This window comes from Rhizophagus irregularis, chromosome 9 (genome assembly GCF_026210795.1).
Source record: "Rhizophagus irregularis chromosome 9, complete sequence".
In the NCBI taxonomy this organism is placed as follows: Eukaryota; Fungi; Glomeromycota; class Glomeromycetes; order Glomerales; family Glomeraceae; genus Rhizophagus; species Rhizophagus irregularis.
In genome coordinates this window covers 786,674-837,701 of record NC_089437.1, presented here as the reverse complement: position 1 = coordinate 837,701, position 51,028 = coordinate 786,674, and the positions used below count along the sequence as shown (strand labels likewise).

The 51,028-nt window shown below is 28.5% G+C and overlaps 9 protein-coding genes across 9 annotated transcripts in view; 6 read left to right on the top strand and 3 right to left on the bottom strand.

Annotated features, from left to right (window-relative positions):
• OCT59_029213 (uncharacterized protein) overlaps positions 1-1,490 on the bottom strand; it is a gene marked incomplete at both ends in the record, with an annotated part of 1,532 nt that extends 42 nt beyond the window's left edge. Inside the window, 2 exons of the mRNA XM_025317027.2 lie at positions 1-1,165; positions 1,237-1,490. The exon at positions 1-1,165 is cut by the window's left edge and continues 42 nt beyond it. Of these exons, the coding sequence (XP_025179164.2) occupies positions 1-1,165; positions 1,237-1,490 (1,419 nt within the window). The remainder of the gene's footprint in view (positions 1,166-1,236) is intronic.
• Positions 1,491-3,631: 2,141 nt separating this feature from the next.
• OCT59_029212 (uncharacterized protein) lies at positions 3,632-5,171 on the top strand (the record flags this gene model as incomplete). Its single annotated transcript, XM_066142281.1, has 2 exons — positions 3,632-3,894; positions 3,977-5,171. The coding sequence occupies 2 exons, from the start codon at positions 3,632-3,634 to the stop codon at positions 5,169-5,171; spliced, it is 1,458 nt and encodes a 485-aa protein (XP_065994558.1).
• Positions 5,172-18,410: 13,239 nt separating this feature from the next.
• On the bottom strand, positions 18,411-19,939 carry OCT59_029211 (uncharacterized protein; the record flags this gene model as incomplete). Its single annotated transcript, XM_066142273.1, has 2 exons — positions 18,411-19,614; positions 19,686-19,939. 2 exons carry the CDS (start codon positions 19,937-19,939, stop codon positions 18,411-18,413), a joined length of 1,458 nt encoding a protein of 485 aa, XP_065994557.1.
• Positions 19,940-20,644: 705 nt separating this feature from the next.
• On the bottom strand, positions 20,645-22,177 carry OCT59_029210 (uncharacterized protein; the record flags this gene model as incomplete). Its single annotated transcript, XM_066142263.1, has 2 exons — positions 20,645-21,842; positions 21,924-22,177. 2 exons carry the CDS (start codon positions 22,175-22,177, stop codon positions 20,645-20,647), a joined length of 1,452 nt encoding a protein of 483 aa, XP_065994556.1.
• Positions 22,178-23,738: 1,561 nt separating this feature from the next.
• Positions 23,739-25,325, top strand: OCT59_029209 (uncharacterized protein; the record flags this gene model as incomplete). Its single annotated transcript, XM_025331983.2, has 1 exon — positions 23,739-25,325. One exon carries the CDS (start codon positions 23,739-23,741, stop codon positions 25,323-25,325), a length of 1,587 nt encoding a protein of 528 aa, XP_025179161.2.
• Positions 25,326-27,492: 2,167 nt separating this feature from the next.
• Positions 27,493-29,067, top strand: OCT59_029208 (uncharacterized protein; the record flags this gene model as incomplete). The annotated part of the gene is made up of 1 exon (XM_025325846.2): positions 27,493-29,067. The coding sequence occupies one exon, from the start codon at positions 27,493-27,495 to the stop codon at positions 29,065-29,067; it is 1,575 nt and encodes a 524-aa protein (XP_025179160.2).
• Positions 29,068-35,222: 6,155 nt separating this feature from the next.
• OCT59_029207 (uncharacterized protein) lies at positions 35,223-35,972 on the top strand (the record flags this gene model as incomplete). Its single annotated transcript, XM_066142245.1, has 3 exons — positions 35,223-35,257; positions 35,483-35,757; positions 35,830-35,972. 3 exons carry the CDS (start codon positions 35,223-35,225, stop codon positions 35,970-35,972), a joined length of 453 nt encoding a protein of 150 aa, XP_065994555.1.
• A 2,508-nt stretch (positions 35,973-38,480) lies between these two features.
• On the top strand, positions 38,481-38,864 carry OCT59_029206 (uncharacterized protein; the record flags this gene model as incomplete). Its single annotated transcript, XM_025325845.1, has 1 exon — positions 38,481-38,864. The coding sequence occupies one exon, from the start codon at positions 38,481-38,483 to the stop codon at positions 38,862-38,864; it is 384 nt and encodes a 127-aa protein (XP_025179159.1).
• Positions 38,865-44,888: 6,024 nt separating this feature from the next.
• OCT59_029205 (uncharacterized protein) lies at positions 44,889-45,512 on the top strand (the record flags this gene model as incomplete). The annotated part of the gene is made up of 1 exon (XM_025310747.1): positions 44,889-45,512. The coding sequence occupies one exon, from the start codon at positions 44,889-44,891 to the stop codon at positions 45,510-45,512; it is 624 nt and encodes a 207-aa protein (XP_025179158.1).
• Between the last annotated feature and the right edge of the window lie 5,516 nt (positions 45,513-51,028).

The window sequence follows — 51,028 nt, the reverse complement described above, 5'->3', positions numbered from 1 at the left end:
TTCAATTGAAAAGACACCTTCCGTATCTATTATTTCTTTTTCATAACTTTCTTGTTGGCACAAACAATAATCATATTCTTTTGAATTATTTTCTGGTAGCACACGTATATCAATATCACTTTCACCAAATGTAGGACCAAATCTATTATGATAAAATAACGCATAGCTTGCATCATTTACACGGCTTAAAATTGATTCTTTAAAATTATCCTTATTTTTAAAAGAAAATATAAAACTATCCTTGGTTTCGCCCCATTCACCATAATCATCATGTGATGTCTTCCATTTTAAAGGATTATATCCTCCAATAATTTCTTCGGTCTCTTTTATTTTAATAAATGTTACAGTACAAAGTTTATCATCACATAATTCATGAAACTTTTTAGGAGTAAATCCATCTCGACTTCCTCTCAATAATAATTTAAATTCATATGGTAAATATAATTCTCTTACATAAGCAAATTTGCTTTTAATATCATTATCAATCCATCTCGAAATCATAGATGCAATATTTAAATTAACGATTTTTGAATCAATAATTCCATCAATATTTCTATATCTAGGAAGTAAAATATTATCATTTGGTTCACTATTAGAATTTAAGTGTGAATTCAACAATTCCTCATATAGTTGATGTTTTAAGAGTTTTTTATATGGATGAACTTTTTGTATAAATTCATCAGAGGATAAACTGAAAAACCTAATTAAAGGTAGAAAATGTTGCAAAGTATTTTCTATCATATTGAAATCATTATCTGACCATGTTGTGGGATCCGGAAGAAGTGTAGGATTTTTTTCAAGAACCCATTTTAATACATGTTCCCAAATTTCAACTTCTCTCATTTGTAAATCATCTCTTTTAATGAGCGAAACCAAAGATTTTTCAGGAAGAGATGTAAAATCAAGTGATTCAAAAATTTTTTCAGGTGATTTAGCCATAAAATTTGTACAATATTGTTGAAGTTCTAATAAAGAGTTAGATTGAAAACTTGTTCGGTGAATAAATTCAAAATGTTTTTCTAACCACCCAGATTTATTTTCGATCAAGTATTTTTGTAAATAATCAATTAGTTCTTGAAGAAGTAGTTGAACAGCAGCAATCAGAATTTTTAAAATATCTGAAGGTTCTTGATCATTTAATGAAATGACACCACCATAAATATATCTAAATGATAATAAAATTTATATAAATACAAAATATTTAAGAATATGATATAAATTTAATATATAACTTACTTCAAAATAATTTGAAAGATTTCTGGTGAGATATTTGACAATTTTATGTGAGCCAAGGCATCATTATCATTTTTTTTGTTGGAAGATAAAGTTCGTCGTAAAAATGGAGAACGGTAATACAGGATAATCATATGTGCACGAAATATTTTTACGTTCGGATCCTCACCAACTTCAATAGTAGTATCATAATATTCATCATCTTCCAAAATTTCTATATAATTTTGACTTAGACTCGGAAAAAATTGTTTAGACATTAGAAATTGTAAAAGTAAGAGAGTAAAAATTTTTTTTTTAAAAAAATGAAAAAAATCTGTGAATTTATGATTGAATGATGATCAGCTGACCAACTTATTTCCATATTTTGCAAATTAACTTACCATATAATACACTGTCCTCCCATCATAATTGGCGTAAAAAAGTAGTCACCGTTGCTTCGCACCGTGATTAATGTTTTTTAATAAATAAAATAATAAATTATGTGCATAAAAAATATTATATAAATAAGTAGAGATATAAATAAAAAATCTGTTGATTATTTTATTGATTAAATGGATAGTCATTGTGTTTTTTTAAAAAAATATTGGTTTATATAATAAAATGATAAAAATAATTTTTTATTAGAAATATTAGAAATGAACAATATTAAAATAAGTATTATACTAATCATTTAAAAAAATTATCTATGTAATTTTCAATTTAACCAATTTTATTTTTACTAAATAAAAAAATATATGATAACTAAAAAATCATGCGAAACGTTTATTCAAATAAAAAAATCATTTATTTTTATTATATTACTTGAAAGAACAAATAATTTTAGCAAAAAAATACGGTAATTAGGAAAAATAATTATTATTAATAAGAATCGGAAAAAAAGGCACTGACCGTAACGGTGTAACACCATGATCACTGATCTAGATTCAAGTAAAAAACAAAATAAACAATAATATATTTATATGACGATAATTTAAAAAAAAATATATGGAAAAAAATAATTTTTAGTTTTAGAAAAAACAAACCCGAAAAAGGAAAGAGTGAGTCGGAAAACCTGAAAATTTGTTTTTAAAAAGAAAAAAGGTTTAAAGAATTTGAAAAAAACTGAAAAAAAAATTTTGGAAGAGGGATAAAGAGAAAAATCGGGTTAAAAAAGAAAGCGAAAAGGAAAAGAAAGAAAAAATTAAAAATTAAAAAAATTAAAAAATTTGGGGGAAAGAAAACAATAAAGTTTAAAAAAAAAGAAATTTTCAAAAAAGGAATCCGAAAAAAAACAAAAAAATATCCAAAAAAAAAATTTTTTTTTAAAAAAAATTACGGTCTAAAAAAAAAAAGATCGAAAAAAAAAATAATACAAAAAAAAACGGTCAAAAGACCAAAACAATAGGATTATTTAATTTAATAAAAAAAAAATTTTTCAGTTTAGGAAAAACAAAATTTTCGGTTTGAATCAAAAAAAGTGAAAAAAAAAAATCTGACAAAAAAAATTAATAATCAAAATAATCAAGGTAAAATTTCATTAACCGAAATTGGATTAGAATAGTTTTTGACCATAAATAGATCAGGCGGAGGCATGTCACGATTGTCACGGGTTTAATTATATGGCATATTATTTATACAAACGTCAGACAAATTTTTAAACATTAATATATTAATACCGTCAAATAAGCATAAATCTAGAAATTATTTAATCGACGAAAACCGAATTATAATAATATTTCTTTGATCATTTTTTCTTTGTTTTCGGATTTATAAAACCAATTTTGCTATGCCGAAATTAGAATTAAATCGTATAATTAAATATGAATCTAGGTAGATATAACATCTCACACATTATCTATATTTCCATTTTACTTTCAATAAGAAATGTATGAACGAATCACAATATGTAATATATTTGTAATTTATGAATCTTTATTAGCATCCGCAAAATTGTTGCAGACATTATAGTAATTTTTATAATCAAAATACAATAACTGATAAGTTGCATTTTATTTGTTTGTATGACAAGAAATTTTAAATTTTAGTTCATATTAAAATTTTTGTGAAATAATAATAGCTTTGTAAAGTATTAAAATTAAAATTATTAAGATCAATTGATAAAATCGATTTCTGCGTAAAAAAATGACAATAATAAAGTGTTGAAATTAATTAATTCCCTTGCGAATTTAAAATTGAAGAGATATTGTATTTTTTTTATTTTTAAGCTCGAATATTAGCAAATACATGTAACTTTTTTTATTTTTATGTAATCATCCGTTGATCAGTATTAATATGGGTAGCATAAGTACTTAAAATGGACAGCTTTTATTTGTATAACATTCACATTCGTAACAAGCATTTTCTTTTTTTCTTTTTTTTCTCCACTTTACCTTCGTATTTCGCAAACTTATGAATAAAAATGTCCAAACAATTTTTTTCAAAATTAAGTCAAAATTACATTGAAGTTTTAGAAGATAATGAGTATTATGATATTACTATTGAAGTTGGTGAGGATCCGAACGTAAAAATATTTCGTGCACATATGATTGTCCTATGTTATCGCTCTCCATTTTTACGACGAACTTTGGCTTCTAACAAAAAGAACAAAAAGAATAACGATGGTACCTTGGTTCATATTAAGTTTCCAAATATTTCACCAGAAATTTTTCAAATTATTTTGAAGTAAGTTATAATTTACTAATAATTTGTAAAAATTAAAACATTTATATTTAATATGTACTAATCTTTTTATTATACTGTATAGATATATTTATGGTGGTATAATTACGTTAAATGAGAAAGAACCTTTAGAGATTTTAAGAGTATTAGTCGCTGCTGATCAACTTTATCTTCAAGAAATAGTTGATTATTTACAGGAATACTTAATTAACAATGATTACGAATGGATGGAACAACATTTTGGACTTGTTTATCAAACGAGTTTTCAATCTAATTCTTTATTAGAACTTCAAAATTTCTGTACAAACTGTATGGCTAAATCTCCTCAAAAAATATTCGAGTCATTTGATTTTACTTCACTTTCTGAAAAAACTTTGATTTCACTCATTAAAAGAGATGATTTACAAATGAAAGAAATTGAAATTTGGGAACAAGTATTAAAATGGAGTCTTGTAAAAAATCCTACACTTCTTCCGGATCCTACAACTTGGTCAGATGATGATTTCAAAATGATGGAAAATACTTTGCAACATTGTTTACCTTTAATAAGATTTTTTAGCCTTTCATCTGAAGATTTCTTTCACAAGGTTCGACCTTATAAAAAACTTTTAAGGAATCAACTTTATGAAGAGTTATTGAAGTCTTATTTAGATTCTAATAGTGTACCGAATGATAATATTTCACTTCCTAGATATAGAAACATTAATGGAATTATTGATTCAAAAATCGTTAATATAAATATTGCATCTTTGATTTCAAGATGGATCGATAAAATAGACATTGAAAGTAAATTTGCTTATACAAGAGAATTATATTTACCATATAAATTTAAATTATTATTAAGAGGAAGCCGAGATGGATTTACTCCTGAAAAATTTCATGAAACATGTGATAATATTCTTAGTACTGTAACATTCATTAAAATAAAGGAAACCGAAGAAATTATTGGAGGATATAACCCTTTGAAATGGGATACATCAGATGAAGATAAATGGGGCGAAACTAAAGATAGTTTTATATTTTCTTTTAAAAATGAGGATAATTTTAAAGAATCAATTTTAAGCCGTGTAATTGATGCAAGTCATGCGTTATTTTATCATAATAGATTTGGACCTACATTTGGTGACGATGATATTGATATATTTGTATGTGAGGATGATAAAGAATATGATCATTGTAGTTGTACACAACTAAGCTATGAAAAAAGGATAAGGGATACGGATGATAACTTTTCAATAGAAGATTATGAAGTATTTCAAATTATAACAAAAAATGATTAATCATCCTTATGTTAAATCAAAGTTTAAAATATCATTGCTTTGTTTAATAAAGTTATCTTAATAAAATTGTATATATCTTTTACTTCAAAATAAATATGATGAAACTGACAGTTAAGGACCCTATAATGTGTTTAGAAATAATTTTAAGTGTTTTATTTAAATTATTTTCTTATGATAAATAAAAGATGAGTAAAAGTAACAAAAAAATTGCATTCGTAATACAACAGATAATGAAAGAAACCCTGCTGATATAATATAAAATTATCTAATATTTACTTTGTATCCATCAGAAATTATGTCATAATTTTGGGTTTTTGGCAACTTTGCAAATCAGAATCTTCATTTTATTCACTTTCGTTGAAATTAAAATCAATTGATATATTATTGTTGTTTCACAATAAATTAAGCTTTTAAAACTTTATACCACATATGAATGAATTTCAATGAATTTAGGTAGATATAAAGTATTACGCCACACGCTTCGATATAACTAAATTCTTTTTAATATGAACGTCCAAAATCTGCTATATTTTTACATATTGATAATATTGTGAAGGAGGTGGAAGAATGTGTCAATAATATAAATATGAGTGAATTAATCTAATAATATGGCAAATATACAAATTTTCGTGTGTGTTCAACCATTAATCATTCATGTGTTGTGCTGAAAAATAATTGCATCGAATTAAAGATTCATAGTCCGGAGATAAATTATGAAAATTTGAAAATTTTATAGTCACGGTGTTTCCCTGTCCATTTGCGCAAATTTTGGTTATATCTTTTTTGTTCTGGACTCAGAAGTCAACTAATGTTTAAAAATAAAATTGAATAACAATTTAGTAGTAAATTCCAATTTTTACATTATGATTTAGATAATTTAAAGCTGATTAACATTGTAAATTTAAATGCCATTCTATAAAAAGAAATATCCAGAAATTGCAGTGAGAATGTCCGGGTATGTCTAAAATGCCTGGAAAAAGCATCAAAATATGAAAGATGCGAAAGAATCTGGATATTATTCAGACACTATTTGGATAATCTTCATATTACTGATAACAGATGGATACTATCTATCAGTCAAATCCAGTCGGATAATAATTTTAAACCCCTAAATAAGTCGTCCTAACTCCTAAACACCCGTTCGATCTTATTAAATAGCACTTGGCCATAGCAGAATCACCTGGGTACGGTCGGTAATATTACCGGCTAACTGAGATCGCTTTTACTATGGCGTATTACCATGCGCACAAGTAAATCATATGAATGAATACTAAATAAACCAAACCAAATAAGTGAAGAGTATAGGAAAATTAGTAAAATATATTAATGCGAAATAGTTTTTAACTTAGTAAATTTAAAATATTTAATTATTAATTAACATTCATTTTTTTTTCTTGAAATTTAATAAAAAAAAAATCTAAAATATAAATCATAAATTATGTTCATCTCTCTTTAAAATTTGAAATACTTCAGTCTTCTATCGAAAAATCCACTGGATTTCTTATCTTTTTTTCATAACAATTCGGCATACACCAACAACAGTCATATTCATTTGAATCGTCACCTTCTGCCACAAACATATCAAAATCATTATCACCAAATGTAGGTCCAAATTTATCGTGATAGTATAACGCATAACTTGCATCATTTACATGGCTTAAAATTGATTCTCTAATATTATCCTTATTCTTTAAAAAAGATATAAAACTATCCTTGGTTTCGCCTCATTCACCATCATCAATGTCATTATGTGATGTCTTCCATTTTAAAGGATTATATCCTCCAATAATTTCTTCCGTCTCTTTTATTTTAATAAATGTTACAGTACAAAGCTTATCGTCACATAATTCATGAAATTTTTTAGGAGTAAATCCATCTCGACTTCCTCTTAATAATAATTTAAATTCATATGGTAAATATAATTCTCTTACATAAGCAAATTTGCTTTTAATATCATTATCGATCCATCTAGAAATTAATGATGCAATATTTAGATTTACAATTGTTACCGAATAATGACGGTAATTAAGGGACGAATGGCGGATGACTTATATCGTATAACTACACGAATACCAACAAAATTCTTACTCAATACTACCTATCCAAGGTACTTCCGGTATTGTTCGTTAAGAATCGTCAAGGTAAACACTATAAATACGATAAATGAAAATACGCAATGGTTATAACAACAACTGTTATATGACTGTTAGAAACAACGTGTAATATTGACCAAATATAACGATTTTATTAAACAGGTGTAAATTCGGATCTTTACAACAAAGTGATAAAAAGTGACAGAAAGGGATAGGAAATATATCTTAAAGATATTTAACGACAAAATAACTACAGAAAAATAGCTATATGGTAACTACTCTATCAAAGAGTTGGCGGAAGGTGTATTTATATCTTATTTTATCTAACCGTCATCTCTTTTTCCTGTCATCAAGGCAAAATCTAATCTATAGATGTCTATTGATGGGTTATTGATTTCGTAATATATCAATACAATTACAATACGATTATAAGCCATTTTTAATAAAGTACAAATGATAATTTTAGACGGTTAATTACTATTGAGCTAATTTCCCTACAATAACTTCTAATAAAATCTTATATATAAACAATACAAATAAAGAAAATAAATAATATAAATAAATTATCTAAATAAAATAAAATAACTATAAAAACGATATATAAGTAAATCTATCAAACAAAATCAATATCTTTAATATAGTTAACCGATATACACAAATCATATATCGGCGTAAATCGTCTCATAACACCGGAAATCGACATGTACACAAATGTACCGAATTTCATCAGATCACCATATAATATCGGAAATCACATGCGCAAAAATTCGCGTAACATCATCCCCTCTTGAAACGTGAGCTCCCGCGAACGAGAACACTATCGAATATTATCCGATATCCGACATCTCCAATGATCTACTGATATAAGGACGAAGTTGGTCGGCATGCACCCACTTTTTACGAATTTTCCCATCGATTGTTCGTAATTGATAATTTCCATTGTTACGACGATCATGCACATAATAAGGTCCATTCCACTTCGTATCCAGCTTCTTCGGTCAGAAATTCTTCAACAATACTTGTTCTCCAATAGCGTATTGTTTAGGATGAATTTGAGCATCATATCGTTGCTTTTGTTTCTCTTGACTAGTATGCACATTACTTCTAGCTTACTGACGATTGTCCTCTAAGGGTCCTATCAACATCCGAATCCTTTGGTAAAACTGTTCCTGAAAATCTTCAACTTGTTGGTCTTGTTGAACATCTGATCTGATAACAGTAGGATCACTAGGCAATTTCAATTCAATCGGCAAAGTTGCTTCCCTTCCGTAAGTAAGGTAGAAGGGTTCAAATCGGGTGGTTTGTTGTCGGATGGTTCTATATGCAAACAACGCAGAAGGCAAATATAGGTCCCAATTCGATTGATCCTCCATAGAATATTTTGCTAAAGTCTCACATAATGTTCGATTGAATCGTTCGGTCAACCCGTTAGTTTGTGGTCGATATGCGGTTGATAAGTGATGTTTAACACCTAGTCGAGTACATAACGAATCTAAAAGTTCGTTTACGAAATGTGTCCCTTGGTCAGTCAAAAGAACTTTCGGACATCCATGTCTACAAATAACGTCCTCATAAAAGAAAGAAACAACAGACGCGGCCTTGGCATCTGGTAATGCTCGAGCTTCGGGCCACTTCGTTAAGTATTCGGTTAATACAACAATATACTTATTTCCACGAGTGGTAATAGGTAACGGGCCAACAATATCCATCCCAACACGGTCGAAGGGTTGTCCGATCTTTATAGGGTGAAGAGGCTCATTTCTTAATGGTCTTTTTCGTCGTTGACATATATCACACGATTGGACATAACTTCTAATATCGTTTCCCATCTGTGGCCAAAAATATCGTAAACTAATAGCACGATAGGTTTCGGAAAACCCAAAATGTCCTGCAAGTGGATCTTCGTGAAAATTATATAACACAGTGGCCAGTTCACTTTTCTTTAATACACGTAAAGGTCGAGTAGGGCTTTCCTTATTCTTTTTATACAATAGGCCATCTATCGAAACATAATAATGGGCCTTTCGTTTAAAAGCATGGCGTTGGTCAGCATCAATATTATCAGGCAATTCTAAGGTTTCCAAATAGCGTAAAATGTTAAAATATGTGGTGAAATCCATAGGTTGGGTTGAAATCAAAAAAATAATCCAAAAATCGGCGTCGGTAATAATGGAGAATGGTAAAAAGATGATTTAGGTATATATCTAGATTCTTATCCTAGATAGGCTATCAACGTTGAGGTGCTTCCTTCTGGAGCGATGTGTAGTTTCAAAATCATACATTTGGAGCTTCATGACCCAACGGGCCAATCTTCCGATAGGGGTAGCCGTATTAAATAAATGACATAACGCTGCATGGTCAGTGACCAATTTGAATCGTTGCCCATAGATATACGCGTGGAAATGTTTTACTGCCCATATTACGGCAAGACATTCCAATTCAGTTGCCGAATAATTACTCTCTGCCTTATTACATGTACGACTAGCGTACGCAATTACACGATCATTCCCATCTTCATCCAATTGAGATAATATCGCGCCCAACCCAAAGGTCGAAGCATCCGTTAATAATACGAACTGTTTTTCAAAATCAGGAAAGATGAGGATAGGTAAGGCGATCAAGGTCTGTTTCAACTGTTCAAACGCAACTTGCTGTTCTTCACCCCAACTATATGCAACTCCTTTCTTCAATAGCTTATTTAAGGGTGTTGCAATACGAGAAAATCCAGGCACAAATCGTCGATAATAAGAAGCAAGCCCAAGAAAACCTCGTAATTGGGTGACATTCAACGGTACTGGAAAATCTTTTACTTTCTGTATCTTAGCAGGGTCGGTCCTTATCCCTTTGTTGCTAACGATATGTCCCAAGAACTCCAGCTCTTCTTTTACAAACGAGCATTTATCGGGATTTAACTTTAAGCCAGCATCTTCCAATCGATCAAAAATAACTCGAAGATGTTCCAGGTGTTGTTCAAAGGTATCCGAATAGATGATAACATTGTCTAAATATACCATTACAAATTTCCAAAGGTAACCTCGTAAGACTTCATCCATCAGACGCTGAAATGTGGCCGGAGCGTTACATAAGCCGAACGGCATTACTTTGAACTGGTAAGTGCCGAATTGAGTAATAAAAGCAGTTTTGGGTCTATCTGCGGGGTTCATCTCTACTTGCCAATATCCACTGGCTAAATTCAGGAATGTAAAACATTGAGCTTTTCCAAATGAGTCGAGCATGTCATCTATCCTGGGAAGAGGATAGGCATCTTTTATCGTAACGTTATTCAATTCTCGGTAATCAACACAAAAACGCAGCTTTCCGTTTTTCTTCCGAACTAGGACTACCGGAGCGGCCCATAGACCTGTTGATCTTTCAATTAGTCCCTCTTGTAACATACGTTGAATTTCTTCCTCAATGAAATTCCGCTCATTTTTGGACGTGCGATACCAATGTTTTCGTACTGCCTTATTGTTACCGGTATCGATGGAGTGTCAGATTAAATTAGTTCGACCTAACTCAGAAGAACTCCATGCAAAATTACCACGACGTTGAACAAGAAATCGAAGTAATGGTAATTCTAAATCAGTAGGAAGAGTTCCGACTTTCATCTTAATGGTAGTAGGGGTAGTCTCAATTCCGGATCCTACTTCTACATGATAATATTCGACTTCCTTGGATAATCGCTCATACTCCAAATGCGTCTTCTGTCCACAGTGATAGCATAACTGTCGGTCATTTTCAGCGGCAACCTTCTCCAAGACTAACTGATTATAAAGTTGATTGGTTAATGCAAATTTTCATTGTTCCTCGGAAGGTACAACTCCATCATCACATCGTCCTCTACTCAATTCTTTTAGAATGGTTGATGAGAGTCGGCATACTGATTGATAGGTTATTAAATCATCTTGGCAGAAATAACAGGCGTCTTCCGGGGAGTATAATGAATTTCGACACCAACATTTAGCTTTTGGCCCTTTCCAATCATATACCCAAGTTGCTTTCTTAGGAGGCGTCGTCTTGAACTTTTGATTCAAATGTTGAAGATGTCCCCACGTATGGAAACATTTACCAAGGTAAATCCCTTCGTTGGTTAACACAAAATCTTCACATGGATATATGGCGTCTATAACAACGTTAGCAAACTTGCAGTCTAATATTACTGAAGATTCCGGAAGTGGATCTCGCTTCCGAACTTCAGCTTTCTTTTTATTATTGCGATACTGAATACGCGTCGGACGTCTAGGTTTTTCAAACTGCATAGTGAAGAACACTCGTTCTTCAGGCTCATCGTCTTCAAACTCCTCCTCTTCTTCTTTAATGGAGTCATCATCAGTTTCCTCTTCGTCGGTATCTTCTTTTTCCGATCCATCATCGTCTTCTTTCGGTGGACTGCTTGAATCAATAAGGCCTTGTAGCTTCCTTTTCTCTTGAGGCATGAGCCGATATTCAACTGGCACTCCGATGGTCCGCTTATTCCAAGTGAGGTTCATGGTAGACGATTCGTAGTTGATGTTAGCCCTGACTTTACTTAACCAATCGTTTCCAACAATTGCAGCATAAGATTCGGCTTCAGTTACTACTACGTTAATTGGAACAGTAATATCTTGAATGGTGATGGGGAAATTCAACACTTCTCCTAACGGTCGTTTTCGTTCACCATTCACATTAATCATCATGGTGGTCGATGGCCTATCGATAGGGATCTTAAGGTCTTTTAATAATTGACATGACACAATACTTCCGGCGGCACCACTATCGATAATCAACGGGATCTCAGTTCCTTTCACCGTTGCATCACAATACAATGCAGTGGCCGTATCTTCTGTTTCCTGTTCACCGAGATTCATCTTTCGAACCGTGGGTTTTCGTATTCCTCGTATCAGTTTTGAACGACACTTCGGCGCAACTTCCAATAATTGTCCGAATGTGATACGAGCTTGTTGATTCTTGATGTCGTCTACCATCGAATAAGGTGGTACATGTAGTGATATCAAGGGCTGAAGATTCATCTTCTTTTTCTTCTTAACTACCGGAGCTTTCTTTTTCTTTGCGGCTATATTAACGGTAGTTTGTTCAATAGCTTTGGATGATGTTTCCGCCATTTCGGTAACTATCATTGGTTTAACTGTTTTTGGTATATCAATTGGAGCAGTCGGAATATCAAGAGGTTGTGACGATTCCTCTTCTTCCGAAACGACTGGTCTAGAATATGGTTCGGCTCTTCTCATTTGACTCCTTCGTTGGGCAGGATAAGCTTCGAATAAGGTATTTAATGATATAGAGGATTTATCAGGTTTCGCATCTACACCTCCCGCAGATGCACCACTTAGTTTAAAGACGATTGTTGACCATTAGTGGTGGTCGTATTACTCGTGGAATTCAACTGTTTCAGTAATTCTTGTACTAAACTCTGAGTATCATTAGTGGCTGAAGTAGGTGGTGTAGTTGTTACAACAGGTGCAATTACTGGATTTGTAACGCTGGTGTTTATTGCGTTATTCGGACACCTTCGACTCACATGCCCAGCTTCTCCACACGTATAACAAACAATCGTTCGATTTGGTCCCGAAGGAACATTCGGATTTCTACTATCACTTCGTGGTGGCGGTCGATTTCCTGTAACCTTCTTTCCGATTTCTGTGATTTGCTCAGTTAGAGCTGCGACCAATTTAGTGAGTTCGGTGATTTCAGACGTAGTTTGACCGGCATAGTTCAATAACTTAGTTTTTCCTGATCGTAAGGTGAGTTCACAGCCCTTGGCTCTTCCTATTGCATCCGCTAACGTTTGATCCCCAAAGGGCTTTACCGCCATATAGAGCTCAGGTTGCAATCCAGAAACAAATTTCCGAGCTTGTAAATTATCGGGGTAGGCGAAGGCGGCATCGTTAACTCGTTGATATAGTTCCTGGATAGACGAGGCATACTCATCCACGCTTTCATTCGGTTGTTGCTGTCTCTGATCTAACTCAGTCGCCCACATCTCTACCATAGCCGCAGTTCGGAACCGAGTAAGGAAGGCATGTTCGAAGTTGTTAACGTTGGCTGCTGCTGCCCAAGCGTTAATAGGCGCCAATACCGCTGCTTGATACCAAACGGCAGCTGGTCCTTTTAAATAAGCGGGGACAACTTGTAGTTTTCGTGCGTCGTTCCATCCATTAGCCGTCGCAGTTGCATTAAACTCGTTTAACCAGGTGATTGGATCTTGGTTTCCTCCGTTAAACGTCAGTACTTGTGCAACGTTATGGTTTCGGTTTTGTAAAGCATTATTATTCGCGGCTACCGTTGCGTTTAACGTGTTCATTGCGTTTCCGAAATTATTAGGCGCTAACATTTGTCCTATCAAGGCCTGTACGGCTGCTGTCAAGGCTTGTATATCTGCTTGGTTGACTTGAGGAGCTTGGTTGAATCGGTTAGGAGGCTGTCCTTGACCTTGATTATTCTGAAGATTCGACATATTTTCATCGTCAAACAGGTATTCTAGGTATAACGGTTCGTTAATAAAAAGAAAATTTCTGGGATATCGTAATATCGGAGAGGTCGGTGGTGTTATAAAAGACAACTCGTATCCTAATGGTTCGTCTTCGTGCTGATAACAAACAAAAGGGTCAAGGTTGAAGTTCTGAAACCTTTCACGAGCAGTATATATCTTGATGGCTAAACGGTCGTAAGATAATGAGGCGTTTTGATATCTAATACTTGATATTAATTTTCGTATAAGATATTGCTGTCTTAATACCGTTCCTTGGCTATATTCGTAGAAATATTGGACTGTTTTTGCAGAATAAGATAACGTGGGAATCTCTAATGAATACCAGTTCCAAAATCGTAGGAAATATCGGTCTGGTATTGTGAGAACGGGATGACAAATACAACAAGAATCGTCTGCTAATTCAAATAGGGGAATATTAGGGTATATCCGGTGTAACTGATCGTGGCGTTTCAGGAGATTTCTATTGTTCATACAATAGGAAAGATTATCCTTTGTTGTCAACTCAATTCAGGGGTAATCACACGGTCGATTTTTGTTAGTTTCTGGCAGAAGGCACCAATTGTTACCGAATAATGACGGTAATTAAGGGACGAATGGCGGATGACTTATATCGTATAACTACACGAATACCAACAAAATTCTTACTCAATACTACCTATCCAAGGTACTTCCGGTATTGTTCGTTAAGAATCGTCAAGGTAAACACTATAAATACGATAAATGAAAATACGCAATGGTTATAACAACAACTGTTATATGACTGTTAGAAACAACGTGTAATATTGACCAAATATAACGATTTTATTAAACAGGTGTAAATTCGGATCTTTACAACAAAGTGATAAAAAGTGACAGAAAGGGATAGGAAATATATCTTAAAGATATTTAACGACAAAATAACTACAGAAAAATAGCTATATGGTAACTACTCTATCAAAGAGTTGGCGGAAGGTGTATTTATATCTTATTTTATCTAACCGTCATCTCTTTTTCCTGTCATCAAGGCAAAATCTAATCTATAAATGTCTATTGATGGGTTATTGATTTCGTAATATATCAATACAATTACAATACGATTATAAGCCATTTTTAATAAAGTACAAATGATAATTTTAGACGGTTAATTACTATTGAGCTAATTTCCCTACAATAACTTCTAATAAAATCTTATATATAAACAATACAAATAAAGAAAATAAATAATATAAATAAATTATCTAAATAAAATAAAATAACTATAAAAATGATATATAAGTAAATCTATCAAACAAAATCAATATCTTTAATATAGTTAACCGATATACACAAATCATATATCGGCGTAAATCGTCTCATAACACCGGAAATCGACATGTACACAAATGTACCGAATTTCATCGGATCACCATATAATATCGGAAATCACATGCGCAAAAATTCGCGTAATACAATTTTCGAATCAATGATTCCATCAATATTTCTATATCTTGGAAGTAAAATATTATCATTTGGTTCACTATTAGGAATTTAAGTATGAATTCAACAATTCTTCATATGGTTAATGTTTTAAAAGTTTTTTATAAGGATGAACTTTTTGTATAAATTCATCAGAAGATAAACTGAAAAACCTAATTAAAGGTAGACAATATTGCAGAGTATTTTCTATCATTTTGAAATCATTGACTGACCATGTTGTAGGATCCGGATGAATTGTAGGATTCTTTTGAAGACCCCATTTTAATACATGTTCCCAAATTTCAACTAAATCATCTTTATTGATGAGCGAAACCAAAGATTTTTCAGGAAGAGGTAAAATCAAGTGATTCAAAAATTTTTTCTGGTGATTTACCCATAAAATTTGTACAATATTGTTGAAGTTCTAATAAAGAGTTAAATTGAAAACTTGTTCGATGAATAAATTCAAATTTTTTTTTATCCACTCAGATTTATTTTCGATCAAGTATTTTTGTAAATAATCAATTAATTCTTGAAGAAATAGTTGATCAGCAGCAACCAAAATTTTTAAAATTTCAGAAGGTTCTTGATCATTTAATGAAATAACACCACCATAAATATATCTAAATTATAAATAAAATTTATTAATAAATAAAAATTTTAAGATACTGATATAAATTGATATATAACTTACTTCAAAATAATTTGAAAGATTTCTGGTGAGATATTTGACAATTTAACATGAGTCAAGGCTAAAGATGGCAACGGTCGGTCACGGTCGGTTATCGGTCGGTCATAACCGGTTAAGGGCCTTTGACCGACTGACCGTTTTGGCTGACCGTTTTGGCTGACCGTTTAACCGACCGTTTAACCGACCGTTTAACCGATCACTTTTTTCTTTTTAACGAAGAAAAAATGTTAAAAAGTATAATTTAATCAAAAAAAAACGTTAATTAACTTTTTTTATTGATTAAGTTCGTAAAAAAAGATTTAAGTGAATATATTTGGCTAAATAATCGGTTAAACGGTCGGTTAAACGGTCGGTCAAACGGTCAGTTAAACCGGTCGGTTAAACGGTCGGTCAGAAGCCTTTGACCGACCGATATTGGTCACGGTCATAACCGGTCATGACCGGTTAATAACCGTGACCGTTGCCATCCCTAGTCAAGGCACCATCATTATCATTTTTCTTGTTAGAAGATATAAAATTGAAGAACGGTAATATAAGATAATCATATGTGCACGAAATATTTTTACGTTTGGATCTTCACCAACTTCAATAGTAATATCATAATACTCATCATCCAAAATCTCAATATAATTTTGACTTAAATTTGGAAAAAATTGTTTAACCATTTTTTCTATAAAAATTAGTAAATACTATTTCCGTATTTCCGTTTTAATAATTTGTTGATCTGTTGATCTTCATTTTGTATTTGACATACAAATGTAAAAAAGAAAAAATATTTTTTTTTAAAAAAAAGATCTGATACCACAAATGGCGTAATAGTGTGCGTTTATTTATACCTTTGAATTCAATGGTTGACAAGGGTTGGATTAATCTCTATCCCTGGTTAGTATATCAGTTTCAATAACTTATGAGAAATTATATCACGCTTAGTAATAAAGAATAAATCTCTTTTTTCGGATAAAAATAGTTTAGCGAAGTTGACCCAGATGTGAAGTACGTTCCCTTGAAATTAACCCACTATTTGTAACTTGTTATTATTATAAAAATTGTTAATACTGTATTTATTTTAACTTTCATATTGTCTAAATTCAGAATATTAATATTATCGTTATATTTTAACGTAAATACCTGTAAATGTCAAAAATTAGAATGATGAATTATAATTTAATTCCTAGATGAAATGAGATCTCAATAAATTTTGACAAAATGTTCGTCAATGAATTAATAATAAATATTTTTTTTTTAATTGGAAAAATAATACCACACACATCATAGTAATGATAATATTGAAGCATGAAAATAATTATTTTGAGAATACTTAAGGACAATTCAAACATCTTTTAAGCGTGTAATCATGTAAATCATTATAAGATATAGATTTATAACGTTACTTTAATTGGATTGGTTACAAAATCCTTACTATCCTAATTATCATTATCCTGAAATTACAATATTAACAGAAATTTCAAACTTTTATTTTGGTGTGTAATTATTTTTTAATTACCCATTATAATCTTTATAATCATTATTTTTTTAATTGTAAACTCTATTAATTAAAAATTAAAATAAAAAACATTGATTAATTTGAAATAAAATTCAATAACTAATAAATATTTCAATCTGCAATCAATATTGGTATAATTTTTCAAAGCTGAATACAATCACCTTATTCAAAGATTGTATTGCTGTGAGTATCATAGATGACTTTTGTTTTGTTATCATGAATATAATATGGATTATGCATTATTTTATGATAATAAATTCGGAACTATATTTGGTAATGGTACATTGGTATCTATATGAAAAAGATTGGTGTTATGATAAAATAATTATTGTCGGTACAGCAATGTAAAGTATGAAAAAAAGATGAGATGCAAATGATAAGTTCTTATGAAAATTATGAAGTATTTCAAATAAAAAGAAATTAATCAAAACTATAATAAACATTTTAAATATCTGCTTTCATAAAAAACTAAAAAATTTAAAAGTAAACCGAATACTGATAAACTTTAATTTACTAATTTTATATCATAACTCTAAGCATGACAATTAATAAATTGAATAACAAATATAGTTTATTACGAAGTAAAAAGCCATGATTTTTATTTATATGATTATTTCAAAATATTAGTAAGTATTTGATTTTAAATAACATAATTACACAATCTTATAAACAACCCATATAAATCCAACACTATAAAAAATTTATTCCGTGTTTTTTGTTCAATAAAATTTTTTTACAGGGTACGTTAGATTCTCCAATTTATCAAACTTTAAGAATATTAAATAAAAATAATAATCTGAAAATAAAAATTGTTAAAATATTAAATATTTATATTATATTGTTAATTTTTATTTAATATTGTTAGTTATTTGTAATATGATTTTGGTAATAAAATACTTCTTATTTAGTGAATTCATGGTTACATTTATTTATTTTTTCAATTTAAATATATTTATCTAAAATAATAGTAAACGATAAAGTTTATTTAAAATTATAAAATAAGCAAATAAATTAAATCATTCGAGTATTAATCATCTTTCTTTATAATTTGAAATACTTCATAATCATCTATTGAAAACAAGTCTTCTGTATCTCTTATCTTTTTTTCATAATCATTTTGTTTACACTGACAGTAATCATATTCGTTTGAATCATCATTACCCTCATTTACTAATATGTCAAAATCATCTCTACCAAATGAGGGTCCAAAATTATTATTATAATATAATGCATAGTTCGTATTTATTACATGACTTAAAATTGGATCTTGAAAATTATTCTTATTTTTAAAAGAAAATATAAAACTATCTTTTGTTTTCCAACATTCACCATTATTATGCGACTTCCATACTGAAGGATTATATCCTCCAATAATTTCTTTTGTTTCTTTCACTTTAATAAATGTAACAGTACAAAGTTTATCATCACATAATTCATGAAATTTTTTAGGAGTAAATCCATCTCTGCTTCCCCTTAAGAGTAATTTGAATTCATATGGTAAATATAATTCTCTTGTATAAGCATATTTGCTTTTAATATCAATTTTATCAATCCATCTTGAAATTAAAGAAGCAATATTTAAATTAATAATTTTCGAATCAATGACTCCATCAATATTTCTAGATCGAGGAAGTAAAATATTATCATTTGGTTTGTTATTAAAATTAAAGTAAGATTCTAATAATTCCTCATAAAGTTGATGCTTTAAAAGTTTTTTATAAGGTCGAACTTTTTGAAAGAAATCTTCAGGAGATAAACTAAAAAATCTAATTAAAGGTAGACAATGTTGTAAAGTATTTTCTATCGTTTTGAAATCATCATCTGACCAGGTCATAGGATCCGGAAGAAGTGTAGGATTTTTTTCAAGACCCCATTTTAATACTTGTTCCCAAATTTCAATTTCTTTCATTTGTAAATCATCTCTTTTAATAAGCGAAACCAATGATTTTTCAGAAATTGAGGTAAAATCAAGTGATTTAAATATTTTTTCAGGAAATTTGGCCATAAAATTTGTACAGTATTGTTGAAGTGCTAATAAAGAATTAGATTGAAAACCTGCTTGATAAATTAATTCAAAATATTGTTCCATCCACTCAGATTTATTTTCAATTAAATATGTTTGCAAGTAATCAATTAGTTCTTGAAGTAATAGTTGATCAGCAGCGACCAAAACTTTCAAGGTCTCTGAAGGTTCTTGTTCATTTAATGAAATGATACCACCATAAATGTATCTAAATAATAAAAAATTATGATAAATATAAAACGTTTAAAATACTAAATAAGAATTAGTAATATAACTAACTTTAAAATAATTTGAAAGATTTCTGGTGAAATATTTGATAACTTTATGTGCGCCAAGATACCATTATCATTCTTTTTGTTAGAAGCCAAAGTTCGTCGTAAAAATGGAGAACGGTAACACAGGACAATCATATGTGCACGAAATATTTTTACATTTGGATCTTCACCGACCTCAATAGTAACATCATAATATTCATCATCTTCCAAAATCTCAATGTAGTTTTGACTTAAATTTGGAAAAAATTGCTTGGACATATTTTTCGTAAAATTTGCAATGTGAAAAGAATAAGAGAGTAAAAAAAAAATTTTTTTAAAATAAACCATTAAATGTTTGATGTCGATCAGTTTACCCAAATTTCGTGCAACTTTACCATTTTAAATATTTTGTCTTTCCAACATGATTGTTTGTTTAACGAACCCACTTCCCTCTATTTTTAAAAAAAAATCTAAAATTTTGATAAACATTAAATACACACTATAAATCATGGGGTCAGAATTTTTGTGAAAATTCCCGAATTTTTTCAAAATTTCCAAAGTTTTATTAATTTAGTTTGTTTAATAAAAATATCCCTCCCCCTCACTTTCAAGAAATCTACATAAATTTATATTACTTTTAGAAGAAAGCAAAATTTATTTCGCTCCTAGAAGTTCATGAATTATCACACTTTGTACTATAACATCAAAGTCGAAGAAAAAAAATTATTACAGTTGAGGATACGATCATTCAGTAATAGTTATGACGGATATTGTAAAGCAAAAGATAAGTGTATATATATATATATATTTTAAAAAAAATAAGAAAAATATATTTTTCAAGTTTTTAGCTTCAAAAGTAAGCCTTGTTAAATAAATGAATTTTATTATACAGTATCAAAAACAATATATTAACATACAGATAATATTTAAGAAAAAGTATAAAATTTTACTTTAATTTAATCAATACAGATAAATATATAAATTTTAAATATCATCATCTTTCCTTATAATTTGAAATACTTCATAATCTTCTATTGAAAAGTAATCTTCTGTATTTCTTATTTTTTTTTTATAACTTACCTGTTTGCATCGACAAAATTCATAATCTTTTGAATCATCATCTTCCTCTTTCACATACATACGAATGTCATCATCAAATGTGGGCCCATATTTATCTTCACAATATAATGATTGATCAATATTTTTAACATGACTTAAAATTGACTCTTTGAAACTACTTTTATTTTTAAAAGAAAAGACAAAACTATCTTTGATTTTATAATATCCGCAATCTGATTTCCATTCCAAAGGATTATATCCTCCAATAATTTCTTCTGTTCCTTTTATTTTAATAAATGTTACAGTATGAGGAACATTATCACATAATTCATGAAACTTTTTAGGAAAAAATCCATCTCTACTTCCTCTTAACAACAAATTAAATTCGTATGGTAAGTATAATTCTCTTGTATAAGCAAATTTGCTCTTAATATCATTATCAATCCATCTTGAAATTAATGATGCAATATTTAAATTAATAATTTTTGAATCAATAATTCCATCCATGTTTATATATCTAGGAAGCAAAATATTATCATTTGGTTCACTATTAGGATTCAAATATGATTCCAATAACTCTTCATATGTTTGATGTTTTAAAAGTTTTTTATAAGGTCGAACTTTTTGAAAAAAATCATCAGATGAAAGACTAAAAAATCTTACTAAAGGTAAACAATGTTGCAAAGTATTTTCCATCGTTTTGAAATCATCATTTGACCAAGTTGTAGGATCTGGAAGAAGCGTAAGATTTTTTCCAAGTCCCCATTTTAATACATGTTCCCAAACTTTAACTTCCTTCATTTGTAAATCATCTCTTTTAATGAGCGAAACCAAAGACTTTTCATGAAGAGAAGTAAAATCAATTGATTTAAATATTTTTTCAGGAGATTTAGCCATAAAATTTATACAATATTGTTGGAGTTCTAACAAAGAATTAGATTGTAAACTTGCTCGGTAAATATGTTCAAAATATTGTTCCATCCACTCAGATTCATTTTCAATCAAATATTTTTGCAAATAATCAATTAGTTCTTGAAGAAATAGTTGATCAGCAGCAACCAAAATTTTTAAAATTTCAGAAGGTTCTTGCTCGTTTAAAGAAATGACGCCACCATAAATATATCTAAAAAAAAAAAAAAGATTTATGATAAATACTGAAATATGAAATATTTGTTATACTAATAAAAATTAGAACATAACTTACCTTAAAACGATTTGAAAAATTTCTGGTGAAATATTTGAGAATTTAATGTGAGTCAAGACACTATTACCATTTTTTTTGTTAGAAGACAAAGTTCGACGTAAAAATGGAGAACGATAACATAGGATAATCATATGTGCACGAAATATTTTCACGTTTGGATCCTCTCCAACTTCAATAGTAACATCATAATATTCATCATCTTCCAAAATTTCTATATAATTTTGACTTAACCCTGAAAAAAATTGTTTGGACATTTCTCTTAATTAGTTTGCGAATTACAAAGGAAAACGAAAAAAATTAAGGTTGATGAACAACTGACATAAGATATCCTTTTTAAGAGCCTAGGATAACCATATTAATACTTTGTCTTCCTTTAATGATCAACGGATGATTACGTAAAAAATTGATGAATGACGAAAATGTTTGTAATTAGTTAAAATTCATTTTTTTTTTAATTATTAACAAAAATATATCAAACAAAAATATAAATAGTAAAAGAAATAAGGGAAGATAATAAGTCAATGCAAATATAGAAATTGTTTGCCAGCTGTAATCCAATATAATAAATTAATTTGCAGGTTATATTTAATAAAAAATTTCTTATCCAATGAATATTATTCAAAAATCATTGTTTAATAAAATAAATACAATAATTATTCTCGCGAGGCTTGCATTTTTCTTTCGCCCATTCTGTTATTGACATCTTTGGATGGGTTGGCTGACAAATAACTACAATTGATTGATAGATTTTGTTGCCTTTATGACTGAATTATGTGTTTAAATTATTCTGTTAAAGTGTGAGAATGAAATAATAAGAGAGGCACCACTGCTTTTGTCGGTGTTACCGTTAGCATCATATGAGATGTAGATGTTGTGATTATGTTTTGTCAGGTGATGATAATTTTGTATGTTTTTATGTTCTTGGGGATGCATAATGTTTGTTTTGGTTAATCTTATATGTTGAAATTATTTAACTCAAGATCTGGCTATAGATCAGAGAAATTTATTATCTTTGCAGCGACAACAGATTCTTGGAAAAAAAGTCTATTATGAGCTTTCTTAATTATTCCAACAATAATCCTATTAAATAAAATCTTGGAAGTCAAATAAATTTCATAAAAAAATTTTAGAATGCTTAATGACTATCAACCACAAAAATTATGTTATATTTTTATAAAGAAAAAATCAAAAAAGATAATTTATATGAATTTAGAATTTAGCTATAATTGGTTAAATTGTGGCTTAGATTAGATACACTATGAGTTTCGTCTCGTTAATTTTTTGCTATAGCCTGATATATTATTAACGGCAGATAATTACTTACTTAATTGATCTTAGCAGCAATTAATAATTGTACGAAGAAAAAAAGAAAAAAAAATTGATGGGATCACAATTTATTAATATTATACCAATGTTCTGAAGCATTTCACATTTCGTAAACTACATACTATGATTGATGAACTTACTAAATTAATTCAATGTTGAAAATATTAATCTGTTTATCATGACTTTGCACTAAAAATTTAACTACCATAAATTAAAAAGCTTTTTATTGATCTACATAAAAGAATTTTGATTTTTCTTCTATTTGGTGTAAAAACAAGATCTGCAAAAGACGATTTACGAATGTTATATAATGATCTGCATAATACATTTTTTAACCGAATGCAGTAATTTTAAATAAAACTTGCGCCTAATTGTTTAACCTGTTACACACAATTAATTGTATGACAATATCGGAATCAAATTAAATACAGTTTGGTCTTACAATAAAATGATAGGCCATATTTTTTTTTCTTCTTTTTAGTTTACAATATGTCATGTTCAAAATTATTTTCAGGAGATTTACCTGAATTAACAAATGAAATCATCAAAAATTTTCAGAATGATTATTCAACCTTATACTCATGTGTTTTAGTTAATAGATTATGGTGTCGTTTAGCGATTTCATTATTATGGGAAAATCCATTTTCAATTCCTGCCGGAAATTATAATTTTATTGAAGTTTACTTGTATAATTTGAATGATTGTTTAAAATCTAAATTAAATGAATATCAAATTATTGATCACTATTTATCACCCTTAAACACACTTTTCAATTATCCTAGTTTTATAAGATATTTGAGCATGTGTAAAATTGCCTCTTCTATTGATAGGTGGTTAGAAGCTAATGATATAATTTCAAAATTCAGTAATAGATATTCGGAATCAATATTTGAATTTAAAAGATTGATTGAGTTGTCATTAATTGAATTATTTATTGAAAATGAGGCAAATTTACATATTTTTGAAATTAAGTTAGACACATATCGCAACAAATATTGTGATAACATTCTTGAGTCAATTTTACAAAATCCGAATTTCATTAACAATACTAGAAATTTAAAAACTTCTCTTTTTGGTTCTAATACACCAACTAAAAATCGTATATCACAAATAATTAATTCACATCAAAATCTTAAAAAAATGTTATTAGGTTATATGAGTTATGATACTTTTTCTTTATATCAATCATTGTTATTATCAAAAGAATCTAATTGTTCAAATACCTTAAATACAATTATTTTCTATTATATCGATTTTAAAGGTATAATTAGTTTTGCTAAAGTATTTGAAAATTTAAATGTTTTAGAATCTGTTCATATCATTTATTGTTTTTCTTTAAATAGTTTTACTCAACAAATTATTAACTTAACCAAACCATTTAAACTAAAATCTTTGTTTATAAACGGGAAATTGCAAATTGATTCATTACAATCATTATTACAATCATTATTACAAAAATCTGGAAATTATTTAGAAAATTTTGGATTTGGAGTTACTATTTATAATCAGTTGTCTAATCAACAAATATTAGAATTAATTATAAAATATTGCAGAAATATCAAATTTCTTGATTTATATAAAATTGAAACACACATTACTTCTCTAGTATTTAGTTTAATTGAAAATATTAAACAAAATCTTAATTATCTTTCGACCAGTGTAGGGAATTGTCAGGATAGTAATATTGAGTTAATATTACAAAATTTAGGACAAACACTTCCTTCCAAACTTGAATATTTAAGTTTGGTTCTTTATTACATCAAAGCAAATGATTTTGGAGTATTCTTAAAAAATTCTCAAGATACTTTCTTTAAAAAATTATTAATTAATAATATGACACGAGAATATAATAATGATATTGATATTTTACCTTATATAAAAGAATATATTATGAAGAAGAAAAGAGTCAAATATTTGGCTATCAAGAATACTTCCACTTTAGGTTTTAATGGAAATGATATAGATTTGTCTAATTTGAAAGATGAAGTGAAGGAATTTAAGTCACATAATATTAAAGTTCAAAGTTATATTAATTTATCTACTAATATTTATAATTTCGTGAATGAAATTGATTAATTATTAGTTGTTATTTAAAATAACAGAAAGAAATATTTTTTTCAATTTTTATAAATGGAAGTTGCTTTATAAATTACTTCTTATTCTAAAATAAATATTCATTCATTATAATTACCAATAATTTTAAGAAATTTTTATTATCCATGACAATTTTATAAATATATGATAAAGTACTAGAAGGAGACCAACTAGCCATTGTTTACTTTCCCTTCTTAAAGGTAGCCATTTGTGTACTTCCTGATTCACCATGTGGATATTTTTAAATATTTATTCCTTAAATTTTCTAACCAGCAGATCTACAAGACTTACTAATTGATTAACATTAATAGGTTTCAACCATTATTGTTATCAAATTTTATTTATTCTTACCATTTAAAGGTATGGCTTAGTAATGTAAGTTCATTATAAAATATAAAAAAATATTATTTAAAATTGGAAGTTTTGATTATATTTTTTTGGTCGGATCTTTTGCCTTGGATTATGAGTAAATTTTGGGTTAAAATGTATTACTTGGCTACTTTGCAAGTTTACTTAGAGTGGCAAAGGTAGTTTTGAATTCTTACTTTTTGATTTTTTTGTTGAAACCAACTTGTAAATAATTAACAAATTTATTATCTAAAAATAAGGTGGTGAATTTTGTAAATCATTTAATAAGGTTCATATATCAGCAATTTTGTGATTAAGGTATCATTGCATTAAGTACAACTAAATGAAAACATTAATTTCCTTTCTAGTATAAAAAATAAAAGCGTAACTTGTCTTTGTGATTTTATCACGGTCACGATTTTTAACAAAAATTGCGATTTTCACGACATTTTAATCTGGATTGGATAATCTTGATTAATTTCAATTGGACGATTAATAAATCTTTTTTAACGAAAAAAATTTTAATCCTAACCATTTTTGTTCTATTTTTTTTTATAAAATGGTTGCTCCACATGTGCGTTTATTACAAAATGCAAAGTATCGAGAGAATTATATTGTACAAGGCAATAAATTGTGGTATCGATTTTGCAATACAGGAGTTGATCATAAAAGAAAAGACTCTGTAGATAAACATCTTCGCACAGCAAAACAATCTTAAGAATAAAACTGATATTAATTCACCTATTCAAAGAATTATACCATCATTTGAAAATATAATAAATGAAAAGTGTGAAAAACAAATATCTAATCATCCAGTTCTACCATTATTTAGAGCAATATATACAATGCTTTGATCCAGGATTATTTAATCTAATACTATAGCTCATCATAATATGGGAGATTATAGAATTATTGAAGAATTTCAATTTCCGACAGATACTTTAATAGTATAAGAATGGAGTATTTACTGTGGATTAAATGAATCTATGGAAGAATTTAAAGATTATATGGTTAATAGTATCAAGTGTAAATATTGAACGTAATTATTCTAGTTATAAAAGTATAGTATCAGTTAGCTTAAAGAAGAAAGCATTAAAATACTTAATTTTCTTTATTTTAATCTGAATGGTAATATTGATTTCAATTCACTAGTCAGTGAATAGTTAGATGAATTTTTTGTAAAGACGAAAATTGTAAATAAAATAAATAAAAATCGATTCTGAATAAAAATTATATATTGTTTTTAATGTTAATTCTGGCTGAAATCATGTTAATTTAGGCCAAGATTATAATCACGATTTCCACGAGAAAATCACGCGCAATTTTTAGACCATCACGACAACCCATTCTCAAGTGAGTCAGATTCCGCCCATATGTTTTTGCTATAGACTCATGATATATTATTAATGGCAGATAATTACTTTATTGTTGATATTAATTGATCTTAGCAACAATTAATAATTATACGAGAAAATAACTGTTCTAAATTAAAAACTTTTTATTGATTTATATAAAAGAATTTTGATACTTTTTCTAATTGTATAAAAAAGGTGTAAAAAACAAGATCTGCAAAGACTGTTACGAATGTTATATAATGATCTGCATAAATCTGCATAATACATTTTTACCGAATGTAGTAATTTTAAATAAACCTACGCCTAATTGTTAAAACCTGTTACACACAATTAATTGTGCGACAATATCGGAATCACCACTCCGAAAATTAAATATAAATTTACTTCTTACCTGTTACAATAAAATGATAGCCACTATTTTTTTTTTCTTCTTTTTAGTTTACAATATGTCATGTTCGAAGTTATTTTCAGGAGATTTACCTGAATTAACAAATGAAATCATCAAAAATTTTCAGAATGATTATTCAACCTTATACTCATGCGTTTTAGTTAATAGATTATGGTGTCGTTTAGCGATTCCATTATTATGGGAAAATCCATTTTCAATTCCTACCGGAAATTATAATTTTATTGAAGTTTACTTATATAATTTAAATGATTGTTTAAAATCTAAATTAAATGAGTATCACATTACTGATCATTATTTATTACCCTCAAGCACACTTTTTAATTATCCTAGTTTTATAAGATATTTGAGCATGTGTAAAATTGCCTCTTCTATTGATAGATGGTTAGAAGCTAATGATATAATTCTAAAACTCAATAATAGATATTCGGAATCAATATTTGAATTTAAAAGATTGATTGAGTTGTCATTAATTGAATTATTTATTGAAAATGAGGCAAATTTACATACTTTTGAAATTAAGTTAGACACATATCGCAACAAATATTGTGATAACATTCTTGAGTCAATTTTACAAAATCCGAATTTCATTAACAAAATTGGAAATTTAAAAATTTCTATTTTATGTTATAATACGTCAACTAATGATCGTATATCACAAATAATTAATTCACACCAAAATCTTAAAAAAATAACATTAGGTTGTGTAGGTTATGATACTTTATCTTTTTATCAATCATTGTTATTATCAAAAGAATCTAATTGTTCAAATACCTTAAATACAATCATTTTCTACTATATCGATCTTAAAGGTATAAGTAATTTAGCTAAAGTATTTGAAAAATTAAATGTTTTAGAATCTCTTCATATCATTTATTGTTCTTCTTTAAATAGTTTTGCTCAACAAATTAATAGCTTGACCAAACCATTTAAACTAAAATCTTTGTTTATATACGAGAATTTGAAAATTGATACATTACAATCATTATTACAAAAATCTGGAAATTATTTAGAAAATTTTGGATCTGGAGTTACAAATTATAATCAGTTGTCTAATCAACAATTATTAGAATTAATTATAAAATATTGCAGAAATATCAAATTTCTTGATTTATATAAAATTGAAACACACATTACTTCTCTAGTATTTAGTTTAATTGAAAATATTAAACAAAATCTTAATTATCTTTCGACCAGTGTAGGGAATTGTCAGGATAGTAATATTGAGTTAATATTACAAAATTTAGGACAAACACTTCCTTCCAAACTTGAATATTTAAATTTGGTTCTTTATTACATCAAAGCAAATGATTTTGGAGTATTCTTAAAAAATTCTCAAGATACTTTCTTTAAAAAATTATTAATTAATAATATGACACGAGAATATAATAATGATATTTATATTTTACCTTATATAAAAGAATATATTATGAAGAAGAAAAGAGTCAAATATTTGGCTATCAAGAATACTTTTACTTTAGGTTTTAATGGAAATGATATAGATTTATCTAATTCAAAAGATGAAGTGAAGGAATTTAAGTCACATAATATTAAAGTTCAAAGTTATATTAATTTATCTACTAATATTTATAATTTTGTGAATGAAATTGATTAATTATTAGTTGTTATTTAACATAAGGGAGCTGTCAGATATTACCTAATATTTTAGGGGGAGGGGGTAACTAAAGATCTTAGGTTATACAATACTATATAAGGAATTATATATGTAAATATCTTACCTAGGGGAGGCTGAGGGGTAAGCTCTTATATTAAAGTGATATTAGGTAATATCTGACAGTGCCCTAACAGATAGAAATATTTTTTCAATTTTTATAAATGGAAGTTGCTTTATAAATTACTTCTTATTCTAAAATAAATATTCATTCATTATATATCCAATAATTTATTTTTAAGAAATTTTTATTATCCATAATTTAGTGACAATTTTATAAATAATATGACAATGTACTAAAAGGAGACTAAAATTAACTTGCCAACTAACCATTGTTTACTTTCTCTTCTTAAAGGTAGCCATTTGTGTACTTCCTGATTCAGCATGTGAATATTTTTGAATATTTATTCCTTAAATTTTTCTACAAGACTTACTAATTGATTAACTTTCAACCATTATTAGGCCTGTTCATGTCTTGTCAGTTGAGATTGAGATTGGTTGAGATTTAGTTTGATTAGCCAGATCTGCTTGCATTTGTTTACATCACCCAACCTTTTAACCCAATATTTTTTTAGAGATTTTAGGGTGAATTTTTTTCACCAATAGGACTGTTATTTTGCATATGACCAAAATTTACAACCAACCGGACATGAACAGGCCTATTGTTATCAATTTTACTTATTTTACCATTTAAAGGTATGGCTTAGCAATGAAAGTTTATTCTAAAATATAAAAAATATTATTTAAAATTAGGTTTCACATTAGGTTTTGATTTTATTTTTTTGGTCAGATCTTTTGCCTTGGACTTATGAGTAAATTCTGAGTTAAAATGTATTACTAGGCTACTTTGTGAGTTACTTACTTAGAGTGCTAAAGGTAGTTTTGAATTCATACTTTTTTGATTTTTTACTGACTTGTAAATAATGTACAAATTAACACCCAGATAATCATTTGTCAAGTTTTTTCTGCAAAAATGGATATTTTTTATGTTAATAATCATTTTGAATTTTTTAAATTTCAAGAAATTTTCTATTAGGCTAACCATCTCCTAATTTATTATTGATCTAGCCATTAAATTCAAAAAGATTTCCTTTTTGGTAAAAAAAGGTCCATTTAATCTTTAATATATTTAGTTCTTAGTACTTAGTTCTTAGTACTTAGTACTTAGTACATAAGTCATCATAAGACTAAGATTTGAACAATCATCATGGAAACTTTTTGCACTGAGTTTTTCTGTACTACTAAAAATGATTATTGACTTGATAGATCATGAAGAAATTTACATTTCTTGATCATCAAAAATCAAAAAAAATACCAATATACTGATTTTTTTATAAAAATTGGTTCATTTTCATTAAAAAAAAATCAGAAATCTGGTTTTTTAGTCTATTTTTCATTAAAAAGAACTGATATACTGATATTTTTTTAATATAATCATTTTATTTTTTATTAAAAAAATTGGTTCATTTTTATTAAAAAAAATCAGTTTTTTTTTTGTTAAAAAAAATATCAACATACCAATTTTTTTAACAAAAATCATTTTATTTTATTTAAAAAAAAAATCAGTTTTATTAAAAAAAAATCAGTGGTCTATTTTTTTATTAAAAAAACTGATATACCAATTTTTTTGTTCATTTTTTATTAAAAAATGAAAAAATCATCAGATTTTTTAATAAAAATCAGTTTTTTTCATTGAAAAAAACTGATATACCAATTTTTTTTTAATAAAATCTGTTCATTTTTTATTAAAAAATGGATCATTGGATTTTTTAATAAAAAATTGGTTTATTTTTATTAAAAAAAAACTAAGACCGATTTTTTAACAAAAATTGCTTCATTTTATTAAAAAACTGGTCTATTTTTTCATAAAAAAAAACTGATATACCAATTTTTTCAATAAAAATCGGTTCATTTTTATGTATTAAAAAAAATCAGTCTATTTTTTCATAAAAAAAACTGATATACCAATTTTTTTCAATAAAAATCAGTCATTTTTATGTATTAAAAAAAAATTGGTCTATTTTTTCATAAGAAAAAACTGATATACCATTTTTTTTAATAAAATTAATTCATTAACATTTAACACACAGATAATCATTTGTACATTTTCTGCAAAAAATGGATATTCCAATTTTTTTAATAAAATCAGTTTTACTTTCATTAAAAAAAAATCAGTAGTCCAATTTTTTAATAGTTTTTTTATTAATAAAAACTGATATACTGATTTTTCTTAAATAAATCAGTTTTATTTTTATTAAAAAAATTTGTAGTTCAATTTTTTAATAGAATCAGTTTTTTTTACTAAAAAAAAGCTTATATACCAATTTTTTTAATAAAATCAGTTTTACTTTCATTAAAAAAAAATTGGTAATCTGATTTTTAAATAAAATCAGTTTTTTTTATTAAGTTTTATTTTAAAACAATAAAAAGATATTATTGGGCATTTTTTATAAAACTAGTAACGATTTTGTTAATCATTTGTTGATCATTTATTTTAAATTTATTATAAATTTTGTCACGAGATTTTCTATGGAAATCATTTCTCAATTTGTTATTAAAACACCTGCTGAATTGCCTCGAAATTGAAAATCATTTCCCTTTTTATAAAAAAATTTCCTTTTTGGTAAAAAACTCTCAGATTAATCTTATATAACTTTATGTAAATGACAATGACAATGACAATGACAATGTCAATGTCAATGTCAATGTCAATGTCAATGTCAATGTCAATGTCAATGACAATGACAATGAAAAAAACTTCTAATGCCAACTTTTCGCAAAAACTCTTCCTGTGCCACTAAAAGTCCCTGTTAAATTGTTGCATCATTCAATATTTGCATAATTTCATTTTTTTGTTGATCATTAAAATTTCATAAAATATTGCAAAAAAATAAAAAAATTGTAAAAAAAACGTTTCAGCGTTTTTTCATATAATATTATTAAAAAAAATGCCAAAAACTTTTTTTTTTGCATTACTATTAAGAAAAAAACGTTTTGGCATTTTTCCATATAAAATTATAAAAAAAATAACGCAAAAACGTTTTTTCTTCATTTTTTATTTTTTTAACAAAAAATGTCAAGACTGATGTTTTTAATTAAAAAAACCAATATTTTTTTGATTTTTAATCACAAAAATGTCAAAGTCTGACGTTTTTAATTAAAAAAATCATTTTTTTTTATTTTTAATCACAAAAATGTCATGTCTGACGTTTTTAACTAAAAAAATCATTTTTTTTTGATTTTTTAATTAAAAAATGTCAAGTCTTACGTTTTTTAACTAAAAAAGTCATTTTTTTGATTTTTTAATTACAAAAACGTCAAGTCTGACGTTTTTTAACTAAAAAAATCATTTTTTTTTATTTTTAATCACAAAAATGTCATGTCTGACGTTTTTAACTAAAAAAATCATTTTTTTTTGATTTTTTAATTAAAAAATGTCAAGTCTTACGTTTTTTAACTAAAAAAGTCATTTTTTTGATTTTTTAATTACAAAAACTTCAAGTCTGACGTTTTTTAACTAAAAAAATCATTTTTTTGATTTTTTAATTACAAAAACTTCAAGTCTGACGTTTTTTAACTAAAAAAATCATTTTTTTGATTTTTTAATTACAAAAACTTCAAGTCTGACGTTTTTTAACTAAAAAAGTCATTTTTTTGATTTTTTAATTACAAAAATGTCAAATCTGACGTTTTTAATTAAAAAAATTATTTTTTTTATTTTTAATCACAAAAATGTCATGTCTGACGTTTTTTAACTAAAAAAGTCATTTTTTTTTGATTTTTTTAATTACAAAAATGTCAAGTCTGACATTTTTTAACTGAAAAAGTCATTTTTTTTGATTTTTTAATTACTAAAACGTCAAGCCTGACATTTTTTAACTAAAAAAGTCATTTTTTTGATTTTTTAATTACAAAAACGTCAAGCCTGACATTTTTTAACTAAAAAAATCATTTTTTTGATTTTTTAATTACAAAAACGTCAAGCCTGACATTTTTCAACTAAAAAAGTCATTTTTTTGATTTTTTAATTACAAAAACGTCAAGCCTGACGTTTTTCAACTAAAAAAGTCATTTTTTTGATTTTTTAATTACAAAAACGTCAAGCCTGACATTTTTCAACTAAAAAAGTCATTTTTTTGATTTTTTAATTACAAAAACGTCAAGCCTGACATTTTTCAACTAAAAAAGTCATTTTTTTTTATTTTTAATCACAAAAATGTCATGTCTGACGTTTTTAACTAAAAAAAACATTTTTTTGATTTTTTAATTACAAAAACGTCAAGTCTGACATTTTTAATTAATAAAATCATTTTTTTTTTTGATTTTTTATTTACAAAAACGCCAAGTCTTACATTTTTAACCAAAAAAATCAATTTTTTTTGATTTTTAATCAAATCTAACGTAAAAAATGATTTTTTAATCATAAAAACGTCAAGTCTGACGTTTTTAATAAAAAAATCAATTTTTTTTATATTTAATTATAAAAACGTTTGATGACCCGACCCAAAATTTTCGAGTCAATCTGACAGTATAATGATTATAACTCACTAATAATTACCAAGTTACTCTAGTTTCATTAAAAAAAAATCAGTAGTCCAGTTTTTTTATTAATAAAAACTGATATACTGATTTTTCTTAATAAAATCAGTTTTATTTTCATAAATAAAAATCGGTAGTCCAATTTTCAGTTTTTTTATTAATAAAAACTGATATACTGATTTTTCTAATAAAATTAGTTCATTTTATTAAAAAAAACTGGTATGATGATTTTTTAATAGAATTAATTTTTTTTTATTAAAAAACCATGATAGAACAATTTTTTCATTTTTTTTATTTAATATAATCTGATTCAGACCTATTAGATCGGACACCAATTCAAATCTTAATCCGATCTATATAGAATCCTAGCTGTAATGCTAGAAAAATTTAAATCAGATAATCAGATCAGATGATCTTTTTTTACTTCAATGAAGTAAAATGGTGAGTCTCGTAATATTTTATTACGAAACTCCAATTTTTTTTCTAAAAAAATTTGAAACTTTTATTTAAAAAAATGTTTTACCATTTTATATAATATACAGTATTATAAGGATTTCAACTTGTAAAGTTACAGTTTTGTACAGTTTATAGTACATGAGTTTTTAAATTTTTTTTATTTTCACATATTTGTTTTTTAATTTCAGGTTATAATTTCATCATTTTAGCCAAATAAAATCAACTTTCTGCAGGATTGAAACTACTTGAATATTAATTTTCATAAATGTAAATATAGTACTTGGAAAAAATTACATTTTCTTGAATTTTAACTTTTTTCTTTGTTTTCTAATTTAGAGCGCAATATCTTTACTTTGGTCAAATGAAATCAACTTTCTTTATTAATTGAAAGTTGTTCAGACATGTTGAAACTACTTGAATATTAATTATCATGAATATAGATGTAATACTTGAGAAAAAATTGCTTTTTCTTGATGATATTAACTCTTTTTTTTATTTTTTAATTTAGAACGTAATATCTTCACTTTAGTCAAATGAAATCAATTTTCTTTATTAATTGAAAGTTGTTCAGGAGGGTTGTAACTACTTGAATATTAATTTTCATAAATGTAGGTATAGTACTTGAAGAAATTGCATTTTTCTTAGTGATATCAGTCAGTAGAAATGTTACACAATTGATAAGGAGTTTTTTTGTACTAGTATGATATCATAATAAAAATTTTAGCGTAACATTGTCTTTAGATGTATATTACGTATTGTATGTAAAATTTTATTCACTAGAATTAGTTCAATTAGTTAAAAATTAACGATCTTTAAAATATAATGCTGGCCAAAATTTTTGTAACGCTGACCAAAAGTTTCGCAAATTTATAATACTGGCCTAAATTTAGTTAAAATCAAAAATTTTAAGTTTGGGTAACATCACATTTGTACAATGTAACACTATTATAAATAATTATTGGCATGTTCTTAAAAATATTTTTATATATTTTAAAAATTCAAAAATCAAGTTTATTCAGTTCAATCTGTCCAAAGAAAGTTACCCATTTTTGTTTGTTTATATAGTAAATAAATAAAACTTTTATATTTTTATGAAAAAAGACATGTTTATACAATGTAAACAGTTATTTACAAGTTTGTAAGAACTTTTTTATATTTTTAAATTTTATTCTGTTCAATCTTTTCTTCTTTTCATTATTTGTTTATTCATATAGTAAACAAATAAAAATTAATAAAAGTTTTTATCTCTTTGGTGCCATTTTGACGCGAAGTTGATAAATTTATAATATTTTACAATGTTGAACTTTGAAATTGACAATAATTCTATGTTACCATGAGAATTTGGGTTGAAAAATGTTGGAAGGGATGGTGAAAATGAAATATTTGGAGAATTTTTTGAGGAAAATGAAGAAGATAATGAAATAGAATCATATGCGGGTGAATATGATAGTGAAATTGAGGCAGAGTTATTAGAAGAAAACAATAATAGTGATAATGAACAAAACACCAACAATGAATGCGAAGGAGAAAGGAATGAAATAATTCCAAATGATATGGATGGAGGACCCATTTGCAAACCATCCAATGTACAATCTGTTTCATTAATAACACCATGTGTAATAATTGATAATATTCAAGGTACAATTAAATGATGTGGCAAAACTTACAAGCTTAGAAAGATACGAAATTTATAAGGAACATTGCAAATAGATCGAGATGCAGTTCAACAAGTCAACAATAATTATTTAGGAGTTTGTGATTCACATTTTTTATATGATCAAAATCAAATTCACAATCCCAAAGATAAAATATTAAAAGAATTTACGACTTCAGATGCTATAATTCAACATTGAAGATGTATAGGATGCAAACAATATATAACTTTCTATAGCCAAGGGGAAGGATGCAGTAACCATTCCTGGTTGGTTAATGGACGAAATGTCCAAGTACCCTGCAATGGATTGGTATATTGTAACGCATTAAAGAAACTTTCCTGTTAGAACAATCTTTAAAAATAAATAAACCAAGATGTATCTGTTGCAGTTGTTATGAATGATTGGGCGGACATATTCACAAACGTACAGGTCGAGGTAAAAAATCAAACTGTAATAGATTACATGAACAAGATATCACAAAAGGAATCAATTTTATTGCAAATTGGCTTATTAAGATTTCACATACAGACGAAGATTCCTTTTCGTCTCCCATCACTTCTTTTCGTCTTCCATCATTCCTTTTCGTTCCCTATCACTCCTTTTTGTCTCCCATCGCTCCTTTTCGTCTTCTATCACTTCTTTTTGTCTCTCATCATTCCTTTCGTCCCCCATCACTCTTTTTTATCCCTATCACTCCTCTTCATCTTCTCATCACTCCTTTTTATCTCCCATAACTCCTTTTCATCTACCATCATGCCATATTTCTCCTTTTTGTTAAAGGAGAGATCAACAATTTGTATATTTATAAATTGAAGTCATTTTTTTTTACAATAACTTTCACTTAAAAGATCTTTTAAAAGTATGTCAAACCGCCTCTCACGAAATGACCTCTTGTTTAGAGCAATATATACAATGCTTTGATCCATGATTTATTCAATCTAATATAGCTCATCATAATATGAGAGATTATAGAATTAATGAAGAATTTCAATTTTCGACAGATACTTTAATAGTATAAGAATGGAGTATTTACTGTGAATTAAATAAACGGAATTTTTTTGTAAAGATGAAAATTGTAAATAAAATAAATAAAAATCGATTCTGAATAAAAATTATATATTGTTTAATGTTAATTCTGGCTAAAATCAAGTTAATTTCGGCCAAAATTATGATCATGATTTTCGCGATGAAATCGTGAAAATCACATGTGATTTTTAAGACCATCATGACAACCCATTCTCAAGTGAGTCAGATCCGCCCATATGTTTTTGCTATAGTCTCATGATATATTATTAATGGCAGATAATTACTTTATTGTTGATATTAATTGATCTTAGGAAAAAAAACCTTTTCACGTTGATCTTTTGACCAAAATACAGCTAACGAACTTCACATAGAAAAATATTTTTTCAGTAAATAAACATATAAATTTTATTAAATTTTTGAACTCTCCGACGTGAAAAGCATAAAACAACATGGCAGAAAACACTCGCTCCAAAAATACTAAAAGACAAAACTAAAAGATACAATTTGAGAACCATTCTATAGAGCTCTGCACGGGTAAGGGTCAATTCGGGTGACCCGTCGGGTTGACCCGAAATATTCAGGTCAGGTTGTCAAATTCATGACCCGGTATCAGGTCGGGTTACAGGTTTGACCCGACCCGATTGACCTGTTAACCTGAATACTTTAGCTCAAAAAAAATGTTTATATTCTGAAATGGCGTTTTTTCATGTTACCTTATGAAAAAAATGCCATTTCGGCATTGTTTTTTATAAACAAATACGCTGAAATGGCGTTTTTCATTTTATTTTATGGAAAAATGCCGTTTCGGCATTTTTTTCACTTCTTTTATGAAAAAAATTGCCAAAATGGCATTTTTTCATATTATTTTATGGAAAAATGCCGTTTCGGCATTTTTTTTCACTTCTTTTATGAAAAAAAATCGCCAAAATGGCGTTTTTTCATATTATTTTATGAAAAAATGCCGTTTTGGCATTTTTTTTCACTTCTTTTATGAAAAAAATCGCCAAAGTGGCTTTTTTCATATTATTTTATGGAAAAATGCTGAAACGGCATTTTTCCCACTTCTTTTATGAAAAAAATTGCCAAAACGGCGTTTTTTCATATTATTTAATGGAAAAATGCCGAAACGGCATTTTTTCCACTTCTTTTATGAAAAAAATCGCCAAAGCGGCATTTTTTTATATTATTTAATGGAAAAATGTCGAAACGGCATTTTTTTCCACTTCTTTTATAAAAAAAATCGCCAAAGCGGCATTTTTCCATATTATTTAATGGAAAAATGCCGAAACGGCATTTTTTTCACTTCTTTTATGAAAAAAATCGCCAAAGCGGCATTTTTTCATATTATTTTATGTAAAAATGCCAAAATGGCATTTTTTTTTCACTTCTTTTATGAAAAAAATCACCAAAACGGCGTTTTTTCATATTATTTAATGGAAAAATGCCGAAACGGCATTTTTTTCCACTTCTTTTATGAAAAAAATCGCCAAAACGGCGTTTTTTCATATTATTTTATAGAAAAATGACCTGAATACTTTCAGGTCAGACGGGTCAGGTCGGTCAGAGCAGGTTACCCGACCTGACCCGACCTGATAAAATTTTTCGGTTCGGGTCAGACAAATTACCCGACCCGATCTGACCCGTGCGGAGCTCTACCATTCTAATCTATCAGACGAAGAAATGGTCGCAGAAACTTATAAAACTAATGAAAAAGCTTCGTCTTCAACTCAAGCAACAAAAAAATTAAAAAAATCTGAAGACTCTTCTTCACCCTTGTCTCCAAATAATAATGACAATAATATGATTATAGACGACAAAAATGAAATAGAACACCCAATTTCTTCTGAACCTGACGTCTCGTCACGTGACGTATCTACAAATGATTCGCAAATACCAATCATTAATAGCCAAGATGCAATGGACACAGATCTACCAGAAAACAATTCAGATAAAGGAATTACACAAGGATCTACAGATACACAAATTACATCTAATACAAACAATGATGTAAATTCATATAACTTAGATATTTTTAAGGAATATACACTACTTGGAAAAAAGTAGGCGGACACCATATTTATTAATTACTCAAAAACGTACATAATAAGTGGGGTCAAAATTTTAAATTTTATTAGTTAAACCATATACAAAACTAATATTTAGTTGGCCATCCATTATTCTTAATACACGCCTCAACCCTGCGTGGCATACTTTCAATTAAATTAATTAACGTATTATTAGGAATTTGATTCCATTCTTCATGTAAAGCACACTCCAATTCTCTCACATTTTTTGCAGGATTGGGACGTTTTCTAATGCGCCTTTCCAGCTCTGACCATAGGTGCTCGATAGGATTTAAGTCAGGTGACTGACTCGGCCAATTTTCTAAAATTTTAACCTTTTTTGTTTCTATCCATTTTTTAACATTTTTAGCGGTGTGGACAGGGGCGTTATCATCTTGGAATAAATAACCTCGTCCATTATAATTATTATTAATAAATGGAAGTAAATGTGATTCGAGTATTTGTATATAGTCACGATGGTTCATTTTACCATTAATTTTTATTAGCGGCCCTAACCCCTTTCCTGAGAAACAACCCCACATCATTACACCTCCACCACCATGTTTTATTGAAGGAACCATGTTTTTAACATTAAACCTTGTTCCGGGGGTTCTCCAAACACGACCTGGACCATCATTTTTAAATATAGTAAAGCGGCTTTCATCGCTCCAAATAACTGACTTCCATTTTCTAACAGACCAGTCTTTCCTTTCAATACACCAGTTTAAACGATTTTCTCTTTGTTTATCATTAAGAAGAGGTTTGAATGCTGGAATACGTGAAAAAATATTAAGTTCATGCAAATTTTTCCTTATAGTCTTGGTAGTAACTTGTAGTCCAGTTTTCTCTTGAAAATTATTTTTTATTTGTTCAGCTGATTGACGATTATTTGTTTTGACAATTTTTTTTAATGTTTTTTGGTGTTGGCAATTTAAAAGTTTAGGACGACCACTTCGTGGCTGAGTTTCAAGACTTTTTCCTTCACAAAAGATTTGAATAGTTCGGTAAACTGCTGTTCTAGAAAAGCCAAGCATTTTAATAATTTTTTGTCTGGTGGCGCCACCTTTAAATAGACCAATAATCTGGTTGCGTTCAGCTTCCGTTAAATCATACATGGTGCGAAGTAGTACAAAATCCTAATTTGTCGATCACATTTGATGGTTGTCTATAAATGAAATAACAATTACGTCATTGTTTATTTATACCATAAACTATCACGTGATAAAATTTCAGCCCAAATTATTATGTACATCTTGGAGTAATTAATAAAATATGACGTCCGCCTACTTTTTTCCAAGTAGTGTAACTCACGTTCAGACAGTCAATATATATTATTTTTCACGAGAGACCAATTTGATAAAGAAAAATCAAACAACGAAATTCTCAATGACCTAAAAAATGCATTTTTAATGGAAAATGACATAATTGAATACAAAACCAACAAAAAAGCCACCATAGAATTCTACACTATTCTTATTGGTACAGAAATAATGTTCAACAAACTTAAAGAAAAACCTGTAGCATTGTTAAACAATACTACGCCAAAAATTTATTCTCGCGATGCTATAGACAACCTGATTAATTACGATATCAACAATTTAAGGGCACGCTCAGTCAATTTATTAAATGTGCCAATCAACTATGATATAAATCTTTTAATCAAACATATAGCCAACTTTACCAGCAGCGCCATTGACAGTTATAAAGAATTTATCTCCAATAGACATATTACCAATCGCAATTTACCATCTAGAATTAAATACAATCTTAGATCGCCTACATACAAAAAAGTTACGCTTATATTCAACAAACCGAATGCAGTAAAATACTTATTATCACAACACAAATGGGGCATTTTAATAGAAAATTTTCTCATCAGAATTGTACCTATAGACGAACAACAACATAATTTTAAACATAGAACTACCCCTACGTATATAGTTACAGGGATCCCCCTCAATGCTAATGTGTTGGATTTAATTCCTTTAACAGATCATCTAAATGCACGATCCATCGAATTTCTCCCTACTAAACCAGTATCACTACACAAAGTAGCTAACATATATTGTAATATTGACGATGATAATCACGTACATATACTAAATTTGACACAAACTTTCAAGGATTCCAATTACATATTTACCCTGCCCAGAAATTTAATCTAAATAACACTTGTGGCTACTGTGGAAAGGAAAATCACAACGTCTATAATTGTAGCGAAACAGATTACACAATTATCCCACATAACAAAGAAAGAAAATATAGGAAAAAATTCTTGAAAAGACAAAACTCCTATACTCTTAATGATAATATTAAATCATTTTATGATCAAATCAAACCTTTAATGTCTTCACAACGTAACCGTCCTAGAGTTTGGAACCGGTTGTATTTTCAAAAACCGAATTTAAAACGGGTGCAACCGGTTTGACCCTTTTCAAACCGGTTTTTACAAAATCGGTTAAAACCGATTTGTGCACCCGGTTTATATTTATTGTGATAATTATATCATGATAATTATGGTAAATAAATACAAAGTCAATCACATTCTGATTTTATTTAATTAACTTATGAAATTATACTGCGATCTACATTTGAATCAGATTTGGAACAGGTTGCTACTAATTATTTCGCAACAAACTACATCATAATTAAATAGTTCGTTCTCATGAAAATAATTCATGAAAATAAATTCACACGGTATTTTAACTACTATATCAATTTGCATCCTAAAAACTTAAACATTTTTTTTTTACTATTAATAGTTTAAAAAAATGTCAAGCTCGCCATCTACATTTTCTGATTCTGAAACAATTGATGACACCAATTCCACAATATCTGATGGTGACACAATCGCACAAAATCAACGCCAAACTGTATCAACCCGAAAAAACCGCAGCCATACATTATTTTTTTTTCGTATAGCAGGAGAATTTGCTTATTGTAAAATTTGTGAATTAAATTATGTAAATACAAATAAACAAGTTTATAGCTATAGCCGGAAAGGTGGGAATACAACTAACCTAATAAACCATTTAAGGGATAAACATGGAATAACGAAGGATAATTATTTGGAATACCTGGATGAAAGTGAAGAGGTATTTTAATTTATAATTAAATCATATGATATATACAAAAAAACTTATGGATTATATTAATTATCTTACAGCCATGTGTTGAACCCACAAATCTTAATTCATCACCATGTTCTTCTAAACGACAAGAACTAATTACCAGAAAAGTTACTACTTTTATTGTCAAGAATGTCCAACCTTTATACATTCTACAAAACCAAGCATTTCAAGATCTTTTATTGACATGTGAGCCGGGTTATAAAATCCCTTGTGATAATTCTATTAAAAATGTGCTTTATTCAGCATACACTTGGAGTAAAGAGCAACTTCAGTCCTTGTTAAGAAACACAGCAGTAGCAGTACATTTAACAACTGATCTTTGGACATCCAAATCCCGGCATAGCTATATTTGTGTAACTGCAACATGGTTAACTTCAGATTTTGAATTCCAAGAAGCTTTATTGTCATGCAATCACCTTTCTTATCCTCATACTGGTGAGGTTATTTGTGACGAATTGTTTCAAATATTAGAAAATTGGGATTTAACTACAACAGCTTTTACAATAGCCACTGACAATGGCATGAATATGGTAAAAGCTGTTCGTTTATTAAGAGAAAACTATCTTGAACAAATTCAACACCAATCTTGTGTTGCACATACTTTGCAACTTTCAGTAATGGAAGGTTTGAAGCAATGTAAAGCATTTCATCGTCATATAAAAAGTTTACAGACCTTTTTTCGCTTACCTAAACAAGCAGAAAGACTTCATGCAGCACAACAGAATCCTCAAACAAATTCATCTGAAAATGAATATGTGAATCCACTAGAAGTTTTGACAGATGTCAAAACTCGGTGGAATTCAACTTATTTAGCATGGAAGCGAGTTCTTGAGTTGCATAATTTTATGAGAAGTGTATCTACAGATTTACTTTCAAAATCTGACCGAGCATCACAAAAAGAAGGTGAAAAATTGGAGCGATTATGTTTAACCCCAGATGAAAAAATATAAATTTTCAGTTTGTTTATCTTTTCTATACAAATTTAAATTTTTATTAATGTTTATACTTTTACAATAGATTTCTCCAACAAATGGTCATTACTTTGGAACCTTTTGAAACTATAACACGCAAAATTAGTGGTGCAAAATATTCAACATTAAGCCTTGTTGTTCCATATATATATATACTCAAAAATAACTTTGCACCTAATGAAGAAAATGAAACCTTGGAAATGTATCTTAATTTAGTTTATGGTTCTAATGGTGAAGAAGAGGATTCTGAAATGGTTAGTGATGATGAATATATTCCATCAGGTGCCCTATAAAAAAAGAAAATTCAGAATTTGTCCTGAAAAGTATGGAAAATGTCCGGAAATTTTTCGTGCGTCCAGAAAACATTCGGAAACGGTCATGTTTTGGAACATTTTCCGGACGCTCGATTCTGGACAAATTCTGGACAAATTCTGGAGTGTCAAGAAAATGTCTGGAATTTGTGCGTCCGGAAAGTGTTCCAAAACGTGACCGTTTCCGAATGTTTTCCAGACGCATGAAAAATTTCTGGACATTTTCCATACTTTTCAGGACAAATTCTGAATTTTCTTTTTTTATAGGGGTGGGACAAGACAACATTGGCAGTATTCACATCGTCAATTTCATTATCAAAGACGTGGAAATACACAAAATCGAGGTCGAGGTCGAGGTCGAGGTCGTAGAAGGGGTGGAGCATCCACATCTCATCCAGTTGAACCAAATTTGGATGATATAAATATTGTAGAATACTTGCAACCAGTAAATACAGAAGGCTTATTACAAAAAGTTCGTGCAGCCATTTACTTATCTTTGGATGAACTTTGGCCGGTGCCATCTAATATTATGCTTGTTGCAACATTTCTGGATCCTCGTTTTAAAAACTTTGATTGGTGCAATGGCAATGATAAAGATGAAGCTAAAGAATTAGTTCAAGTATTATATAATGATGCAAAAAAGGACATTTCACCTAGAGATAGTATTAATAGCATTATTACTAGTTCTTCAGATGATGATGATGATATTTTCAAAGCATTAAAAGGTAAGGAAACAAATGTAAGAGATGATGATGAAGTTGTACTTTATTTGCAACAAAAACAAATCAGATTGAAGGATGATCCATTAAAGTGGTGGTCAGTTAATGAAGTTATTTTACCAGTTTTAGCTCAAATTGCAAGAAAGTATTTATCCATTCCTGCAGCATCCGTGCCAAGTGAGAGACTATTTTCGGACGCAGGCAACCACATTTCAGCTAGGCGAACTCGATTGTCTCCAGATTTAGTAGACAAAATGCTGTTCTTAAAGAGAAATAGTGATATTTTTGATATTTTTCCTCCATTAGATTAGTTCAATAGCTGTAATTTTGGTTTTTGTATATAAATTTAGCTTAATAAACGATATTGATTAATAAAAATACGTTACGCAAAATGATCAGCACTTAAAAAATTTATTGTGCCGGAAAAAGTATTATATTTTACAAAAAAAATAATACAATTATTTATTTATAATTTTTTTTTATTATTATTTTTTATAAATTTTATTTAATTATATACATATAAAAATTTACTATCTAACATTCTATTTTATAAAATTGATCGGAGTTAAATTTAAAATTGAGCATAAACTTTTATTAATATCAAACCGGTTTGGACATCCGGTTGCACCCGCTTTAAACGCAAACCGGATTTTGGAATATGAATCGGGTCAAACCGAATTGTCAAAAAATCGGTTGGAACTGAATTTTAAACCGGTTGGTGCAACCGGTTCCAAACTCTAAACCGTCCTAATCTAAACGGTCACCATATTACAAGACCATTACCTAACCATGGTTACTAAAATAAAACACCTCATAATTCTACTACTATTCCTTGTGATAAATGCCATAATCGTGGTCTCGCATCTCATTCCACAATCATACCAGATAACGACATGAACAACTGGGATGTTAATCCACATAACGCTAACGCCACCAAACCCACAATCAAAGGTAAACAAAGGGCATCAGACAACTCCAACAACGATGAACTGCTTAATAGAATTGCCCATTTGGAAACAATTATTAAAGATCTCAACTCAGAGGTAATGGGCTTAAAAATTACAGATAAACAACATAAAGAGGATATTACATTTTTAAAGGAACAAGAAAAACGACATGCAATCAACATGGAAAAACTCAATCAACATTTAACAACGATCAATGAGAATATGGTAAAACAAGCCGCTACAATTAGTGGTGTGCCAAAAATAGTATCCTTCCTCGAAACCATGGAACAGAATGGATTTTTCTCACAATTTAACGATAACAACTACACGTATGGATCAAACAACTACAGTTATCCTCCTCATGATGAATTCGTCACTGAAGAACATCTTCAAAAAGAATATAATGATTCACAAAGCGGATATGAATCATCTAGTACAGTTGAAACTCATAACGTATTCCCAGACACAGACTATACTCCTTCAAGACCTACAGGAGGTTATCCCACTATCACTTCTTCCATCAGTAACAAATTTGGTAATATGCTTGGCTTAGGCCACAGGCAACAATAGTAGATTATAATCTACCACATAACGAGTTATATCTCTCAAACTATCAGGGTGGACTAATGATGGACACAAATTTATTTGATACCGATCGGCCTCTAAACCCGATCAATAATTTTTCTTCTATTTCTTCTTCACTTAATAATTCAAAAAACCAAAAAAATCAAAAAAATCAAAAAAAAAATTATAATAACAATGATAAAACAACCAAAAAAAGAAATTATATGAAGCTAGGGTTTAAAGGGGATTTTCTGGAATATTCAAATTTTAATACATCTTCTTCGATCAACTTTGCGACTTTAAACCTACAAGGAGGTTTTGAAATAAACAAAAAACATGATTTGATTACATATATAATTGATTCAAATATTCATTGTTTACTTTTAACTGAAACTCATCTGAAAGACCCTAAAAATATTCCTACAACACGCCTTAAAGCAACACCGTTCAAATATGTACAAAACAACGATAATATAATTTTCTATATTATTCATAATCCTTCACCTACACAATCAGCAAGTGGTGTTTCAGTTATCTTATCTTCATTATTATACCAACGTATTCAAAAAATTGAACATATCCCTGGTCGTCTTATACACATTACCTTTTTCTTTAGAAGACACGAACAATTACATGTCTTAGGAATTTATTTACCTCTGATAACGTCATCAAAAAATAATACTGAAACACTAAAATCCATTAATATGTATATTAAAACACATTTGGATTCAAAAAATCAATTCAAAAAAAATATTATCATGGGAGATTTTAATATTAATCCTCATAAACCCAATACGACGTTAATGACAAATGATATAGAAAACAATAATAATGGTGATGTGACGTTAGCGTTTTATCACAAAAAATTTTTAACAATTTTACAACAACATACTTATAAAGATATCGTTAAAATTTATAATGATACACCTTCTTATACTTTTAAAAACACTTCAAATCATACGTCATATATAGATATAATCTTTGTTTCACCTAACCTTATTTCTCATACAATTTGTGCTTCTATAATAGATGCCCCTATACATACCGATCATAGGTTAATTTTGGTTGCTTTAAACCATAAATTTTTTAACCCATCTAATATCAATTTTATCAATAATACACCAGATTCTATAGAATTAAATAGAAAAAATTCTTTAGCACATAATGAGAGATATAATTATAAGAAAATTATGAAAGATCAATGGCGAGATTTCAAAAATTTTGTTTGGGATAATTTCTTATTACGTTCCACTAAAAATCCTACATCAAATAATCCTCAAAAATACATCAATATCACTTTTGAAAATATAGTACAAAGTATTCAATCAGCAATTAACGCAATTAATTTCCCTATAATCAAAAATAATCATCTGCAATTTGATATCACAGGTCGAAATGCTAAAAATCAGCAAAAAAATGGCGCGAAAAGCAGTGGTTATTCTTGGCTATTCTTGGCTATTCTTGGCTGTTTTTGGCTATTTACGAATTAACCTATACTATTTGTAAATAGTTTATACAAATTTGCGAATAGTTTATGCGATTTGCGCCATTTTTTTGCCTATTTTTGATCATTTGACGTGTGTATGTCATACAAGATCAGAATATTAGAAAATGATCAACATTATATTTCACGTCTAATTAGAAATTTAAATAGATATTTTACACCACAAACTTCTAATATTCATATTTCACAGAATTTTTGGAACAGTGTAGCCATAGATACTGAAGTAATCGCATAATATGGAGGAATAATATGGAATAAAAGATCAAACAATAGAAAGTCACATGATTGGATGAAATTAATCGGAAAGGATAAACTTTTAGGAGAAGAAATGATCTACATGATGTAATGTTTATTAAATGATTAACGGAGAACCAATAGATCAAGTAGGGAGTTGATCGATGTGGCTTAGCAACCAGTTTATCAAGTTCAACAATAGGAACACACAGGTCGAAATGCTAAAAATCGGCAAAAAAAATGGCGCGAAAAGCAGTGGCTATTCTTGGCTATTCTTGGCTATTCTTGGCTGTTTTTGGCAATTTACGAATTAACCTATACTATTTGTAAATAGTTTATACAAATTTGCGAATAGTTTATGCGATTTGCGCCATTTTTTTTGCCTATTTTTGATCATTTGACGTGTGACAATTAGGAGGAGTAATCATAAGCCACAAATGATAAATCATATAAAAAGGAAGGATAGCGAATTAAAGGAACAAAAAAATAGGAACATGTAAAATATTAATGAACTGCAGCCGCAGTAGAAGGATAGCGGACGAGACGCAGTAGAAAAGATAGCACAGCCACAAAAGATGGATCTTTACGATATAATATTTGAGAGATTATTTTATTTTAAAGAAAAGATAGCACAGCCACAAAGATGGATCTTTACGATATAATATTTGAAAGATTATTTTATTTTAAAGAAAAGATAGCACAGCCACAAAAGATGGATCTTTACGATATAATATTTGAAAGATTATTTTATTTTAAAGAAAAGATAGCACAGCCACAAAAGATGGATTATATCTTTACGACATAATATGCGAAAGATTATTTTAAAGAAAAGATAGCATATTAAAATAGTATAACATATTAGAAAAGATAACATATAAAATAGCATATAAGATAGCGCATAAAAGATAACATATAAAATATTAGAAAGAAATAAGAAGTAAGAAAAGAAAGAATAAGAAAGTTGGTTTAAATAGGAGCGGAATGGGAGGTGAATTCCACAGTCGTTAGATACGATGTAAAACTTTAAGTAAATTAGTTAATTGTGAATTTTATGAAGAATAAATAAAATACCCTTTATATGAAAATTAATTGTTTCGATTGTTTTTGTTACTATTTTCTTATGATGAAAAAGTAATTTTGTTTAATTAATTGTCAGTAAAGCGTAATGTTATTTTAAAGGTAATAGGTTCGCCCTAAACTTTATTGTAATGTTCGCTTAATTAATTTTAATTGGACAAATTCATGGTGAATTTAATGTCATAACAAGAATTATGAAATGAATAAAATATAAACTTTTGTAAAGAGAACTATCGTATTTTGAAAGAAGATAATGGATGAAATATCATGGCGAGAGCTATCGCAATTTGAAAGTTAAGTAGTAATAAAACTAAACCAAGCAAGAATATTAATGTTTCGTGGAGAACGAATATACATTAAAGCAGGGAAGCTTGTTTACCGCTGGGTGGCAGACGGGGGTGACAATTTGGTGCATGCTCTGAGAAAGGAAATGTTGACTTTACGTCGACATTTTGACTATCTTCATATAGTCAAGTACCTATGCGGTATTAAGAAGGAAACGGTTAACAACTAAGTGAATTGATCACTCGCGAAGGGAAAGATCGTTCCGATCATGGTACCGACGTGGTATTCTGAAGAATCTGAACTCAGAAAAAGAGGTATTAGAATTAAAATATAATATTGGGGAAAAAGGTTGTAAGTACCTGAAAAACTTAAAATGGGAACGGGCGAAATAGCGATATTATACACCTACCTTAGGAATTATAAAAAGAAGGATGCGGTGATATGATGGAATATAATGAACTCGTTTCAAAATAATAGATTTATTACAGGAAAATCCGGAAAGTATTGTAGTAAGTCACAAAAGTTGTCGTCTTTGAAGTTTTCGCGCTAATAATTGTAAAACCAAAAAAAAATTAAGGAAGCCCTCGTAAGATGTTGTATTCTGGGAGGGGCACCATTGTATTTTGCAGATGCCAGAAGTTCCTGGGGATACAATGTTGTAACGAAAAGTTGACGAGTAAGCTATAAACTCAAGGGTTACGTGGGAACCTGTTACCAAAACACAAGGGTTGCGTGGGAACCTATTTAAAACACAAGGGTTACGTGGGAACCTATTACAAAAACACCGGCTGTGAATATAACTTCTTCGGATGGGAATCGAAATAATTGGACTCAGACGTGAGTGGAACATCTCCCTACTGAAAGCATTTTGAGAATGCGTAACTGAATTCACAAGGCAAAAAGAGAAACCATTGTGAGTATAATTTCTTCAGATGGAACTGAAAGCATTGAGGGAAATGCGCAACTGAACTAATGAAAAGAAGATAAGTATTATGGGATAAAATGAATAGCAAACCTCGAAACTACTATACTTCATTGTGAAGGTAAAGGCAAGCCGAGTATAGGTTATTAAATTGTAAAAGATAATAAATAAGAAGAAACACCGTTAAATAAGTATAAATGTGTGTGTCGCATAAGTGTAGATGCGTGTGTCGCATAAAGTATAATATGTTGTGTGTCGACATAATGGTTATAATAAGAGTTAGTACAAGATTGAACAAAGAAGATATTTTGCGTAATATTAAATATATGGATGTAAAGATTACATATATAATGAAAAAGAACTAAAAATTCACGAACTTTAGAAGTTATGAGAATTTTAAAGTTCGTGAAATGCGAAAATTATAAATTTCGATGATAAAAGAAAATTTTGAGGCGCAGTAAAAACTTGGAAAATTTTTGAAATTTTTAGAATGCGCAGTAAAAACCTCCGCAGTCTGAGAAGATTGTGGACTTAAAATAATTTTTGAAATTTTAGGGCGCAGCAAAAATTAATGGTGAAATATGGCGCAGTAAATATATATATGAAGTTATGAAAGATAAGAATAGCAGAAGAAACTTGTAAAAATCAAAAAAAAAGAGGATTTAAAGATTGAAAGATTAACATAAGAATATTATGAATAAGTAAAAGATTTAGAAAAAAAAATAAGTTGTTAAATGAATATTCATAATGAAAGAAAGATTATACATTCAATATAGGTAATAGGAAAGGACAATATAGTAAAGGATGGTTAGAAGATCAAAATAGAAGCGATAAAAATGATATATAAGAGAGCGGAATTTCAATTTGAATTCTGGATGAATATTTATAATAATTTAATTGGAGTATACGATGGAATGGTACCATCAATGGGAAAGTGAATATAGGTAGAGCTCCGCATGGGTCGGGTCGGGTCAGGTTACCTGGTTAACCCGAACCGATATTTTTTTTCGGGTCGGTTCAGGTCGGGTAACCTGTTCTGACCCGACCCGACCTGTTGACCCGAAAGTATTTGGGTTAAATTCAGGTCACTTTGGGTAACCCGGTTACTTCGGGTAAACCGAAAGGTTTTATAACTGAATTACTTAAAAAGATAGTTAAATTCACACTTATCCAAATTCCAAAATCAAAATTTTTACAATTTTAAAATTCAATCGGTTAGTTTGGATTATATTACAGCAAATGCCGAATCGCGTATTGACGTAACGTAATATATTTATACTGACGTTTGTAACTGACGTAATTTATTTTTTAAATATTTTATGTTACGTACAAAGAATTTTTTATTAAAAAAACAATAATAATTTTATCAAACATCTAACATTTCCGATCTTTACTAACAAACTTATAAAAAGAATTTCAAGTCCAATGCTATTTACTAAAGAAAAAAAGAAAAAGGGAACGTTGGTGACGTTCCAGTAAAATAAAAACTAATTCGGCCCC